This window comes from Arachis hypogaea, chromosome 13 (genome assembly GCF_003086295.3).
Source record: "Arachis hypogaea cultivar Tifrunner chromosome 13, arahy.Tifrunner.gnm2.J5K5, whole genome shotgun sequence".
Lineage (NCBI taxonomy): Eukaryota > Viridiplantae > Streptophyta > Magnoliopsida > Fabales > Fabaceae > Arachis > Arachis hypogaea.
The window spans coordinates 39,125,730-39,197,818 of NC_092048.1; the positions used below are offsets into that span (position 1 = coordinate 39,125,730).

At 36.6% G+C, this 72,089-nt stretch overlaps 4 protein-coding genes and 1 non-coding gene across 11 annotated transcripts; 2 read left to right on the forward strand and 3 right to left on the reverse strand.

Annotated features, from left to right (window-relative positions):
- Positions 1 to 17,464: 17,464 nt before the first annotated feature.
- LOC112733686 (uncharacterized) lies at positions 17,465 to 19,639 on the forward strand (the record flags this gene model as incomplete). The annotated part of the gene is made up of 5 exons (XM_025782726.2): positions 17,465 to 17,530; positions 17,878 to 17,962; positions 18,237 to 18,374; positions 18,910 to 19,049; positions 19,276 to 19,639. Coding segments are annotated over 5 exons (627 nt in total), but the record flags the coding sequence as incomplete, so codon positions are not given.
- Positions 19,640 to 21,628: 1,989 nt separating this feature from the next.
- LOC112738152 (phosphopantothenate--cysteine ligase 2) lies at positions 21,629 to 24,871 on the reverse strand. 4 transcript variants are annotated; one of them, XM_025788470.3, is made up of 10 exons: positions 24,634 to 24,871; positions 24,264 to 24,411; positions 23,976 to 24,099; positions 23,811 to 23,855; positions 23,649 to 23,734; positions 23,126 to 23,178; positions 22,939 to 22,998; positions 22,581 to 22,682; positions 22,071 to 22,190; positions 21,629 to 21,988 (listed from the first exon to the last, which is right to left on the reverse strand). In XM_025788470.3, the coding sequence occupies exons 2-10, from the start codon at positions 24,409 to 24,411 to the stop codon at positions 21,743 to 21,745; spliced, it is 984 nt and encodes a 327-aa protein (XP_025644255.1). In that variant the 5' UTR covers positions 24,634 to 24,871; the 3' UTR covers positions 21,629 to 21,742. The 4 variants fall into 4 exon arrangements, with proteins under 4 accessions (XP_025644255.1, XP_025644254.1, XP_072067899.1 ...); XM_025788469.3 differs by having other exon boundaries at positions 24,544 to 24,860; XM_072211798.1 differs by having other exon boundaries at positions 23,811 to 24,099.
- Positions 24,872 to 37,601: 12,730 nt separating this feature from the next.
- TRNAW-CCA (transfer RNA tryptophan (anticodon CCA)) lies at positions 37,602 to 37,673 on the reverse strand. Its single transcript has one exon. It is a non-coding gene; the product is annotated as a tRNA-Trp (tRNA).
- Positions 37,674 to 38,678: 1,005 nt separating this feature from the next.
- Positions 38,679 to 41,555, forward strand: LOC112738153 (uncharacterized). 4 transcript variants are annotated; one of them, XM_072211801.1, is made up of 4 exons: positions 38,679 to 39,046; positions 39,193 to 39,302; positions 39,554 to 39,753; positions 41,095 to 41,555. In XM_072211801.1, exons 2-4 carry the CDS (start codon positions 39,204 to 39,206, stop codon positions 41,096 to 41,098), a joined length of 303 nt encoding a protein of 100 aa, XP_072067902.1. In that variant the 5' UTR covers positions 38,679 to 39,046; positions 39,193 to 39,203; the 3' UTR covers positions 41,099 to 41,555. The 4 variants fall into 4 exon arrangements, with proteins under 4 accessions (XP_072067902.1, XP_072067901.1, XP_025644257.2 ...); XM_072211800.1 differs by having other exon boundaries at positions 38,829 to 39,046; positions 41,179 to 41,464; XM_025788472.3 differs by having other exon boundaries at positions 38,909 to 39,302.
- A 26,772-nt stretch (positions 41,556 to 68,327) lies between these two features.
- On the reverse strand, positions 68,328 to 69,005 carry LOC140177573 (uncharacterized mitochondrial protein AtMg00860-like). Its single transcript, XM_072210700.1, has one exon. The coding sequence runs from the start codon at positions 69,003 to 69,005 to the stop codon at positions 68,328 to 68,330; it is 678 nt and encodes a 225-aa protein (XP_072066801.1).
- Positions 69,006 to 72,089: the final 3,084 nt, after the last annotated feature.

Genomic DNA, 72,089 nt, shown 5'->3' on the forward strand with positions numbered 1-72,089 from the left:
TAAATATTAAATAAGATATATTTAGATTATTTGAATTTATTTTTTATTGTCTTCTTAGCATTGTTGATTATGAAATATGAGGCAAAATTAAAATTTAAGAATGATGTGGTAATTTCATTGATATTTGCGGCACTTTTTTATTTTAATATGGAGAAGAATTTGGTGTGATACAACGTTATGGAGAACTGATAAACCACTATTTTACGATTTATCTTGTGCTCAATTGAGTGGATTTTATCAAGTCCTTACCCACTTATTCATAGAAATCGCATGTTTTACGTTTTCCTTCCTGATTTTGTGCTATGATTGAAAACATGTTTCTTTGACCTTAATTTTATTAATTTTGATCCTATCTTATTACCATTCGATGCCTTGATATGTGTGTTAAGTGATTTCAGGGATTACATGGTAGGAATGGCTTAAAGGATAGAAAGGAAGCATGCAAAAGTGGAAGGAATACAAGAAACTGAAGGAACTGCTAAAGCTGTCCAGCTTGACCTCTTGGTACTAAATCAACCATAACTTGAGCTAAAGAGGTCCAAATGATGCGGTTCTAATTGCGTTGGAAAGCTAACATCCGGGGCTTCACAACGATATATAATTTGTCATATCTTCCATGAAGCCAGATGATGCAAATGCGTGGACGAAGCTTCTGCGTCACTTTCCCGTGACCTGTACGTACCAGAATACGTTGGGGGCGATTTCTAGGCTGTTTTTGACCCAGTTTTCGGCCCAGAAAACACAGATTAGAGGCTATAAAGTGGGGGAATGCATCCATTCATTAACATATCTTCCATTATTCACTTTTCATAATTTAGATGTAGTTTTAGAGAGAGAGAGACTCTCTCCTCTCTCTTAGGATTTAGGATTTCTATTAGGATTAGGATTTCATCTTCTTCATTCCAGGTTTAATATTCCTTTACTTTACTTTATGTTTTCTTCTACTTCCATTTATTCTATTACTTTAGTTGATTACTTGATGTTGCCAATTTGGTTTATGGATTCCTATGTTCAATCTAACTTTTTATTTAATATAAATTGAGGTATTTTAGATTTGATTTTGCTTTATGTTATTTATGAATGCTTTTAATTTAATTTAAGATATTTTTCTCTTTTGGCTTTGGTTAAGTGATTGGTGACGCTTGAGTTATCAAACTCGAGGTGTTGACTGAAAATTGGAATTCTTTGCTGATTAATTTGGATTCCACTAACTCTAGTCTTTCCAAGGGAAAGACTAGGACTTGAGGATTCATATTGATTTATCCACCTGACTTACCTTCATAGTTAGAGTGGGAGCAAAATCCAATTCTCATCACAATTGATAAGAATAACTAGGATAGGACTTCCAGTTCTCATACCTTGCCAAGAGCTTTTCTAGTTATTAGTTGATTCCTTTTTCCATTTACTATTCTTGCTTTTTATCTTATACATTAAAAAAAAACCCACAAACATATCTTCTTCCATAACCAATAATAAATTATACCTCCCTGCAATTCCTTGAGAAGACGACCCGAGGTTTGAATACTTCGGTTATAAATTTTATTGGGTTTGTTACTTGTGACAACCAAACTTTTGTAAGAAAGGAATTCTTGTCGGTCTAGAAGCTATACTTACAATGCAAATTTATTGTGAAAATTCTAGATCGCGCGAGAGTTTTGTTCTTTCAAAATGGCGCCGTTGCCGGGGAATTGCAAACGTGTGCCTCATTATTGGCTATTGTAAATATTTGCTTTTTGCTTGTTTATTTATTTTTATTTTTGCTTTTTCGTAAATTAAGAGGTTATTGGTTTTTATTTAGTTATAAAAAAATTTCAAAAATTTGTTCTTGGTGTTCATCTTGATCTTCAAGTTGTTCTTCGTGTTCATCTTGACCTTCAAGTTGTTCTTGGTTGTTTTCTTCATTTTGATCTAAAAATTTTAAATTTGGTGTCATTTTATTGTTTTTCTCTTTCCTCATTAAATTCAAAAATATCTTTTCTCTTTATTTTAATTGATTTTTTTTTCAAAAATTACAAAAAAAAATTTAAAAATCAAACATTTTCAAAATTTAAATCTTTTTCAAATCGTATCTTATATTGTTGACTTTTTCAAAATTTAAATTTCAATAACATTTTAATTTAAATTTGTTTTTTATTTTTCGTTTTTAATTTTTATTTGCTATTATGAATTCTCACCCCATCGCTTTGAGTTTGGTTCCAATGCTGTTGCAAGGAATGGAAATTATAACAGGAACATGCATCAAGGTCAAAACAATCAGAGATGGAAGGAGCCACGAGAATCTGATCAACCCTTTGGGCAACAACACCCTCCAAACTACCATGGACGACGACCATTCCACAGTGCATGTCAAAACAACAGTTATGGTAGACCCTTTCGTAACAACCAACTCCCACCAAACTGCTGTGGTCAAGAGCCATTCCGAGGTGCATACCAAGATGATAGATATGGTGGACCCCCTTGTAGTTACCAACAAGGCCCACCATATGCTTATGAACCGCCTCTCCAACATACCTTTGAACCACCACACTCACAAGCCCCCTACCACCATTCATCTCTATATGACCCTAACCATTATCCACACCAATTTCAATCCAATCACTCCCAAGAACCACCACCTCCCTAGACACCATGTCCATATCCATCACCCCAAGAAACAAGGGAGCAACTCAAGGAAACATTTGAAAAATTTCATGCCACACTTCACCAATTGAATCAAGCAATAAATAGACTACCTTCCCAACGTTCGGACACTCAAGAAACTCCCATGGCTTCATGTGGGCAACCTAATGAAGAACGCATCATGAAGGAGATGCTAGAAACCCCACTGGACAGTACGGAGCATGACTTTGTACTGGAACAAGTGGAGAAAGCTGTAATTATTGAAGAGGAAGAAGTGGTTGAAGACTTAGGAGATGCTGAACCCCCATGGGAAACTCAAGTTATAAAGCCTCCTTCAAAGATGTTTGAAATTGATGTTGAGGAGGGTGTACAACCTCCAAGGCATATCATAGTCGAAGACTTTGAAGAGGTTGATCAAGAGATGGATTCAATCATTGATGAATTCTTATCTGCAATTGAATCCTCTCCTATTGGACTTGACATGGAGATTAAAAAAGAAGAAGCACAACCTCCCATACCCTTGGTGAACAATGAAGAAGAGATCGAATTGGAAGAAAGCTACCAAGAGGAAGAGGTTGAAATTGAAGAAGCTTGCAAGGAGGTGGAAGTTGTCAAGGAAGAACTCAAGGAAATGGAGCTAGAAATCACCTTGCCAATGCTGTTGGAGACCTCTTCCCCAAAGCCATCACCATCCATTCCTTCATTCAAGTGGGTAAATCTTTCATCTCTAAGCTTAATTAGCTCACTTGAATATGCTTTACTTGAAACAGATGGTCAGCTTAGAGCTCTTTGTGGCATTAAGCGTAAGAGGAAGATGGTTAGTAGTTGGAGTTGTCATGCAAGGTTCAATATGGTTGCATACTCAAAGTTTAAATGCAAAGGTTGGTGTAAAGCTCAACTGAATGGGTCTAGGAAGTTGGTTGGCCACTTTAGTGAGAATTTAGATTGCTTGCCACCCGGATGGAATCATGATGATCAACAAGAAGACGGGTGCAAAAGCAAGGTTTGGGACCCCGGAATTCATTCTACCAATCAACACTCTTGGGGCATTGTCACTTGTTTCAACTTGCTTGAAGGCTTTATGCGCCTAATTTGGGATCCCGGAGGCCATTGGAATTACAAACATTGGTGGAGATTCCTGGATGAGTTCAAGCATAAGCCACCATGACAGGAAGCTCACCAAATATCCAACTTAAGGACTTTAACTAAAAGTGCTAGGTGGGAGACAACCCACCATGGTATGATCATTCCTTTTTCAATTTTAATTTTATTTCATTTTGTTTTTAAGTTTTATTTTATTCCATTTTATTGAACCTGGAATTATTCATAACATCTGCATCAACATCTGCATACTACATTCTGCATTTTGCATAAAAAAAAACATACGTGACGCGTAAGCGTCGCTGACGCGTCCGCGTCACAGATGCGTTGGGAAGAAAATAAAATTGAACAGAGAGTCACACAAAAGCGTGGCTGGAGGCGTGCCTTAGGCACAAATATGACCCTGCGACCGCGTTGCTGACGCGTTCACGTCGTTTGCGAAATAGCCTCCACACGCGTCCGCATTACCCACGCGAACACGTGGCCCTGTGAAATCGACGTAAACGGATGTATGGCAGAGAGTTGTGATGGAGTGGGGCTGGAACTATGCTAGAAGCACAAGCCCTACCACGCGAACGCGTGCCCCACGCGAACGCGTGCCCCACGCGTCCGCGCCATTCTTAAAAGAAAGGCCATTCACGCGTGCACGTCACCCACGCGAGCGCGTCACCCTGAATTTTGGCAATATGCATTTGAGACAGAGAGTTGCGCGAACGCGAGGTTGCTCTCGCGCCACTAGCACAAATCAAGACACGCGTCTGCGTGACCGATGCGTCCGCGTCACTTGAAAATATCGCAACTCACGCGACCGCGTCACTCACGCGTCCGCGTCGCCTGCACCGCACAACTTATCCAAATCAGCGCCAATTATCTTATCTTTTCTTTTCTAATCCTAATTTCTTCTATCTTTCCTTCTTTCTTCTTTCTTACTTTATCTCTTTCACTTCTCATTCTTTTTCACCTTCATTCTATTTTACTTGCATACTTCCATTCATTGCATTTTAATTTTGTGCATATTTTTATTTTCTTTTCTAAATTTATTATTTTTCCATTGGTGTTACTTGTTCAAATTCAACTGTTATATCTTTTCTGGTATTATTTTGGTGCTTAGTGACTTGTATTACACTGTTGGATGATATTAATTATCTGTCAATGCCAATATTTTATGATACCTATATTCCTTTTGCATTGACATGAATTTATATTGTCTTTCATTATCTACTGTCTCTTCCCTTTTGTTGCAAATTTTTTGCACTCTTGATTTGCCATGTGCTTCTACTATTTTCTCACTTGCATGTTGTAGCTACCATATAATTGAGACTTTCATTATTTGGCATTAACCCAACCATATTTTAATTGTTTTCTATCTTTGTTTTTGGGTTACTTTTCTTCCTTTTTTCTCTTCTTTCAGGATGGCCACCGGGGAAGAGAACCGGAAGATGTTCACATGGGGAGACAAACAAGTCTACCTGCACATTCTTTAGAGAAAAGCGTCAGTTCGAGAAACCCGTCCACTTGCACATCTCAGCATGCACCGAGGACGGTGCAATCTTTAAGTGTGGGGAGGTCGATACCAACTTTCGTGGGTTAGTTATTTCCTATTTCAACACCAATGTTAATTTTTCTTATTAAATTAGTTGTTGCATTTGCATATTTCTCTGCATATTTGTCTGATTTTGTGCATTTAGCTACTACTTGGTTGAAGTAACATTTTCTTTTTTAAGAAACTTTTTATAGCATTTCACTAATTTGAGTTAAACTTTTTGAAAAACTTGTTTGAAGAAATTTCATTTTGGAACATGGTTTTAGAGCTTGAACACACAAAATCAGTGAGATTTTGAGCCTATTTGATTGGTTGCATTTTATCAACCAATATTTTATTTTTGGTGTGTGTTTTTCTCTCTAAAATTGTGATCTTTGTCTTGCTTAATTCTATATTTCCATGGTTTGATGTATGTATGCACTTATATGATTGAGGCCTTTGTTTTACTGAGCTTACATACCCATATGGCCTTAACCTTTTCATTATCCATTGCAAACCAATTTTGAGCCTATTTTACCCCTTTGTTCTTTACTTTAGCTCATCACTAACTCTAAGCGGAAAACAATAATGTCCTTAATTTGAATCCTTGGTTAGCTTAGACTAGTGAGAGTGCTTATGATTTAAGTGTGGGAAAAGTGGGTTTGGAAACGTTTGGTTTAAGAATTATGCATTGTATATCTTTATGAAAATGTGAAAGAAATGTTTAGGACATATTCATGCATTTAATAATTTAATCATATGCATTGAGAAAAAAATAAATAAATAAATAAATAAAAATAAAAAAAAGAGAAAGAAAAAGAAAAAAATAAAGGAGAAAATAAAGGAGAAAAAGAAAAGAAAAAGAGCAAATAATAAAAAGGGGACAAAATGCCCCAAAGTAAATGGTGAAAGCAATGCATATGTACTGTACTTGAAATTAGAATGCATGAATATGTGGAAAACATGGTTAATAGATAGTTAGATGTGGTATTATGATTACATGGATTGTCTAAAGTTAGGTGGAAAGTTTAAGTTAATTAAGGATTCAAATTTTAGTCCACTTGGCCAAATACAATCCTACCTTGACCCTAACCCCATTACAACCCTTAAAAGACCTCTTGATATGTGTATTTGTGCATCAAATTTGTGTTGATTGGTAGAAGAAAAGCAAGCCTTAGAAAGCAAGGTTAGTAGAGGATTGAGAGAATCGAACCTTAAACACATGAGTTATTAGAGTGTATACACTTCCAGTGAGGGTTCGATGCTCGATTCCTTGTTCCCGACTTTCATGAGCTATCTTCTTCTTGCAAATCTATTTGTACTTCATTTTTATGATTTGAATTAGTAAAATCCAGTTCATGTATGTTCTTGGAAGATTTATTTACTTTTAACCAAGTAGGTAGAAACATTCTGCATGTAGTTGCATTCATATAGATAGGTTGTATTTCATACATTCTATCATTGCTCTTCACCCCTTTATAGCTTCTCTTGAGTTTAGCATGAGGACATGCTAATGTTTAAGTGTGGAAAGGTTGATAAACCACTATTTTACAATTTATCTTGTACTCAATTGAGTGGATTTTATCAAGTCCTTACCCACTTATTCATAGAAATCGCATGTTTTACGTTTTCTTTCCTGATTTTGTGCTATGATTGAAAACATGTTTCTTTGACCTTAATTTTATTAATTTTGATCCTCTCTTATTACCATTCGATGCCTTGATATGTGCGTTAAGTGATTTTAGGGATTACAGGGCAAGAATGGCTTAGAGGATGGAAAGGAAGCATGCAAAAGTGGAAGGAATACAAGAAACTGAAGGAACTGCTAAAGCTGTCCAGCCTGACCTCTTGGTACTAAATCGACCATAACTTGAGCTAAAGAGGTCCAAATGACACGGTTCTAGTTGTGTTGGAAAGCTAACATCCGGGGCTTCACAAAGATATATAATTTGCCATAGCTGCCACGAAGCCAGGTGACGCAAATGCGTGGATCACGCGGATGCGTGACCTGGCAGAAACGCAATCCACACAAACGTGTGGACGACGCTTCCGCGTCACTTTCCCATGACCTGTACGTACCAGAAGATGCTGGGGGCGATTTTTGGGCTGTTTTTGACCCAGTTTTCGGCCCAGAAAACACATATTAGAGGCTATAAAGTGGGGGAATGCATCCATTCATTAACATATCTTCCATTATTCACTTTTCATAATTTAAATGTAGTTTTAGAGAGAGAGGATCTCTCCTCTCTCTTAGGATTTAAGATTTCTATTCAGATTAGGATTTCATCTTCTTCATTCCAGGTTTAATATTCCTTTACTTTACTTTATGTTTTCTTCTACTTCTATTTATTCTATTACTTTAGTTGATTACTTGATGTTGCCAATTTGGTTTATGGATTCCTATGTTCAATCTAACTTTTTATTTAATATAAATTGAGGTATTTCAGATTTGATTTTGCTTTATATTATTTATGAATGCTTTTAATTTAATTTAAGATATTTTTCCCTTTTGGCTTTGGTTAAGTGATTGGTGACGCTTGAGTTATCAAACTCGAGGTGTTGACTGAAAATTAGAATTCTTTGCTGATTAATTTGGATTCCACTAACTCTAGTCTTTCCAAGGGAAAGACTAGGACTTGAGGATTCATATTGATTTATCCACCTGACTTACCTTCATAGTTAGAGTGGGAGCAAAATCCAATTCTCATCACAATTGATAAGGATAACTAGGATAGGACTTCCAGTTCTCATACCTTGCCAAGAGCTTTTCTAGTTATTAGTTGATTCCTTTTTCCATTTACTATTCTTGCTTTTTATCTTATACATTAAAAAAACCCCACAAACATATCTTCTTCCATAACCAATAATAATTCATACCTCCCTGCAATTCCTTGAGAAGACGACCCGAGGTTTGAATACTTCGGTTATAAATTTTATTGGGTTTATTACTTGTGACAACCAAACTTTTGTAAGAAAGGAATTCTTGTCGATCTAGAAGCTATACTTACAACGCGAATTTATTGTGAAAATTCTACATCGCGCGAGAGTTTCGTTCTTTCAAGAACATGGGTGCTTTACCTGCATGCGGTGTCAGTAGGACTGAAATCGGACGGAAGAATTTGGAGGTTGGAACTCGGACGGTCCGATTAGAGGGCACAACTCGGATCGTCCGATTTGTGCGGTCCCAGCCACGTGTCGCGCGTTCATTTCCCCACAAAACGGTACCCCTTATACCAACATGCTTCCTTGAACCTCAACTCACTCCCTTCGAGTCACTTTCATAGTGAACCCCACCAGCAACCCCTTTCCTCTCTTCTTCTTCTTCAGCCTCCAAAACCCCATTGTTCTTCATGAAAATTTGAAGGAAAAATTCACAATGCCAAAGAAACAAAAATATAAGGATGTTGATCGTCCTGAACTTCATATTATACATTATCTCAGCCACCCTGATTATGTAAGTTTAGTTTTTAAATTTTTTTTATATTTCAGATTTATTATTATTGTTAAAAATTTAGGAATATATATTTAATTGAAGTAAATATTATATGTTATAAAATTATTATTATTATTGTTAGAAAGTGAATTTAGGAACATATAGGTTAAGAAATTGTGATTATCGTTAGAACTTGGGAATTTATTGTTGAAAGTATATATATACAATTGTAGTTGATTAGTGAACTTTTTAATTAATGATAATATTTAAATTGATGTAATGTGATAGATTAGTAAAAATATATGTTTAAAATTTTTTTTGTAATAATTTTAGAAATTATAATTAATTATTACGTTTAAGTTGTATAATTTTTGGAAATGGTTTGGGGAATTTTGAGTAAATTAGGTAGAATTTTTTGTAATATTTTTTTGTTTGTTGTTAGATTTTTAATTGAAAAAAATATGTTAGTGTAGCTGACGGTTTAATGAAGTGAAATTTTATTAGTTAAACAAGAATTGAATTTATTTATTAGTTATTATTAGTAGTAAGATAGTTTATTGTTAGTGACTAAATAAATAAATAATTATGTAATTCAATACTCAGTTGGAAACAGAATGAGTAAAATATGTATAATGATAATATCATAATTTTTTATATTTTATAAAGCATTCAAAATAATTTATAGGGTTGTTAATTAAATTTAGCAGTTAAGTTAATTACTTGGGGCTTTAGTAAATTTGATTAAGTAAAATTATTTGTTTAAATTGGATTTAGTAAAATTATATATCATAGCTTTGTGATTTCAATTATTATGTCTTGTTTAGTTAATTGTAAAAATTATTTAATAATGATAGTTAATTAATTGATAGGTTAGGTTAGTCATACATGGTAATTACTAAATTAACTAATTAACAAAAATTAACTAATTAAGTTGCCCTTCTTAGGTGGTTTAGACATGTGAGAAAAAGACCGATAGAACATCCAGTCAGGAGAGTGGATGAGATGGAAGATGGACAAGGGACGAAAGACAGAGGAAGACCTAAGAAGACCATTTATGAGGTGGTCAAACGAGATCTACATGTAAACGGTCTCTCTGTAGACATGATACATGATACATGACAGAGCACAATGGCGTCGTTTGATTCATGTAGTCGACCCCACTTAGTGGGACAAGGCTTTGTTGTTGTTGTTGTTGTTGTTGTTGTTGTTGTTGTTGTTGTTGTTGTTGTTGTTGTTGTTGTTGTTGTTGTTTTTGTAGAGTTCACGGTATCTGACATGTGATCACCCACTCCCTCCGAATCGGTACAATGATAGGGTTGAGGAGCATTTACGGTTTACTGGTTTCTTGTATGTTTTCCAAATTGGAGTAGTTCAATGTCAGAAAGTACTGGTAAATGCTCTAGTCGAAAGGTGGCATCCAGACACACATACCTTTCACCTTCCTGTTGGTGAATGTGCTGTGACATTGGAAGATGTTGCTGTTATTCTTGGTCTTCCAACAGACGGTCTTCCAGTCACAGGGATGACTATGAGTAGTTTTGAAGCCTTAGAGGTGGAGTATTTGCAGCAATTTGGGATTGTACCGAGGAAGTTGGACTGTAGAGCAAGCTGCATAAAACTGACGTGGCTTCGAGATCTAAAAGAACGATTACAGTTGGTTGACGAAACCAGCATGCAGAGATACGTAAAGTGCCACATTATGTTATTATTTGGTACAGTCTTGTTTGGTGACAATTCTGGGGCATCTGTGCACTGGAAGTTCCTGCCTTTGCTTCGTGATTTTGGCAGTATCAGACAGTACAGTTAGGGATCTGCATGCCTGGCACACCTGTACAGGTCATTATGCAAGGCATCTCATTTTGACTGCAAGAAAATCGATGGTCCGCTAACACTTCTGCTAAACTGGGCTTGGATCCGTCTCCCATATCTAGCGCCGGTTCCTCGGGAACCCCGCAGTTTTCCACTTGAAAACAGGTAACATTATCTTACACTTACATCCTATCTTCATATTTAGAATCCAATTGTGTTAATGAATTAAGTCATATTAGGTGACGTAACTGGGAGCGTGGAGATCGACGCTTTAGGTATCTTACGCTTGAGCACTTTAGGAAAGCCTTGGATGATCTCCAAGAAGGCCAGGTGTGTAGTTATTAAAGAAGTATTTGATTCGGGTTTAGTGTTAATGTTATTTGGGTTGTAATCATCTGTTTCTTTATTTTCCGCAGTTTGTGTGGCATGCTTATGTTGTTGATCGCATTGATACAGACATAATTCCTGCAGACATCTACATGCACTTGGTTGTGTGAAGCACTACGGTGCTGTTAGTGTCTTTTGAAATCATTGAGTGGCATGCAACCGATAGGTTTAGGCGACAGTTTGGTTTCGTTCAAGGAGTTCCTCATCAGGAACGGAATCTAGACAAGGCACACGGAATGGTCCTGATTGGTCCTAAGAATCTTGACTGGGCCACGGCCACGACTCATTCATTTTGGGTGATGCAGTGGACAAACAGGTATAATCATATTCTTACTGAGCTTCCCGTGCCTCCACAGCATCCCTTGGATATTTACATGTACTGGTACCGTGCAAGATATGGCAACCACTTGAACTTGTCGGATCGTGTGGGTCAAGAGAATGACGAGGGTAATCAAGTTATGGATGATGACAATGAAGAACAGGAGCTACAGTCACCGCCACCTCCACCTCCACCTCTACCTCCACCTCCACAAGAACAACCACAATCCTCAAACCCATATGTACCTCAAACACAGTTTACCATATCATATCTAATACATCAACAGTATTGGGGTACTCCACAGCTTGACTCAGGAGATGGAGCATCTTTTAGCCAGTTACTTGGGTTCATGGTTGCAGAAGCAGATCAATCACAGTACGGCCATCAGCCTGATATCATGGCTGGTAGGTATTCCTTGGACGCGATGCATCCATACCGTACTTCCTCGGTTAGTACTGGAGGGTTGGTATCTGGTAACTCTAGTAGGAGTGACAGTGGTAGAGGAATTCTTAATAGTCAAAACCCTCGCCGTGTTTTAATGGGTCTAATTGAAGAAAATTCTAGGACAGCTGAGCTAGAGACAGACGAGTATTGAGGATGATGAGGAGGATGAAGATGAAGACATGGAAGAAGTGAAGAATCTCGTAATGATGCTTCTGGTGATGATGATGGTGCAGGTCCTATTATTGCTTTATTCTTTAGCCAATTGATTATATTATATTCATATATGGTTGATTTGCTTATATTATATACTTGCTGGGTCAATTGATTATATTATATTCATGTATGGTATTTGTGTTGATTTTATTATATTATAAACTTGTTCAATCAACTAATTAAGTTATACACAGGTGAGGCACGAACTCCAGCTGAAATAGTTAAAGGCTACAATCTCAGGGTTGATCCGCCATGTCGTAGCGCTAATCAATACACTTCGTCCCTGTTCAAAAGGATCTCCAAGAAATACAAGGATCTTGTGGATGACGTAAAGTGGGCAAGGAGAAAGTAGCTTTTGTGTAGTTAGTATTATTATTGTGTATGTTATCGAACACTTTTCTATGTATCGTTTGAATGTTCTATGTATTATTACAATGCATATCATGGAGTACTTTTCTATCGCAAATGGCATATAGTAGTTTGATATCAGTTACAATGTTTCAAATAACATACTTTATACCTTGGATAAGTTATATAGAGTCGCAAATATCATAGCTACTTGGATTTAACGCAAAATACATAAATCTACTGAGCATTATTGCCGGCACTTGCACCACCTACCTGACGGCATCTACTACAGCTGTGTCCCTCAGCCCCACATTGCTTACATCGCCTAGGACGACGTAATATTCGCATGTCCATCTCGTTCAAGAAGCGCGTCATCCTTGGACGACCTTTGGTAACTCGTCTCAGGTACGAATTCGGTACGAATCGAGGCCTGTTGTAAGCAGGCCATGTAGTAGGATTCCCTAGTGGCCTAAACTTGGCTCGGTAAACCCGTCGAACTTGGTCCATCTTATACACATTAAGAACATACACTTGCCAATCTAGTCATTGATTTTCACAACATGCAAACACATGTCGACAAGAAATTCGGTCCACCTAGAACTCACCGCAGTCACATCATTGTCGACGGAGGTCGACGGTATACTCCATTGCACTTGGCATCTCACGCACTTCAAAGACCTCATTTTGCCTGTCGAAGCAATTCACCTGGATGTTTCCTGATGCAAGTTGATTTGCATGCAATTTGGAGGTCACAAGCTTAGAAAAAACATGGCCGGCATTAATCTGAGCCTCCGCCTCGATAAGTTGCTTTGATAAGTGCAGTGATGGGGAGATTGTGTGCACCCTTCAAGATTGAGTTGATGCATTCCACGAGGTTCGTCGTCATGTGACCCCATCGGTAACCACCGTCGAATGCCAATGCATACTGTTCGCGGGGATTTGGTTTAGCCAGTTAGTGTAAGCCTCGCCCCGTTCTCGTAAACGTTGGTAACGCAATTCGTACTCGCAGACCGTCCTCGAATATCCTGCACAATAAGAAAGGACAAATCACAAAAAAAAAAACCAATAACAGTACACTGTTAATAATGAACTTCAAATTACAACGAGGTTACCTATATTGACGATAAGTTTTTGTAGGTACAGTGCCTTGAACTTTCTTAAAAAATTCGACTCTATATGCCTGATGCAAAACATGTGAAAAGCTCTGGGAGGCGACCAAGCTCCGTTAATGCGGGCCACAGCTGCATTGATGGATTCGCGTCGGTCAGAGATCAGTCCCATACCATCTCGAGTCACTACATGTTGTCGCTGGTTACTCAGAAAAAAGTGCCACACATCAGAAGTCTCTCCCTCCACAATAACAAATGCAATTAGGATGATATTGTTGTTACCATCCTGTGAAACTGCAACCAACAGACAACCCTTATACTTTCCGTACAAGTGAGTCCCGTCTACTTAGACAACTAGTTTACAATGTCTGAATACTCTAATACATGGGTAATAACTCCAGAAGACTCTATGCAACACCCGGATATCAGTAACCAAGTCATCGCCTTGATATGCAGGCATAGTCTCAAAATGGACAACTGCTGATGGCTCCTTATGACACATGGCCTCAAACTATATAGGCGAAGCTTCGTAAGATGCTTCCCAACCTCCAAATATTTTTCCACTGGCTTTTGCTTAGCCAACCATGCTTTCCGATAGCTGATAGTGTAATTAAATTCGAATGTACTTCTGCAATAACTAATTTCACCTTTATCGAGGGGTCAGCCTCAACCAACGGCTTTATTGCTTCTGCAATTGTGTTCGAATCCAACTTCGAATGATCCTGAAAAATGGTTGCTCTGGTGCAAGTGTGACTACCATTATACCTCATTATAACCCAACAGTACTTTCTACTAATCATGCTAACCCTGATAAGCCAATCACAACCTGACCCATACTGCGTACATTTGGCATAAAATGTCAGCGGCTCCGACTCATAAACCTGGTAGTCTACACCTCTTCGGATAGTATAATCTTTCATTACTCTAATAACAGCTTTCCTGGAATTGAATTCCATTCTCACAGCAAATTCACCATCTACGACAACAGGAATTTCTACCACGACGACAGCCGTAGCGTAAATATTTAATACACAAATATTTAATAAGTGCAATTAAAAGTAAATCAATAATCATTATATCAAACTTAATATAATTAATAAACACTAATTAAAAGCATAAGCACATAAATAAATACTAATTAATAAACAATAATTAATATTTAACTTAAACAATGACTAACTAGAAATAATATTATTAACTAAACAAACACAGAAACAAATGCTAATTACGTATATTATCACATGTCACGTAACTATTTGGTCACATCGATCAATATAAATTATTATAAAATTCTAATCCTTCGTATATACATATAGGCAATTACGTGCCTGCATTCGTATACTCCGGAAACTTCGAAGCATGCATGGCTTCCAAGTCCAAAACTCGCATGAAAGACGGCTCCTCAAACGGATGTTCGTTTGCGAGTGTATTTGCCACGTCAGTCACATTTGGTGCCATAGTGCCGTCACCTTGGTCTTCGTCTCCATCTGGACCAACAACTTCGTAATTGCTTTCAAACTCTTCCTCACTGTCGCTGTTGTAATCTTCCCGTTCAATATTTAGGTCGGCTTCAGACTGTTCGAATTCAACATACACTTCAATAAACGATATCTGACCGCGACTTTCAATGTACATTGAAAACATCTCTTGCATGCTCGCTTCATCAGTTACATATTTCGTCTGAAATTGAACGAATCCACCAAATACCGGTATGGGATACCTGTATAAAATACCTGTATTCTCCTAGACAACCCAGATTCTATCTTCTCACAAATTACACCTTTTAGTTCCTCGAATGAGATTGTGAATGGAATAACAATATCTAACGAATTTTCACAAATAAATTTCACTCCTTCATTTGTTTCTAACAAAATCTGACCGAAATAATATACTTTCAGTAAGACTCTATTATCCATTTTTCTCACTCACATGAATAAACTTCACACTCAAGTTATTTTTCTTCGTTCGAAAGAACAGAGAAAGATAGATGGAGGTGCTGAGGGAAGAAGATGATGAATTGAAGAACTGCTCTAATCAGTCCAATACGAGCTACTCACACTTATATAATGTAAAAATATATATATATATTATACTCAACTCGGACCCAGCGATTACCGTTAACGTATTCAAATATTTATTAATCAAATTCGGACGGTCCGATTTGATTTTAGAAAAAAAATTACTAATCGGATGGTCCGATTAGTCACTCCTAAAATTCAAAATTTTTCCTCCCTCACAACTCGGACCATCCGATTTGGTTATCCAAATTTTTTTGTACAGAATTCAGATGGTCTGATTTCTTCCATCAGGTCTCAGCAAAAACTGTCCCACATCTATGTATAGCACTCCCATATTCCATATCAACGCATAACTCACATATAGCTGGCATATCTAAAATAATGAGCCTCTTTGCGGTAATGTCATTGATTCACCATGACTTTTGTAAAAGTTAAAAAAAAAACAAACAAAAGCTTAGTTGTATCTTTGATTTTGTAAAATTTGTTCACTGTAAAATCTTTAAAACAAAAGTATGTAATTAAATACATAAGATAATTAATTTTTTCTAAAAAGAATCAAACAGTCACATCTTTTTACAGAGGATGGGGGACGAGAGCGTGGATGATGATAAGAAGACAGCAAGCAATATAGGATTTAAAAAAAAAAAAAAGAATTCTAAAGTGAAGTAGTGGTTAAAATGATAAATTGAGAACCTAATCATCTTGAATTAAAATAATAGGACTCTGATATGATAAAAATTATGAATTCAACCGTGATTAAAATTAAACAAATGTTATGTACACACATTTGTATATAATTATTGCATTATTTAATCAACTTTAATATGTATTTTATATTTTATATGTATTTTATATAAATGATTGATTTGATAATTAATTTTAGTATATCCATAGTTAAAAATTTACAAGTAGTTGTTATTATGTGAAGTTAATCATTAAAAATTGTTAAATAATTTAACATATTTGATTAAATTATCATCTAACAATTTTTAGCTATCAAAATTTTCACCTTATATATAATATGATTGATCTTTATAATTTTCCTTACTTTTAATTTTTTTAAGAAAAAAAAACCCTAATAATTAATTATTAAAAAATTAATAAAAAAATTTAATTTTATATCAATTTTATACAGATAATTAGTATTAATATATTAATAAAAATAATTATTTTTTAAATTTACTCTTTAAAAATTTATTTAATCACAAATACCTGATTTAATACATTAAAATTAAATTAACTTGATAAATAATTAAATATTACATAATAAAAATAAATATTGCAATGTATAATTAATTATATATTATTACATTGATAAAAATAATTAATTTTTAAAATTTTTTTAAAAAAATCATCTAAACAATCTAATTAGAAAGAACCGAAAAATTTTTATTCTATAAAGTAAAACACTTCTAATTATTTTTATATAAAATTGACTGTTAAAAATTATTAGATGATAATTTAGTTAAATTTAATAAATTATTTAATAAATTTTATAAAAATATTATTTATATATTAAAATTAACTACTAAAATTAGTCATTAATATATTTATATTTATATATATATATAATTTAATTTATTTTTAATATATATTTATATTTTAATATATATTTTATACTAATAATTAATTTTAGTGGGTAATTTTTAACACACTCGCACTTCATAACTATAAACTTCGTGCATACAAAAATTGCTCCCGAGAATTGAGATTGAGGAAAATTTCAGAAAAATAAATAATAAAAGGAAGGAAAGGAAAATAAGAACTGCAAAGATTCAAAGATTCCGTAAGATTCACATATTATTAAACTCAGAGCATCAGAGGTTCGTTGTCATCGAGGGCCATCGCGTATCCTAGGGGGGGGGGGGACTTTGCACTTGGGTGGTTCTAGTTTCTGCGTTGCATCGTTGCATTGATTTTCAGGTGGAAGAACTTCCAAAATTTCACCGGAACATTATGAGCAATTTCATAACCCTGTGTAGGCCTCACACACTGTTCTTCTCTTCTTTCATTACTTGCAGATACCTGTTTCAAACCAGGGCTTCTTTAAGGAACCCTAATTGCGATTCCCATTTTCCCTCTTTTTCGTTATACTCTTCCTGGCTCATCGATTCCTGGGGTTCGAGCAGGACTTGACTATGGTTTCGCGTTAATCAGAGGAGAACTCTGGTCAAGGCTTCAAATTGGGACGAACAACAATCCCCTTGGTAAAATACTGAAACTTTTCACTCTAAAGTTCGTTCCTTTTCCCGAAAACAACGAAAAAGGAAGAAAAGGGGGAAAAAAATCAGCCAAAACAGAGTCTTGCAGCTGAAAAGACCACCGATTATAATTTGGGTTTTGCTAAAGTTGAAACTTTTTACTGATTTTTTTTTTTTTTTGAAAACTTCTAGTTATTATTGAATTCAATGCATTTGGGGTTGTCACCTTCATTCGCGAATGGTTGGTTGTGTAGTGGTGTAAATGATGTTAGCCTTTGTTGTAGGAAGAGAATAGGGATGGGAAACTTCCTATGGATACTTGTTTTGACAGTTGATTCTTGAATTGACTATGCTGAAACAACAGAATTGGACAGAGATGCTGATGAAGAACAGATAAAGAGCGCTTATCCACGATTGGCTAAATTCTATCATCCAGATGGTATGTAACTATATTTGTTAATTCCAGCCACTGCTTCATTGAAGGGTTGTATGTAACACTGATTAATGATGGCCTATCTTATCACATCTAGAAGCAATATGTTCATATGGCCATTTAACTTGAAGCTTAGTTTCTGCGACTACTTTGCATTGTGGCATTTACATCTTGTCTTGGATACTAGTAGTTTGCTAGAAGTACAGTTCCACTGTGCTTGTGTTGTTTTCTAAGATGAAAATGTCTGAATACATATAGTAACTCTACTTCACTATTCCAGTCTATGATGGTAGAGGAACCCTTGAGGAAGGCGAAACAGCAGAAGCTAGGTTCATTAAGATCCAAGCTGCTTATGAATTGCTTATAGACAATGAGAAGCGAAGACAGTATGATATGGATAACCGAGTCAACCCTCTGAAGGGAATATCTTTTATGCATCTGACTATCTTCGCAGTTGATTCTAGTTACTTGTTAAGTTTTATCTTTCATAGAGGAACTTCAATATGTTTAACTTTTGCTTTTCTAACTTTTAACCTTTTTGGAACATGTTGTGTGCATTGTCTTTTAATTTCTATACTTCAAAGGTTGGTGAGTAAAACTATGTCTACGATTGAAACAGTTTGACATACAAAGTGTTCACATATTGATATATTAAATTGCCTTATTCCTCAATCTTACAATCCTATAGCAAAGTAGGACATGCTATCAATTTCTTCCCTTGTATAAGCGTGCCAGATTGAGTTACTTAATCAGATATTACTGTTTTGTGTTTCCTATGGAGAATGCATTTATGATGCTTTCTTGTCACTTTTTTATCTTTTGAATCATAGGAGAGTGTCTAAGTTTGATTTGTGAAATCCGTGACCATATCCTTTCTTCTTTTTGTAATCTCATAACACATTACTTCTCTTCATATTGTCAAATGTCAATTGAAGTGGTGTTTTGATTCCTTCAGGCGTCTGAGACATGGATGGAGTGGCTAATGAAAAAGCAAAAAGCTTTTGATCAACGTGGTGATATGGCAGTTGCTGCTTGGGCTGAGCAGCAGCAACAAGAGTTGAATCTACGTGTCCGTCAACTTTCTCGTTCAAAGGTATTAGGGCATACTTAAAATTTATCACTTCCAGGTTTGAGTGAATTTTAAAGAATACAGGGCATAAATTAAGTCAAAACAACAGTTATTTTGAATAGAAGGAAGTAGTTTTTCACCCTAAAGTAGAATTTGTGTTTTGAAATGGCAACAGTATAACATGCTTTTTTTTTTCATTTTCTTTTTTTTTTTTACTTTTATGTGACTGAAATAGTTTGTAAAATCTTAGACGGATCCTGATGAGGCAAGGAAGATTCTGGCTAGAGAGAAGGCAGCTGCTGCTAAGAATTTCTCCAATACCCTTAAAAGGCACACACTTGTTCTCAAGAAAAGAGATTTGATGAGAAGAAAGGCTGAGCAAGATCAAGATAAACATATCAGCCAGCTCTTGGCAGCAGAAGGTCTTGAATTAGATAGTGATGAATGAAAATGGGACATAATTCTCACTTATCAACATAGTTATCGGAACCGAACCGGTAATATGATCGGGTCATCGGATTACTGGTTCAACCGGTGGGTCACTGAATCCGGTCATAATTAAAAAAGTATAAAATTATATAAATAAAATTAAAATAATGTCTTAAAACTTAAAATGTAAGTCTTTACAAACATTAATAATCTAATATCAAGTCTTAAACATAACTAATAATCTAAAAAAAAAAAGATAATAAACTAGTCTTTAGTACAAAATATGTTTTCAATTTATATCAACAAGAGCAAGTGAAAGATAACACAAACATTAAATCAAGTCCAAGGGGTGAGCTTTAAGTTGGCATCAACATCTTCATAGGACAAATTTAGAGCTTGATCAACATTTTTTTCATTTTGATTTGCATCAATATCTTCCATAGCATTATTATAAATTCTTTTAGTGGCAAGATCAGGGGTAGAAGTTGTTGATGATGCTTGTTCTTGAGATGGTGGTGTTTCTGATGGTGTTTGAGATGAAGACATTTTTAAAATTCTAGCAAAAGAAACCAAAAATATTTTCAACAACAAAAGATTTACTTAAGTCAGTTTTTAAGCAATACAGCAATTGCCACCATTTCACCAAAGTTCACTGACTTTGTGATTCAACAAAGTGAACAAACAGCAACTCTAAAAAAATCCAGCAATAAACAACAACAGTTCTAAAAAACACAGCAACTATACAACACAGCAACTCTAAAACACAGCAACCAGCAACAAACAACAACGCCAAAAAACTAAATACAACATCAGCAACCATTAGATTCAAGTTAAACAATAATTCTAACTAAAGTAATAACCATCAGATTCAATAACTCTAAAAAATCAAATACAATAGTAATAACCACCAGATTCAATAATAATACTAACTAAAATATGCTCAGCTTCAACAATTCTAAAATTCAATTACAACAGTCAACAGCAACTACCAGGTTCAGTATTCAACAATTCTAGATTTCTAGTAAAAGACCATGGTAAAAAACTTGAAGGGAGCTCACCTGGATAACTGGTTCCCAGACCGCGACCAAGAAGACGTCCACCACCACCCGACTGACCCGAGGGAGCAGATGCATAGATGTCTTTTGTGAACTTTCTGTCGCCGACGAAGTGAACGTAGGGCAGGAGCACGGGACCGCGACGACGACGAGGTGAGGAGACGAAGTGAGAGACTGAGAGCGACGAGGTGAGGCTGTGACCGTGAGAGACCGAGAGTGACGAGGTGAGCGGAGAGGCGACAAAGTAACGAGGTGAGGGGAGAGACGATGGAGTGACGAGGTGAGGGTGAGCGACTGTCGAGTGTCGACGACGAAGGATCAGAGAGAACGGAGACGAGCACCCGGGGGGGTTCCACACTTCCACTGGAATTAGACTGATTTGATTTCTCAGATTATGGGCAATGGGGAGGGGGGAATAGCCATTAGGGTTCGTTGAAAGGGGAGGGGGGGATCTGAAAGCGAAACGACGTCGTTTCTTTTTTTTTTTTTTTTTTTTTTGAAAGGAAAAGCACAACCCGGACCGGGTTGAATTAACCGGCCGGATCACCAGTTTTAACGTAAGCCCGTCAGATCAAACCGGGTTCCAGTCGAACCGGTCAGGTCGAGCCGGATTTGATAACTATGCTTATCAATAGCTAATATTTTATTATTATTATTATAAGGAATATAGATGTACATATATGTATTTTGTAACTTACAGTATAAAGATGAATGAGATTTTACTTTCCCAATTGTAGCACTTAATTACTTTGATAGGAAATCCTAGACATCCTGTATGCATATGTAGTTATGTATGCATATGTAGTTATGTATGCATATGTAGTAAAAATTATCTTTGAAAAATTATGAATTATTGATTTTTATTTCCTCCATCAATGATTGAGATGTACCATATACTATACTTTAAACAAGCTAAATCCAATATGGTTAATGCGTTATTTGGTCCCAGTATGCATAATTGAATATCCAAAACACGTTAATGGTTAAATATTCAAAAAAGTAGAAAATTTGTAACCACAATCTCAATATATCTATTCCTAAACTATCTCCTTTTTAACACCCTTTATTTCTATTTTCTCTTCCTTTATTTACTTAAACCACAATCTCAATATATCTATATTGTGTAATCCTTCTTTTCATTTATTCATGGTTTTATTACATACAATGAGAGTTGTCTTGCCATGGAATTGCAACATGGAGAAGTCGTGGAAAAGGTCAAACTCAAAAAGTGATTCACCTCATTCTCTTCGAATCCTCAATGTAAGCTGAATGTCTCTGAGAAAGAAGCTTAATGAGGGGATTCTCTACATCATCATCAGCCTTACTCTTATCTCGTTGAACCGTAATCTTGTCGTCAATGGTGACAACCACCACTTGCTCTTTGCGCGTGGAGAGCTCGTTCGCAACAACAGCATGCATATTGTACTTCTCGAGAGCACCCCGCGCCTTTTTTATAAGAATGTTTGAATCTGTCTCTAACTGTTAACCAGGGAGGAAAGGTAAGTCTATTACAATATCACTCCAAAAAATTATAAAGACCAAATATCCAACCCATCAATACCTTGAAAGATATGCAAAAAGCAACGGGTGCCCAATCTTTCCTAAGCACTGATAGCATCTTTGGCACTTGAACAAGTTTCACATCCAAGATGTGAGATCCAGATTGAATTTTATGTTCTACCTGCATAGGATAAATATATAGCAAGTAGATATTACCAAGTCAAATATATTTTATGAATTGAGGTGTTTTAATTTCAAGATCCTAGCTTTGCAGAGCAATTTTCACGATGATCATCAATCTCAAAATAACCCTTAAATAGTTTCGATGATTCAATAAATGTTTTTCTGCTTATACTTTTCAGTTTTCACAATCTAAGCAGGACTAATTAAGTTATACAGTGTTATCTGTATGCTAATTCTCTAAATAATAACTAACTCTAGCACAGATGTTGAAATTGACATGGTTAATATTCTTGTATCTTAACATATTACAAAATCATTCAAGCCAAAATTGAAGTTAATAAGGGATGAAACTTTCATGGAAAGAAGAATCAACATATCAATTTTATACCATGTCCTTCCAAGGAACATAAAAGTCAGATACTGCAGCAGCAAGAAAGAACATTGCACGTGGGCCAATATCCTTCATTGGCTTTGAAATTATTTGCAGCATCTACAAAATAAAAAACATATTTATCAATGATCAATTTGTGCCAAGATATATAATTATTAAACACTTAAAGTTAAGCTACAAAATAACAAGTGGCTCTAACAATCTGATGAACCCATGGAAATGAAAAATAAAAAATAAACAAATTATTGCTGGCAAACACCAAGAGAGGAAGAAACTATATACACCACGTAACAGATTGCGCTGTATTTTTTTACATGAAATTAATACAAAGAAATTATAGTGAAGTGAAGCTAACCTGAAGATACTCAAATATAGTGCTGAAGGGAAGCTTTAACAGGAGACCACTATTCACTGCCTGCAATAGTATGATATCATAGTAAGGCTATACTTATTAACAAAGACAAAATGAAAAAAAAAAAAAAAAAAAAAAAAAAAAAAAAAAAAAGACGATGAAATGACAAAATCTTAGCTACAGATCATACAGCATGATGATCCACGATAGCGGTCTTCACTGCTTTAGAATAAGCCTCACCGACTGAAGTATATAACAGCATTCAGCAAAATGCAGAAAACCCATATGTTTGAATAAAACAGCAAAATAAGATGAAATGAAGTGGGCATGCAAAATAACATCATTACAAAATATCCAATTAAGTATCACTTTGAGTGGTCTTCATCTAAAGACAAGATTAAAAAGCAAAAAAATTGCATTATATGATGAAATTATATATATGATGGAATTTTGTCAGCCTTTAGCGAATCAAGATAAAAATTAAGAATCTTCTAGAGGAAGAAGAGGGGAAAAAACTTACAAGGCACTTAACATCATTGTTTTATACAACTAACGACCTACATGATCAAGTCTTTTATTTCAGTTTATCACAATTTTTAGTGCAAATTCTAATGTGAAGCATCGCCTAGTAGAGTTATTGGATCATTTTATTTATATTCTTTTCCTTCCCTTTTTTAATGGTACAAGAAGAGGATGAAGCAGAAACCAAAGACCTTGAATGTTTAATCCTTCGGTGGCCTCAAAGCAATCAAGTAAGGGATCATCAGGAAGGGATCTACAGAATGGCTGAAAACTTCCTCTGAACAAGAGTTACAGGTAGTAAGCAACAACACACAAAAAACAAACATAAAAGAAGGATACACAGAAAAATTCACCTCCGGTACAAGAAGATCACAGCATATCCTGCCTTCAGAAAATACCTACACTCAACACAATCAGCAACATTGTATTCATTCCCCTCCAAGAGATCACCAAACAAATATCCAAGAAAAAGTTTCATTGACAAGAACAAGAACAAGAGCAAGTGCAAGAACAAATACTCAGTGGATGTGGCTCCCCTATGACCTGAACTAAAGTTGTCAACATAGCGAACGCACCGCTGCTCCAATGGAGCAGTGGTGCCACCAGAAGTCACACAAACAATTCTCTTACCTATCCCATTTTCTGTGAAGGCAACAACAACAACAACAAAAATCCACCACACATTATGCAGGGCAAGCATAAAAAAACACAAAAGGAGAAATGCCAATAAAAGAAAGCATAATTTTTAATGGTTTAGAACACAATACAATACGATACAAAAGAGTGTCACTGTCACAATCACTTGCCTGAAGATAAAGAATTCAGCTGAATGAAGTGATTCAATTTCTGAATGATATCATTCCTATTCTGGAGAGGTGGAGCAGAATCAAAGAACGCTTTGACTTGTGAATCAAGGGTTTGCTCAGTATCTTGGGATCCATTTGGTGCATCCATCTGAAACAATTACACCCACAATGTCATTTATCATTCAAACCCATGAGAGATAAAGCAGAAGGAATTAGAAAAGTAAAATATATAACCAAAAAAAAATCAATTTTTTTGGGTGCTCAGGATAGAATATCTAACCTTGAAGGAAAGACTTTCAGATTTGGGGGTTATTATTCGCACAAATGAAATTCAAAATTAGTTAGTTAGGGAGAAGAATCAGAATCTTACTGTTGCATGTTTATGAAGCGATTGGGTTCAAGTTTTATATAATCCAAACTTTCAGGAAGAAATAGTTTTGATTAATAGCCGACAATTGGTCCATGAAGATTAAGATTAGCGTGGTGTTTGGAGAGCAAAGGAATTAGATTCTCTCAAGAATTCGGAACCCCACCTTAAATTATGACTGGGTCCATTTTCTGCACCCATACCCGACCCCTCACTCGATAATATCCAAACAGTTCGGGCCAATTTTAAACCGGGTCTTAACAATAAATTGAACCAGAAATTGAAGATGAATAGATGATGAAAGCAGCAGTCAGCAAATGGATAGATATTAATAGGGGTGTACATGGCCCAGCCTGGTCTGGCCCGGCTCCGAACACTTTAGGAGCTAATTTAGTGTGATTTCATTGGGTCTAAGTTCGGGTAAGGGTCTCAAAAATAGATCCGGTCATTATTTCGGGTCGGGTCCGGGCCATATCTCGGGTTACCCGAACTCGGCCCGGTCATCATACACAATTAATATTTTGTGTTATTAGGCTGCGTTTGTTTACAGAGACAGGACACTGAGACAGGGACACAGAGACACAAAATTGTGTTTGGCAGAGGAGACATGGACAGAGACAGTGTGTCCAGAGACACTAAATTAGTGTATTTTGTGTCCATCCTGACAGGAAGGACACGGAGACACTAATAAGGGACACAACTTATTTTTTATTTTTTCTTTCTTTATTTTTGTTAATTTTTCATAATTATATATTTTATTATTATATTTTTCATCTCAAATTTTTTGAATGAAAAAAATGAGAATAAATTGGATTTTCATAATTTGTTCTAGTTTATCACCAAACAGAATACAAGAACACAAAATTTTGTGTCTCTGTCCATCAGTGTCTTGTCCTGTCCTGTTCTCAGTATCTTGTCCTATCCTGTTCTCGAAAACAAACGCAGCCTTAGTGATGGATGATGGCTATTCTTATGTGGAATTTAAATATTGTAAACCTTAATATTTTGTGCTATTAGTCATTATAAGATTATAAGTTAATGTTTTATGTTTAAAATGTATAAGACTTTAGACTAATGCATAATATTGTGTTATTTGTATTGATTTAAATATTTGGTGTTATTAGACAATATTAGTATTGATTATGGTTTTGCTTTAATTTTAAAGAAGGATTGGTTCTTGTTATATTTTTTTAAGTGAATTTTACTATGTGAATTGTGAAATAATGGTTGGAGATTAGGTGATTTTTACATGCTAAAGACTCGATTTTCACCCGATTTTTATCCGGTTTTCACCCGGCCCGAAGGTGCGTAGGTTTCATCGGGTCTAAGATAGGGTTAAGGTCTAAAAATTAGGCCCGGTCTATATTTCGGATCGGGTCTAAGTTAAGTCAAACCCGGTATGGCCCGATCCATGTACACCCCTAGATATTAAGGCATTGTTCGGATCCAAAATGAAAAATAAAAAAAAATGAAAAAAAAGTTAATTTTTTTGTTTGTTGTTTGGATAAAAAAAATGAATAAAATTTTTTTTTATTTGAATGAAAGGAAAAAAAAGAAAAAAAATTATATTAAAATAAAATTAAATTACTACATTTACCTATATTATATATAAATTATAATTTATTAATATATTCAAGTTATTTTTTTAATAGAAAAGGTCATTCAAATTGTATTTTAAGATTTTAATATATTATTTTTGTTAATAATAATACTTTTTTTGAAGTTATCCTCTTTTAAATGTGGTAAACAAAAAGATGTATTATTATTTTTTAAATATATATAATAGTAAATAATTTTATAAAAGACTAATAAAAATTATTCATAGATTATATCATTAATTTTTTAATTATATTTAAAAAAAAGATGAAGTTTGGTGATGCTGTAAAACTGGAAAGAACATAATAGATGAATTTTTAGATTTGGAAAAAAAGTAAAATGGAGAATTTTGATTTTTTTTATTAAGTAGAGTACAAATTTATAGTTGCATCGTTATTTTATTCTTCTTCGTTAATTTTTATCTCACAGTTGAGGAAAAAAGTTTTGCGTGGATCCCACTCTACTTTTTTCTTTTTTTGTCTTCTTTGGTCATCCAAACAATAAAAAATTTGATTTTTCACCCATTTTCTTTCTCTATATTTTCTTTCCTTTCATATTTCTTTAAACCAAACAGTGTATAAGACTATGTTTATTTAAAGGAAAAATAGAAAGAAAGAATAGGGAGGAAAGGAAATGAGAAGAAAAATGATTATTCATTGTTTGGTTAAGGAGAAAAATTAGAGAAGAAGAAAAAAGAACAGAAAAAATTAGTGAGACCCACTAATTTTTTTTTCAATATTAAAAAGAAAAAAGAGAAAAAACTTATTTTTTTCTATACTTCTAATATTATTCTTTATTTTTTTTTTCAATATATTTTATAATACAAGAGTAAGATTGTCTTTTTATAACATTTCTTTCCTTCTTATTTTTCTTCCATTCAAATACATCTAAAGAAAATAAAAATCCACTCAATTTCTTTCCTTTTCTTTTTTTCCTTTCTATTTCCTTTCTTCTTATTTCTTTCCTTACAAATAAAAATCCCTCAATTTAATAGAAATGATTTAGTGATATCAACTATCATTCATACCAAAAGATCAAAGCAAAAATTTTGCTCAAGGGACAGGAACAACTTTGGCGAACAACAACAGCGACAGAAATAACTGGCGATGGTGAGGTGTAACGAAGGCGACAATGGTGATGGGAGGTAGAACAAATCAATGTGGCGATGGGAAGTGAAACAAATCGAGGCGGTGATGGTGAGGAACAGATCACGATGGCTATGGCGAGGAGGAACAGAGAGGCAGCAACATAAATAACTGGCGATGGTGAGGCGTAACGGAGGCAACGATAGCGATGGGAGGCAGAACAAATTGATGCGGTGTAAATCCCGTAAAATTAGCGAAAAATTAATCAATAAATTCATTTTTAATAAAAAATTAGAAATACGAATTTTATAGTTTAATTGGATAGAGCTAATTAAAATAAGAATTTTGACACTAATTTTAAAGAATTTGACCCAAGATTAGGCCAAACGGGTCGAATCGATCGAACCGGGCCCTTAGGACAAAACCCACTCACTTAAACAAAAGAGCTTAGCTCATTTGTCTTCTTCATTTGCATGCAAAACGCAGAACTCATCCAAGGAGGGCGGAGAACATTCTTCCATAGCCAAACCCTCACTCACATTATCAAACCCACATAACTCTTCACTTCGAGCTCTGATCGCAGCACCATTTGCGGCCACGTGACCGCGACATCGAGCTTTACAAAGCCCAATACATTGTAGGATAAGGAAGTCATGTTTTCTTCCTCATTTTCCTCATTTCCAATTTCAAAATTTATAAGCAAAGATATTGAAAATTGTTAAATTTCGGTTTTTAGGTTCGAATTAGCTTGAGAAAAATGCTTAATCTTGCTTAATTGGTGCTTGAGTAAGGTGATAATCGTAGAACCCTAGTTAACTCATTGATTTTGTATTTTGGGTATACATATGTGAAAATGTGTATTAGGTTTGTATATATGAAAATTGGAGTTTGATTGTGAACATTGGAGTCTTGGTGGAACTTTGGATGTCATTGCTTTGGATCCTTAGGGCTGAGTTTTGAACCTTTTGGTGATGCTTTTAGGTTATACGAGGAAATCGGCTAAGGTATGGTTTAGGTTTCTCGTATTTAGTATATAATGTCTTGTGAAAACTTAGGCTAGAGGGCCATAGGATAGGTTGGAATGATTAAGTATGTTGTATGCTTAGTACTTGTGATAATGATTGATGATATGGATTGAGCATGTGTTGGAGATCATTGTTATGGTAGAAATAGGATGCTAAATAGAGATTGAATAATGATTTACTAGTTGATGGTATTGAATTATGCAAGTAACATAGATTGTTGATAATATTGTTGATTAAAGTGAGAAATTTAGGTGTGAAATTGTGTAATATTGAAGTATGATTGATTGTGGTATGATGTGAGAATTTAGTGCTGTATTGGTATGCTATGATATGTTGCTGTGCTGAATATATGTATAGGAGGTTGGATTTGAGTTTGGGTTTTAATGAAAATTGAGGTTTGAGGTTTTTATGTAAAATAGATTTTTGGCTGAACTTTGGCGAGCCATAACTTGGCTTCTAGATCTCTAAAGCATTTCAAACCTATTTCATATGAAAATTGAGTCTGTGAAGTTTACGCCGTTCGAAGAACGGATGAAAAATGTTTTAAAACAAAAAAGTTATGCGCATCAAAAGTTTGGTATGTAAAGCTGAAATTCTACAGACTTAACCATTTTTTAACTAATCTGCAATGTATGCGTACACGGTCCCTCTATACACGGATGTTTGATTCTGTCCAGCGTACCTGCGTACGTGGACGAGGTAATGCATATGCATGATGGGCAAATTTCACCCACACACGTACACGTGGTCCACATATATGCGTGACCCCTGTTTTCAGCAAATGGGATTTTAGTGTTTTAAACATGATTTTAAACCTCTAAACCTCTAATTTCATTCTTTTAACCCTAGATCTTAGTAGTATGCCTAGTAACAAGATGAAGCTAGAAATAGGTGGTAACTTGGAGATGAAGAAAGTTTGAGAAGTGATGATTTAGATATGAGGAGATAGGTTGTATAAATTTATATATATATATATATATATATATATATATATATATATATATATATATATATATAAATTTACACTTCTTATATTATAAGCCTGATTAAAGAAAGGAATAAAAGTTACATTTGAGCAATCTTTCTTTAAAGTGCGACCCCAAGAGATGGTAGAATGTGAGGATCCCCTTCTTTGTTCCTCCTGGTATTGTACAATCGCCCCCAACGAGATGGTGGGAGGTTAGGATCCCCTCCTTTATCCCTCTTGGGGATATGAGAACGTACATCCTGGGTAGACGCAAGGGTTGTGGTTTCACCCCACTTGCTCTAAGTTGATTAGTATAGATGCTCCCCAGGTAGATGCAAGGATGTAGTTTGCCCCACTTGCTCCGGGTTATGATGAACTATGTATAAAACTGCAAATTTATGATATATAAGTAAAGTTATGCCTATAATGAATGATTATGAATGAATATGAATCAAATAAGGCTTATGCACTTATGTTATATGAGATACGAGTGTCCCTGGGTAAAGTCCTGTGGCTTGCCACCACGTGTTCCAAGTTAAAACTCGATACTCTGCTGACCCTATGACGTAAGAGGTGACTGGGCACTTATAAATTCTTGGAAAGGTTAACCCCCATTGAGCAATTTTATATATATGAGAAAAAGCTATGCATAGACTCTTGGGGATGCGTGTCGGGAGATAGTCTAGGGTTTAGCAGCTGGACTTGTCGGGTTGGCTTGATAACCGACAGATGAGACTTATCAGCCACATGACCAGCATGCATCATATGCATATTGTTTGAATTGCTTGCTTGTGCATTAATTGGGATTGCCTAAGTGATTATAATATGTTATTTGTTATATTTGCTATCTGTATTACTTGTATTCTACTTGTGTTTGCCATTGTTTGCTTGTCTGTCTATGCAATTTCTTCGGAGTTGGAGGAACGGAGGAAAGGCGGAGAGATTGAATGTTTTAGTTTGGATTTGGTTAAGTTAGAAGCTTAGAGGACCACCCGTTTATGATTTTTGTTTTAACTCTTTAAGTTTTATAATCTGAGTGTCGGTGTTTTAGGATTGCCTCTAGCTTTCCCAGGACCTTATATCTTATGTATGCGACACCTTTACCATGTTGAGAACCCCCAGTTCTCATCCCATACAAAATTGTTGTTTTTCAGATGCAGGTCGAGATGCACCTCGCTAGGCGTCTGGAGTTCTCTGCAGCGAAGTGGGCTATTCGGGATTCTACTTTTGTTCTATTTTGTTATATCTATATGTATAGACTCTCCCTATGTATATATGCTTTACTGTTGCACCTCATAGAGGTTTATAGAGAACTAAAGTTACTTTTAATTAACCTCAGTGCCATTAGTCATGATTATGAAATGATTATAAATGAATATAAATGAAATGAGGCCTATGCACTTATGTTATCTGAGATACGAGTGTTCCTAGGTAAAGTACCATGGCTTGCCACCACGTGTTCTAGGTTGAAACTCGATACTCTGTTGACCCTACGACGTAAGAGATGACCGGACACTTATAAATTTCCGAAAAGGTTAACCCCCATTGAGAAATTTTATATATGAGAAAAAAACTATGCATAGACTCTTGGGGATGTGCGTCAGGGGACAGTCCATGGTTTAGCAGCCGAACTTATCGAGTTAGCTTGATAACCGATAGATAAGAATCATCAGCCACACGACAGGCATGCATCATATGCATATTATTTGAATTGCTTGCTTGTGCATTAATTGGGATTGCCTAAGTGATTATAATATGCTATTTGTTATATTTGCTATCTGTATTACTTGTATTCTATCTGTGTTTGCCATTGTCTGCTTGTCTGTTTGTGCAATTCCATCGGAGTTGGAGGAACGGAGAAAAGGCGGAGAGATTGAGGGTTTTAGTTCGGATTTGTTTAAGTTAGAACCTTAGAGGACCAACCGTTTATGGTTTTTGTTTTATTGTTTTTCAGATGCAGGTCGAGATGCACCTCGCTAGACGTCTGGAGTTCTCCACAGCGAATTGGGCTATTTGGGATTCTACTTTTGTTCTATTTTGTTATGTCTATATGTATAGACTCTCCCTATGTATATATGCTTTACTGTTGCACCTCATAGAGGTTTATGGAGAACTAGGGTTACTTTTACGAATTTTGAGTTATGGTTCCTTATATGTATATATATGATTATTCTCTGGGCAGCCTTAGCTTCGCAGGCTAAGTTCGGAGCTTGATATTTTGTACTTTTGACCCTTTACTCTTGCTTTTATATATATGTTTATGAGCCTTAGCTTTCTTCGTACGCACGTAATCCTTTATCGTGAGCATTGCACTTTTAATTTTACGATTTTGTTTTACCTATTTTTCAAGGCTCTTAGTATACTACATTCTTTCGACTATTACACGTATATATATTTTATTTTAGAGGTCGTAATACCACACCACCTTTTTTTACGACTTAAGCATAAAGCTCTGTGTGGTAGGGTGTTACATGTGGTGGTGGAAAGCGGAGCAAATCGAGGCAGTGATGGTAAGGAACAGATCACGATGGCTATGGAGAGGTAGAACAGAGGCGGCATTGGGAGCAAATCAGCGCCGTGAGTTTCTTCTATCTATCTCAATGGCAGCAACGAAAGCAGATCTGACGTTGTGGCATGGAGAGGCACAACCACGATAGTGACTTTAGTTACCAGTGAGAAGAAGAAGAGGAAAAAATGGTGTCTGGTGACATGGTGTTATGAATGGTGATGAAAAAGAAGAAATGGATGGTTGGATGCATTGTGATGATGATGAAGAAGAAGTACCAAATGAAAGTGGCTTGCTTTGGGATCTGGCTGGTGTGGAAGTCCTTATTTGTTCTCTTTGGGCCGAGTCGGATGACCCAAACATTTACCTTGACCCAGTGTGATTGGGTCCAAACCAGTTCTTCAAGCAGGCTAGATTTTGTGCAGCCCTAGAATAATAGTTAAACAATATTTCATTATTAAAAATTAGTTATTAAATTAATTATTATATATTTATATATGTTAATATATATTTTTTAATTAAATAATTATTGTTAAAATAATTAAATCTATTATAATAAATAATTAAATTTGAAATAAATAAATAAATAATTAAATTTATTGTAATAAATATTTAGCCAGATTGTTAGATTTAGATGTCGGATGATAGATACACATACACCCATTCAAGTTGGTGACTTCCAAACACACCTCAACTTCTAACATTAATTGTTTATTAGAATAAATTACCATTTGTACCTATGAAAGATACAGACACTAACAAATGTACCCATATAAGAAAGAAATGACGATTATAACCACAGAAGATGGCCTCCATGTGCCAAGAGTATCCAGACGTTGATTACACAATTAGTCCGTTAGTTTCCGAACCTACGTGGCAACAAAAACCTCCTAAACCTATTTACGTGTGTTGTTACTTTGACATGTGAGTGTTTTAGAGCCAAGTAATACAAAGATTCAAACCCTAGCATCCCTTTCTTCTCCATTTTGACCTTTGCCCTAGAAATTGACAACATTGCATTTTGCGTTGGTCCTAAAATATGAACTGTAGTAGAAGACAACCCTTTAACCCCGAGAGATGTCTCTGCGCAAATTTAACTTGGCTACAAGTAATGCAAGTTGCAACAACGCTTTGAGTTCAAAGAAGAAGAAGGAAAAAAAAACTTGACGGGAGATGCTTCTGTGGGCTGGAGGTTCCGTTGATGGAGTCCGGCATGATGACAAATCCAAATAGATGGTTCATCCGATGTCCTCTTTGGAAGGTAATGGATATGCTTTTATTTTTTTTGTGAAAGTTCTCCTTTTTTGTTTTTTGAATTTCAATTGATACTGGGGTGGGTATATATGTTGATGTTCCAGGTAAGAGACTACAAATATTTTGTGTGGGTGGATGAGATCGAAGAAGGTTGGGAGGGTCTGGCAAAATCATTAGTTAAAAGAAATATGGAGCTTTCTCATGCGAGACAAGAAGATGGGTTGATAATTATTACAGTTGGAGTAGAGAATCATGAGGTTTTATCGATGATGACAAGGAAGATAAAAAAAGTTAAGGCTAAAGTTAAGAGGAGTAGATTGTTGCTTGCAATCTTGGCCTTGGGGGTGATGTTTTGTGTATCTTGTAACTTGTATTTAGTAATCAAAATATAGGAAATTTATATTTTGAGATCATTGTTGTCTATGAAAATGGTTTCTTGTTCTTCGAATGAATAGAGATTGAAAACAATACAACGGATCATGTGATTTATTGTATGCACCCATAGTAAGCCAGTTATGAGCAAAGTCTTCAGGTCTTCTGCTATGGTAAGCTAGGGCAGCACAGACATATCTACAAGGGAGATCAATTAACTGCCACACTCTACAGCTGCATGTTCCTTTGTCTAAGTCTACACCAACCTTTACGGGCAAACACTGCACTTCATAAACATTTCTAGCATCATCTCCTGTCGAAATAGGCCTACATTTATTATGCTCCCTCTTTTCCCTCTCTAATCTGATCTGTTGTACTGGGGTTAACTTTCTATTATATCCTATCAATGCTTTCTTGTTCCTTGCTATAATCCTCATGACGTATCACCTAACCTCTTCCAACATGGTGATGATCGGTTTCCCCTAAACTTCTTAATCTTTGCGTTAAACACTTTACAATTATTGTTTGTGTAGTTGTCCATCTTAGAGTACTCACTAAAATGGGCTCTACTCCACTGTTTTGGTGCACGTTTGTCTAAGTATTCCCAAGTTCGGATATTGATTTTCTTCAATCTTTTCATAGCAAAATTGAAGTCTTGGTTGGTGGTTGCCTTTCCACATGCCCACATACACATTCTCATCTGCTTGTCATTCCACTTCTTTCTGCATAGCACAAAATATGTGGTTGGCTCCTTTGTACATTTTTTGCGCAGCATGTATTAATCTTTGATTATACGAGTACAAATTATGTATACAATGCAAATAATTTATATCAATTCACATTATTAAACTAAATTCAAAATATTTAGTAACTAATTATGCAACTAAAACAATTCAGAACACAATTAGATAATAATATTCAAAGGAGGAAAATGATGGCCAGATAAGATAAGTACTTCTAATAAAGGTAAATATACTTGGTGGCATGCATGCATCTTATCTTCATACATAACCTTGTGTTTTCGTTTACGAAAGAAAGAAATGAATCCCTTTTCGTTAGTAGAGGATGTATGTTGTCATTTAATGGTCTTAGATAAGAAAAATAATTTAAAAAATTCATAAGCCAAACTTTTTATAAAGAAAATAACATCAATTCTGAATTGTTCACTCTGTAAATCAATTAGATATAATAAGTTTTAACAGAGAAAGTCACTGAAGATGGGAGTAAATCAGTTATGTACATAATGGCATTCTAAAATTCAGCAGCTTAAGTCAGTAACTAAAATTCTGTACACAATGACAACACACAAATTCAGTAGCATAAGTGGATAATTATAAAACCAAACAAAACTTGTTCAGCATCATATAAAATTCAACAGCTTAAGACACTAACTATGTAGTCCAACCAATTCAGAACACAATTAAATAATAAAATTCAGTAGCATAATTAAGTAACTAAACCAATTCAAACTACAAGTAGATACTAAAATTCAGCAGCTTAAGTCACTAACTAAAATTCTATACACAACAACAACACTAAATTCAGCAGCATAAGTGGATAATTATGCAACCAAACCAAACTTGTTCACCATCATATAAAATTCAGCAGTTTAAGTCACTAACTATGTAGTCTAACCAATTCAGAACACAATTAGATAATAAAATTCAGCAGCATAATTAAGTAACTAAACCAATTCAGATCACAAGTACATAATAAAATTTAGCAGCATAAGAAAAAAATTAATTAAGCTTTCCAAGATTGTACACAATCATATAATAAAATTCACCATTTTAAGTCACTAACTATGCAGTCCAACAATCCAGAACATTAGGTCAATAAATATTGAAGAAAAACAATTATGCACACATTAGTGTACTAAAATTCAGAAAATTAAGGGCTAATTTTATGCATATTATATAACTCAACAAACGACAATAAAACTCAAGTAGGAGTGATAAAATCCTTCTGAATATATGACATGAAGTTAAACCTGTTTGCTCTGAGATCTCCAATATCCTCTTCCAGTATCTCTAAAAACCACTTCCAACTATTTTTGTTCCCGAATTCCACAATTGCATAGGCAATTGGGTATATGTGGTTATTAGCGCCCTGCCCTATGGCTGTAAGCAACTGACCCCCATAATACCCTCTAAGAAAAGTCCCATCTAACCCTATCAATGGTCTACATCCTTAATTGAATCCCTTTTAGCAGGCGTCAAAACATACATAAATTTAAAGAAATAGAGGGTTTGAATCAGGATGTGGATTCGTGTGGATTCTCATTGTGGACCCTAGATAGTCTTGACTCTTGAGTATCTCATTTGTACAGTCACAAAGTCTTGCATATTGAGCAATCTCAGAACACTCAATCCTCTCCTTTGCTTTGACTATGGATCTGTAGATTTTCCTCTCATTGATCAACATGTCATACTCAGCTCTAAAGAATTGATTAGCGTCCCTCACTGTCAAACTTGGTTGCCGCTTTATTCTCTCCTCCAATTCATCAACAACCCGTTCACCATTAGCTGATTTACAATGATTGTCTCTGCTGCATGTGTGTTTATTAACAAAAGTCTTCACCTGATAACCCAAAGAAAATGACCTCTTATCACAGTATGTTTTCCAAGGACAACCTTTATCATAGCATATTGCTTTCCTTCTTGTTGAGTCAAAACGAGGAAAGAATATGCTTCTTCCAAGGTTGATGTTAAACTTCTGAACTGCCTTTCTGAATTGATTAAGTATTTCAAACTCCATCCCTAACTCCAACTGGACTTGCCTAATAGGAGCATCAACATTGCTCTAAGGAAAAACTAGAGGCTGATCTGCATCTTCATCACTTGCTATACTCCTCAGTTCTTCTGACTCATAACAATAATATCCAACATTTTCAATAGAGTAGTCCTCTTCATCAACAGGGATATAAAAGGATGGAGGCTTCTTAGGATCAAGGTTGGGTATGAATGATTGTCTGGTGGGGAGAAACCTCTTTGCTGATCTTCTCTTGTTCACTTTAGGCCTTACCTCAGCCTGCTCATTTGGATTTAATTTGGGGAGAACTATTCGTATCAGATGGTGGAATTGAATCTGATTCAGGGTTTGATTGTGAGAGTGGGTTCCTATATGACTGTGGAATGTACTGAGTTAATTGTTCAACTGCTTGGCCTTCGTTCTCACTAGATCATGTACCAAAAACTTGTGTTGGAGATGTTGAACTAGCATTATGCCTTGGTTGCTGGTCATGCTCATTGGGGTGCTGTGAAGGCTGGGGCTGATTGGATGGTGGCTCATTTGGTTGCACATGTGTTTTGGGAGGTTGGGATACCTACTTTGGTGATTGGGTTGGTTGAATTGGTTGTTGCGATCTTTCTTGGGCCACATTGCAACTGCCCTCATCTTGGAACTGAACTTCAACATGCTTACTTGTTTTATGGGCTTCTTCCCTATTCTGGGCCTGACCCCTACTATGGGCCTCCATGACAGTCTATACATGACCTACTATTTTAGCATTATTATCATCCTCAACAACTACAAGTCTTCTTTTTGGAGTCTTTTTCGGAGTTGGAATCCTCTTAGCATAGGTCTTTAACCTCATCTTTATAGGAGTGATGTTCTCTTCAACTATAACAGAAATATTTATCGGGTGCTCTGTATATAGCTTAATCCTGTTACCATTTTTCACAGCTGCCTCATACATTTTAACTAAGTCCATATTAGCTCTTAACATTTTCATTCCATTATCAAGCTCTTTATCTGGTTTTAGCCAATGAAAATTAGTGATAGACGTATATCCAATGTCATTCAGCAAATCACTAATGAAAAATTTATTTAGGGTATTGACATTAATCCTCTTAATCTCTGTTACTTTCCTACTAATATATAACATCTTCTCATATGGACCTCTTTCAAACCTTCCTCTATGATTAATAGAAAGAGTTATATGGATAGTGGTTAGATGAAAAATTGAATTTTTAGGAAAGGTTAGGCAAAGATAAATGTCAAAAAAGATAAGCAAAGGTAAATTCTATTTCACAAATTTTGGACAATATACAAGAACCATAACATAAATAAAGAAAAATTTATATGACTTTGGCCCATTACGGGACTAGGCCCGTTGAAATACAAAAAAATTGTTGATCCGGCGGTAGCTTTACGGATCGGGATATTGAACCCGACGTGAATCGAACACGCAACCTTCTGATCTGGAGTCAGACGCGCTACCATTGCGCCACGGATCCACTTGTCACTTCCTTCGCATATTAATATTTAAATATCCATCATCTTACTACCACCCCCTTGTTTACTGATCAGTCCCCAAACGAAATCAGAAACAGAAACCGAAACGGAAAAAAAAAACAATTCCCGCCAAGCTCAACAAACTTATCAAGCGTTTTCTCTCTCTAGAAATTCCCACCAACAAACCAACTCGTAGCTCATTCTCCATTTCTCGCTGGAAAAAACACAATCTCGGTGGTGAAAGGTTACAGTGAGAAGAAGAATCGGAAATGGCGGCGGAAGGAGGTTCCGATCAATTCATCGACATCGTTAAGCTCTCTCCTCCGGCAAAGTTCCCGGCGGCATTCCCCCAGGACCTCAAGGTGGCTCCCTCCTTGAAGCGCCGCCGCTCTGGCGGTGACACGTGGGTGGTGTCAGTGTTCGTGATAATCCACGTGGGCGTCTTCATCGCAACGGCGACTGCGCCCTAAAAACCCTCGGAAGGTTCTCCTTCCAGCCTCTCTCTGAGAATCCTCTCTTAGGCCCTTCTCAGTCCAAGTGAGTTCTTTTATTTCTTCCAAAGATTCTCTGAATCTGAAATCTTTTTCTGGTTATCAATTAATCGGAACTTCTCGTTTTGATTTTTGGTTGGTGCAGATTAGAGGAAATGGGAGCGCTTGGGCGGAATTTCTTGACAGAGTATCACCAAACTTGGCGTCTTTTCACCTCTCCATTTCTTCATGCTGGGCTCTTCCACCTCCTCCTCAATCTCTGCAGTATCATCTTCATCGGAATTCACCTAGAGCACGAGCTTGGACCGTGTAATTATATTTTTCCTTTTACAATACTTTTCTTTAGCCTTTTAGGGTTCGGATTCTACTGTCAATTGTTTATTCTGTTGATTGGAGATAAAATTGCTGATGAATGATGAATATTTTATTACTCGCAGTAAGGATTGCTGTAATCTATGCAATGTCTGCATTTGGGGGAGCCTTGATGGCTTCTCTTTTTCTTCAGCACACCCCAGCTGTTGCCTCTTCTGGGGCTTTGTATGGATTACTCGGAACTTTACTCTCGGAGCTCATTTGGAACTCGGAATTATTAAAGCATTGTTGTGATTTTTGTAATTAATGTAACTTGGTTTGATTTCTGTGAATTTATATTAGTTGTTGTTAACTTTGACAAAATGAAAAAACTTAAGCATCAATTTTATATTAGTTGTTAATTTCTGTACAATCACCTCCATGCTTAGCCCAAAGGGAAGCTCGTGGAAGATACGAGACCGCCCCTGCTTCAGCTAAAAAGGGACCCTCATCTTGTTCTTGTTGCTGAGAACAGCCACCACAGGCTTCCAAGAAGAAATTGTGGCGGCATTTAAGTTGGAAGAAGCAAAATGGTGATTGTGGAACCTAGAAACAGAAACACCCAACATTGACATTGTTGCCATGCTTCTCTACTGTTTGACTTTTTATCCTTTCTTCAACCTTCACATCTCTTAACTCCTTCAATCTTATCAATATTTTGTTTCCTTGTTGAAAACAGCATTTTCCTCCATGGTGGACAGGAAGAACGAAGAGATGTCCACTTCCGAGCTATCTGGTGGGGCAAGGATTCACTATATTTTCCAATCCATCTTTGTGAATAATTTAGAGGTATATTCCTTGTATTTACATATGGCATAAAGCTCTAATAGAAAATGAGATATAGGTATAAAGTGACACAAAGATGAGAATATGGATATTTCTAAGTTTTATGGCACCACATGACAAATGAGTATGAAATTAACTTAAAAACAGAATTCTGAAGTTAGTTAGTTATTATAAAAATGTTTGTATTTATGTAGATACTATTTTCAATCTATCTATCTTCCCTTGCTTCATCATCTCTTCCTTTGATGATGCAGCAAGCTGTGACAATGCAACAGATGCAATTCCAGCAAGCTCTGCTTATGCAACAAACCATGACTGCACAGCAAGCTGCCAATAAAGCCGCCACCATGAAGTCTGCAACAGAGTTAGCGGCAGCCCAAGCTGCTGAAATAAGTAAGAAACTGAAAGCTGATGGACCTGAAATTGAAAGGAAAGAAACAAAACAGAAATTCAGGTCTGTTTACTTTGTCAATTTTTCCTAGTGTAATTGTTCTACCGGTGCTTCTTGACTACATTTTCAATGTTTTTATTGTTGCAACTAATTCATTTTAGGGTGTCCTACATAAGTATCATGAACCCATTAGAGTGCTTGAAATAGATTTATAAGTTTGGTAAAGGTGCCTGAGGTTTTTGTCATTTTAATGTTTTAGGAAAAAAAAATCATAATCTTGTCCCCATTTTGAAAGGGGTATATGTTTTACTATATTTAAGAGTTTTGGGTTTAGTGTGAGTGCAATGCATCATTTGCTTTTTTATCTTTATATATATTACACAATTGCCTTTGTATTATAGAAGCTTGCAGTTTTATGTGCCATAGCTTTGAGGTTGAGTAGCATATCTTTTTATTGTGAATATGCATTCTCATCAATCATAAGGGTTCCCCCCTCAATGTGTGCAATTGCTGTGCATAGTGTTTTAAAATTGTTGCATGTTGATCTGTCTTTAAAATAGATGGCTGAATGGCTGTGGAACAAGCAAAGTTTAGATCGTGGTTAGGGATGGAAATAGGCCAGGCGGCCTGCCAGGGGCCTGCAGCCTGGCCTGTGTTTGGCCTGGCCTGGCCTGACTTGTTATAAAATAGGCACAGGCTTAGGCTGTTATAAAGGCCTTATTATGTTAATAGGCCAGGCCCAGACTCACTAATTAGCCTGGCCTGGTCTGTCAGGTCTGTCTGGGCCTTTTAATACATAATTATATATATATAAATAATTTTTTTATTATTAACAAAATAATGAGATATTTTAAATTTACTATATTTAATTATAAATAATTTTGTATATTTTAAATACTTTAAAATTTAAAAATTCTAATAAATATTAAATATGACATTTTATATATAAATATGTTTATTAAAAAATATTTTTTTTAAATAATATTTTTATTTTTGTAAAAAAAATTAGCAGGCCTTTTAACAGGCTTCAGGCCAGGCTAGGCTGAATAACAGGCTTAGTACTTTGAAAAAAGCCTATAGCAGGCTGCAGGCTAGGCTCAGGCCAATCAACTACATGACAGGCCAGACCTATTAAGAACAAAGCCTGGCCTGACCTTGCCTGTTTCCACCCCTAATTGTGGTGACAAAATCTTGTTTGTATATTATTTCTTTTTGTCCTTCATTTTCATATGCTAACAAAGGTCTTTAATTCATTAATTCAAGCTTGTAGCTGATGTATGTTTTTGAGGTAAACAAAATAAGCCTTTTTTATTTTATATCATCTTTCAACAACACATGATTTCACAATTTAAAACCTTATTCACCAACAAGAAGCTAATAATTACATTGGATATGCTTTTGAAGTTAAACAACTTGAAGTTCGACCTTGCATTCTTAAGCAGAGGAGTAAGACAACTAGGAAAAGCAATAATCAGGAGTAATCTGCAGGATTATTATTACGGTGAAGAACTCGGTTATGAAGCTTGGAGACAATTTGACTCGGTTATGAAGCTTGGAGACAATTCAAATTGTCAGGATACGAGAATGAGGCATGGCTCTTACATGGAGAGTGAAACAAAAATACTGGAATTTGTGGTTCCTAGTCCATGGAATTGGTTCACAAAAATTGTTCAATGTTGTTGAGTGTTTGCTTTCCCAAGCTGTGTGTTCGAAGCACTGTGTTATTTTTGTTTTTTATTTTATCTGATAAATAATGGGCACTTATGCTCCCAAATCCTGATCTGTTGATTTCACAATGAATCCTGAATCCTAAAGAATATAATATTTACTAGAAAACATTATAAAGTATAATTAATTTGCCTCTCTGCGTATCGCGCGGGTCTCACTCTAATAGATATTGAAGGCTAATGTTGGAATGGAAATTATAGTAGTTTCACTATTGATGTTACTTCTAAAATTTAACTTTGGTTATTTCATATTTTCATGTATCTCTGATTTTTGTTGAAAACAGTTCCTATTTTCCATAATCGTTGATATTTTCTCGCTAAACAAAATGAGTCAATTATTTATTAATTCTTAACAAGTAGTTTGGGTATAAAGTGAAGCCTTCATTTATTCATATAGATATATTCTATGTTTTGAAATGTTCTTTCTTTCAGTAGTTAGGAGGAGGATGTAAGTAAATTTAATAGGAATATAGATAAATCACTTCTTGCAATTATTATTTTTTATTGGTGTTGACTGATTAACAATCATTATTGCAGAAAAGAAGGCTTTTCTGTTAAACAGGAGCAGCTCATCAGATCAGTTTTTGTAATATTCTATCTTGAATAGCATTTTCATGGTAAATAGATGGTAAAATTTTAGCTATGCTTAGATGGAAATGCTCCTGTATTCTGGGTTTTCAGTTTAATGAGGAAACTATCACTTCAAATGGGCGAAATCACAATCTTAATCTTTAGTTAGAGGCCTTCTTATGCAATATCAAAATGAAAAATAAAATCCGAAGAAAAAAAAAGAGTCCTATAAAAAATCGTTTGTTCTCCAGTCCAATATTAAAATGCTATATAATATGTATGATGTATCAATCATGCTATGCGTAACACCAAGAGTGTGCCTCATTTTTGAAGTTTCTACATCTGCGTATGTTTGTAAAAATATTAAATTTTATTTAAACTAAAAAACCTATAAACTTTGCCCTAGTGAGAAAGGTCCATTTTCTTGATGACAAATAGAACAAAATAAATATTTAAATACTCTTAATAATGTAAAAACTTATGAGACCTAGTTTAACAATAGTTCTTCTCAAATAAAAATTTAATGTTACGAACGATTTATAAATGAACTTTATTTTTTTTTTTGGCCCTTAGTAATTGTGCATTGCTTTTCTCTATCTTTTTTAACCTCAGTTCCTAGATGGTGTCCTGAATGAATATCCACAAGAACCAGAACCTTTGAAATCACCCGCAAATTGGTTTAGAAATCATATAATTTGGAGTTGAAATTGTTCAGACAACGATTTTGATTACAAACAACAACGATTTAAAACAGACAAGTAGGTTGGGAAGAATGATTCTTGTTTGCAGGTAAAATGACAAGTGGGAGAGTCACAAGGATCCATATTATAATGCCTTTTTATAAATTATTTGTTTAGTTTGTTGAGTACGAGGCAGACAAACTTTGTTCTTGCCAAAGTATCACACAACTTCCAAACATAAGAAAGAAAAACCAATAAAAAAATTACAAATCCATCACAAGTTTTTTCTTGGCTCACCAAGGCAAACACAAATTAAATGACATTCTAATACACTTTGAGTTCAACCAATGCAAAAGAAAGCTGACTTAACCACTAGATTTTAAAACTGACAATATTTTATGTCACTGTCACTACACTAGGAAAACATTTTAAAAAAAAACCTACAGATTTTAATATTATATGTTTCTCATTTCTCAAGGCTTAAATATTAAATTTTGGAGGGTTCAACTTCAAACCTTTAACTGTCATTCATTTCCCGGAACCTGGCAAATGCCTTTTTATGAATAAGCATCTTATAACTGTCCCCTGCCTGCACCTCAAGGCTAGAATCTAACTTCTTCTGCTGACTTCCAAGTCCTGCTCTATTCTCCATGGCTTGTGCCTGTACTGGCTCTACCATTCCACTCCCATCCTTTCCAAGTCCCTGTGCATCAAATTATAAATTCAAGAACAACCAAGCACAATATTGAAATATTAGAATCCTTCAAATCAGAGATATGTTGTGAGAGAACATCAAATTTCCAGGGGTATCCCATCAAGTCTACAGGTGCAATTTGATAAAATAAAATAAAAAGGACAGCTCAGTGCACCCGTGACCTTGTGGTCACACAGAGACAACTAATGCTTTTAGAATGTGTTTTAAGTTAATTTCATACTCATTTGTCATATGGTGCCATAAAACTTAGAAATATCCATATTCTGGTCTTTGTGTTACTTTATACCTATATCTCATTTTCTATTAGAGCTTTATGCCATATATAAATACCAGATTATACCTCTAAACTATTTACAAAGATGGATTAGAAAATATAGTGAATCCTTGTCCCACCAGATAGCTCGGAAGTGGACATCTCTTCGTTCTTCCCGTCCACCATGGAGGAAAATGTTGTTTTCAACAAGAAAACAAAATATTGATAAGATTGAAGGAGCTAAGAGATGTGAAGGTTAAAGAAAAGATAAAAAGTCAAACAGTAGAGAAGCATGGCAATAATGTCAATGTTGGGTGTTTCGATTTCTGGGTTCCACAATCACCATTTTGCTTCTTCCAACTTAAATGCCACCACAATTTCTTCTTGGAAGCCTGTGGTGGCTGTTCTCAGCAACAAGAATAAGACAAGATGAGGGTCCTTTTTGAGCTGAAGCAGGGGCAGTCTCGTATCTTCCACGAGCTTTCCTCTGGGCTAAGCATGAAAGTGATTGTACAGAAATTAACAACTAATATAAAATTGATGCTTAAGTTTTTCATTTTGTCAAAGTTAACAACAACTAATATAAAATCACAGAAATTAAACCAAGTTACATTAATTACAAAAATCACAACAATACTTTAATAATTAAAATTACAGAAATCACAAAGAGGGAGTTACCGGATGGGAGAGGCTGACAATGGTGATGAAGCGCAGGGATGGTGTGCGAGCACGACTTGGTGCGAGATGGTGACGACCGATGACACGAAGAGCGACAGAGACCTTGATTGTGAGACCGGAGACGAGAGAGGGAGAGAGCTTCAGTGCGACGCTGATGAGAAAACTTTTGCGTGGTCTAGAAATTTGCGGATAAATCCTCGTTGCAAGTGTAGTTTCTAAACCTTCAAAAGTCCTTTCATACAAATGTTTTGGTTGTCACAAGTAACAAACCCCTTTTAAATTGATAACCGAGTATTTAAACCTCGGGTCGTCTTTTCAAGGAATTGTAGGGAGGTATGTTCTTATTATTGGTTATGAGTCTTGTAAATTGGGGGTTTTAGAAAGTAAGGAAGCAGTATGTTGCATAAGAAGAATAAGATAAATAAATATCTATAAAATAAACTCTTGGCAAAGTATAAGAACTGGAAGTCCTATCCTTATCAATTGTGATGAGAATTGGATTTTAATCCCACTTGGTCAGCCTTTACTAAACAAAGGAAAGTTAAGTGGGCTGATTGGCTTGATTCTCAAGTCCTAGTCAACTCCTGTAGAGAGACTAGCTTTAGAGCAATCCTAGTTCAATCAGAATCTGCCAATTTCAACCTCTGTTTTATTTGACAACTCAAGCATCGCCAATTACCTTAACCAAAGCCAAGAATGTAGAAAGCTAAATTAAAATCATAAATATCTGGAATACCTCAAATAAAATACATTCAAAGTAGTAAAATCTAACATGGCAAAGTTCATAAGCCATTGAAAAAATAAATAAAAATAAAAAATCTGGGATTGAGAGTCACTCCTAAAACTAAAAGAAGTCCTAAATCCTAATCCTAAGAGAGAGGAGAGAACCTCTCTCTTTTGAAAACTACATCTACTGCTAAAATTGTGAATGTGAGAGCCTGCTTATGAATGGATGCAATCCCCCACTTTATACCCTTTAATCTGTGTTTTCTGGGCTGCGAAATGGGTCGAAAACAGCCCGAAAATCACTGGAGAAGAATTCAAACACGCTGATTTCCGCCACTGCAACGCGGCCGCATGGATCACGCGGTCGCATCGCCTATCATCAGGGGAACTATAGCATATTATATATCAAATCGAAGCCCCGGACGTTAGCTTTCCAACACAACTGGAACCGCGTCGTTTGGACCTCTGTAGCTAAAGTTATAGCCGTTTGAGTGCGAAGAGGTCAGGCTGGACAACTTAGCAATTTCTCCAACTTCTTGTATTCCTTCCACTTTTGCATGCTTCCTTTCTATCCTCTAAGCCATTCCTGCCCTGTAATCTCTGAAATCACTTAACACACATATCAAGGCATCTAATGGTAATAAGAGAGGATTAATAATAAGCAAATATAAGGCCAAAGAAACATGTAATCAATCATAGCACATAATTAGGAAGAAAATATAAAACCATGCAAATAGTATGAATAAGTGGGTAAAGAGTTAATAAAAACCACTCAATTGAGCACAAGATAAACCATGAAATAGTGGTTTATCAACCTCCCCACACTTAAACACTAGCATGTCCTCATACTAAGCTCAAGAGAAGCTATAAAGGATGAAGAATGTATGAAATGCAACCTATGAATGTAACTACATGCAGAATGTTTCCAACTACTTAGTTAAAGGTAAACAAATCCTTCAAGAGGAAATATGAACTGGATTTCACTAATTCAAATCATGAAAATGAAGTACAAATAGACTTGCAAGAAGAAAATAGCTCATGAAAGCAGGGAACAAGGAATTGAGCATCGAACCCCCACTGGTAGTGTATACACTCTAATCACTCAAGTGTTTTTAGGTTCGATTCTCTCAATTCTCTACTAACCTTGCTTTCTAAGGCTTGCTCTTCATCTAATAATCAACATAAATTTAATGCACAGATACACATATCAAGAGGTCTTTTAAGGGTTGTAATGGGGTCAGGGTCAAGGTAGGATTGTATTTGGCCAAGTGGACTAAAATCTGAATCCTTAATTAACTTAAACTTTTCCCACCTAACTTAAACAATCCATGTAATCATAATACAACATCTAACCATCCATTAACCATGTTTTCCACATATTCATGCATTCTAATTTCAAGTACAACTCATATGCATTGTTTTCAACATTTACTTTGGGACATTTTGTCCCCTTTTTCTTATTTGCTCTTTTTCCTCTTTTCTCTTTTTTTTTTAATACATAATTTTTCTTTTTCTTTTATTTTTCTCAATGCATATGATTAAATTATTGGATGCATGAATCATGTCCTAAACATTTTTTTCACATTTTCAGAAAATTCTAACATACTCAATTCTCAAACCAATTGTTTCCAAATTCGCTTCCCCACACTTAATTTATGAGCACTCTCACTAGTCTAAGCTAACTAAGGATTCAAATTAAGGACATTATTGTTTTCCGCTTAGAGTTAATGATGTACTAAAGTAAAGAACAAAGGGGTATAATAGGCTCAAAGTGGTTTGCAAGGGATAATGAAGGGTTAAGGCCATATGGGTATGTAAGCTCAGTGAAACAAAGGCCTCAATCATATAAGTGCATGCATACATTAAATAATGGAAATATAGAATCAAGCAAGACAAAAATCACAATTTTAGAGAGAAAAACACACACCAAAAATAAAGTATTGGTTGATAAAATGCAACCAATCAATTAGGCTCAAAAATCTCACAGGTTTTGTGTGTTCGAGTTCTAAATCATGTTCCAATATAATATTTCTTCAAACAAGTGTAACATTAAATTTTATTCAAATTAGTGAAATACTTTAAAAGGTTTCTTGAAAAAGAAAATATTACTTTAACCAAGTGGTAAAATATGCAAAAATCAAACAAATATGCAAATACAACAACTAATCTACAAAGAAAATTTAAACATTGGTGTTTGAGACAAGAAAGTACTAACCCATGGAGATCGGTATCGACCTCCCCACACTTAAAGATTGCACCGTCCTCGGTGCATGCTGAGTTTTGCAGGTGGATGGGTTGTTTCAACTGATGCTTTTCTCATCAAGGAATGTGCGTAGGAACTTGTTTGTCTCTCCCATGTGAACGTCTTCCGGTTCTCTTCCTGGTGGCCATCCTGAAAGAAAAAGGGAAGGAAAGTAACCCAAAGCAAAGATAGAAAACAAATAAAACATGGGTTGGTTAATGCCAAAAGTGAGGGTCTCAATTACATGGTAGCTACAACATGTAAGTGAGAAAATAATAGAAGCACATGGCATACTAGTGGTGCAAAATATTGCAACAATGAGGGAGAGAGTGTGGGTAAGGAGAGATAATATAAATTCATATCAATGTAAAAGTAATACAAATATAAAAGATTAGCATTGATTTAAATAATATTACTCAATCAGAATTAAACAAGTCACTAAGCATCAAGAAAATACCAGAAAAGATGTAACAGTTGAATAAGAATATTTGAACACCAATAATAATTTTAGAAAAATAAAATATGCAATGAATGAGAGTATGCAAATAAATTAAATAAAATAGAATGGGAGTGAGAGAAAATAAGAAAGGAAGAAGAAATAAATAACAAAAGATAAGAGAATAAGGATTCGGAGAAGAAAAGATAAGAAAATTGGCACTAATATGGATAGGTTGTGCGATGCTGGCGACGCGGTTGCGTGGGTGACGCGGTCGCGTGGTGCGCAAATAAGGTTAGATGACGCGAACGCGTGGGGCATGCGATCGCGTGACTCGGTTTGTGTTGGTGGCGCGAGTGCAGCCTCGCGGTCGCACAACTCTCTGTTCGAAACTTGGTATTGCCAAAATCCAGGGTGACGCGGTCGCGTGGTCGACGCGATCGCGCGGGTGGCCTTATTTCTAATATGACGCGGACGCGTGGGTGACGCGTTCGCGTGGCAGGGCTTGTGCTACTAGCACGGGTCCAGCCCAACTCCAGCTCAACTTTCGGTTGTGCACCCTTTGACGTCGAAATCCAGGTCACGCGGCCGCGTGGGGAACGCGGTCGCGTGGGAGGCCATTATTTCCCTGCGATGCGGACGCGTTAGTTACGCGGTCGCGTGGGACGAATTGTGCCACTGGCACACCTCCAGCCTTGCTCCAGCGTGACTCTCTGTTCGTTTTTATTTTTTCTTCTCTCCTTGTGACGCGGACGCGTCGCTGATGCGGTCGCGTCGCGTGCTCGCTTTTTTTTTTTAATCTGAAAAGATGCAGAATGTAGTGTTAATATGAATGTGATGCAAAACTCCAGGTTCAATATAATAAAATAAAATAAAATTTCAAAAACAAATAAAACTAAATAGAAATGAAAAAGGACGATCATACCATGGTAGGTTGTCTCCCACCTAGCACTTTTAGTTATAGTCCTTAAGTTGGACATTTGGTGAGCTCCCTGTTATGGTGGCTTATGCTTGTATTCATCCAGGAATCTCCACCAATATTTGTATCTCCAGTAACCTCCGGGGTCCCAAACTAGGCGCAGAAAGCCTTCAAGTAAGTTAAAGCAAGTGACCAGGCCCCAAGAGTGGTGATTGATAGAATGGATTCCGGGGTCCCAGACCTTGCCTTTGCACCCGTCTTTTGGTTGAGCAATATTGTTCCCTCCGGGTAGCAAGCAGTCTGAATTCTCACGTAGGCGGCCAAACAACTTCCTAGACCCATTCAGTTGAGCTCTATACCAACCTTTACGTTTAAACTTAAAGCTTCCAACCATGATGAACCTTGCAGGACAATGCTTACCACTAGCCATCTTCCTCTTACTCTTAATGCCACAAAGAGCTCTAAGTTGACCATCCATCTCCAGTAGCCCATATTCAAGTGGAATTAGAAAGCTAAGGGATATGAATTTTACCCACTTGAATGTTGTGAAGGATGATGGCAACTTAGGGGGAGGTATTTTTAATGAAATTGTAAGCTCCACTCCCTTGTGCTCTTTTCTGATAACTACCACCTCTTTGCAAGCTTCTTCAATTTCAACCTCTTCCTCTTGGTAGCTCTCTTTCAATTCAATCTCCTCTTCATTGCTTTCCAAGGGCATGGGAGGTTGTGCTTCTTCTTCTTGAATCTCCATCTCTTGATCAACCTCTTCCAAGTCTTCAACTATGATATTCTTTGGAGGTTGTACACCCTCCTCAGCATCAATTTCAACCGTCTTGGAAGGAGACTCTATGACTGGACTTTCCCATGGAGGTTCTGCATCTCCTAAGTCTTCAACCAACTCTTCTTCTTGAACAATGACAGCTTCTTCTACTTGTTCTAGTATGAATTCATGCTCTGTCTTGTCCACTGGGGTTTCTGGTATCTCCTTCATGCTACGCTCTTCACTAGACTGTCCACATGGGGCTGTGGCTGATCCTTGTGTATTTAAGCGTCTAGAAGCCCATTGAATTAATGCTTGCTCCAGTTGTTGAGTGGTTGCCTGAAATCGATCCACTGTCTCCTTGAAACGATCCTTTGTCTCTTGATGCACTCGGTTATCATAGGTAGGATCATAATGCTCTGTGATTGAAAAGGAAGTGCACTAGAGCTTGAGGGTTGATTGTTAAAGGTATTTGGTGGTCTGATTTGGGCGGCGAGAGCTCGTATAGTAGAGTTTAGATCGGTAAGTGCTCTCTCCATGGAGGTTTGGGGTGGATCTATTTATGGTTCATTTGGTTCATAAGGTGGTTGGTATAGTGGTTGAGGGTTAGGGTCATATGGAGGTGAATGGTGGTAGTTGGCTTGTGAGTGTGGTAGTTCAAAGTTGTGTTGAGGAAAGGGTTCATAGGCATATGGTGGTGGTTGTTGATAGTCCATTGGAGGTGGCTGTTGCCATGAGGGTTGATCAAATCCTTGTGGCTCCTCCCATCTTTGATTGTTCCAACCTTGATGCCTGTTCTCATTGTAATTTCTTCTTCCTGCAATATTATTGTAACCAGACTCATAGCCAAAGGGGTGAGAGTTCATAGTAGAAAATAAAAATTAAGAAAAATAAAAATAAATTGAAATTAAAAGATTATTTAAATTTTGAATTTGAAAATTAAATTTTGAAATTTGAATTTTAAATTTTTGAAATTTGAATTTTTTTTTTGAAATTAGAAATTTGAAATTTTTTTTTAAATTTGAATTTTTAAAAAATTTTTAAATTTGAATTTTGAAATTTGACTTTTGAAATAAGATAAGACAAGATAAAAATTTTAAAATAAAAAATAAAAATCAATAACCTCTTAATTTAATAAAAATAAAAATAAAAACAAATCAAAAAGCAAATATTTACAATAACCAATAATAAGGCACACGTTTGCAATTCCCTGGCAACGGCGCCATTTTGATGAGAAAACTTTTGCGTGGTCTAGAAATTTGCGGATAAATCCTCGTTGCAAGTATAGTTTCTAAACCTTCAAAAGTCCTTTCATACAAACGTTTTGGTTGTCACAAGTAACAAACTCCTTTTAAATTGATAACCGAGTATTTAAACCTCGGGTCGTCTTCTCAAGGAATTGCAGGGAGGTATGTTCTTATTATTGGTTATGAGTCTTGTAAATTAGGGGTTTTAGAAAGTAAGGAAGTAGTATGTTGCATAAGAAGAATAAGATAAATAAATAATTATAAAATAAACTATTGGCAAAGTATAAGAACTGGAAGTCCTATCCTTATCAATTGTGATGAGAATTGGATTTTAATCCCACTTGGTCAGCCTTTACTAAACAAAGGAAAGTTAAGTGGGCTGATTGGCTTGATTCTCAAGTCCTAGTCAACTCCTGTGGAGAGACTAGCTTTAGAGCAATCCTAGTTCAATCAGAATCTGCCAATTTCAACCACTGTTTTATTTGACAACTCAAGCGTCGCCAATTACCTTAACCAAAGCCAAGAATGTAGAAAGCTAAATTAAAATCATAAATATCTGGAATACCTCAAATAAAATATATTCAAAGTAGTAAAATCTAACATGGAAAAGTTCATAAGCCAATTGGAAAAATAAATAAAAATAAAGAACCTGGGATTGAAAGTCACTCCTAAAACTAAGAGAAGTCCTAAATCCTAATCTTAAGAGAGAGGAGAGAACCTCTCTCTCTTGAAAACTACATCTACTGCTAAAATTGTGAATGTGAGAGCCTGCTTATGAATGGATGCAATCCCCACTTTATAGCCTTTAATCTGTGTTTTCTGGGCCACGAAATGGGTCGAAAACAGCCCGGAAATCGCTGGAGAAGAATTCAAACACGCTGATTTCTGCCATTGCAACGCGGCCGCATGGATCACGCGGTCGCGTCGCCTATCATCAGGGTAACTATAGCATATTATATATCAAATCGAAGCCCCGGACGTTAGCTTTCTAACGCAACTGGAACCGCGTCGTTTGGACCTCTGTAGCTAAAGTTATAGCCGTTTGAGTGCGAAGAGGTCAGGCTGGACAGCTTAGCAATTTCTCCAACTTCTTGTATTCCTTCTACTTTTGCATGCTTCCTTTCTATCCTCTGAGCCATTCCTGCCCTGTAATCTCTGAAATCACTTAACACACATATCAAGGCATCTAATGGTAATAAGAGAGGATTAATAATAAGCAAATATAAGGCCAAAGAAACATGTAATCAATCATAGCACATAATTAGGAAGGAAATATAAAACCATGCAAATAGTATGAATAAGTGGGTAAAGAGTTAATAAAAATCACTCAATTGAGCACAAGATAAACCATGAAATAGTGGTTTATCAACGCCATAGTGAGAGAGATGAGAGAGACCGAGCTCCAGGGGGGAGAGAGAGAGATACCAAGAGGAGAGAAGAACACGAGAAAACTTGAGAAGATGAATAGGTTTCTGAAACCCAGATCAAAGAACAATTTTTGATTTTTTTTGTTTCTCATATATATATATTTTTTTGTTGTTTAAATTATTTGAAAATATAAAATTAGAAATAGTTGAATTTTAAAATCTGATTGATTTAAAAAGGTATTTTTGTCTAATCGAATAAAATAAAGATGTTTAAGACTTTTGTAAAATTAAATAAAAAAATAATTTTTATTTTTATTTAATTAAAATGGTGTTTTAGTAAAAGTAGTGATATAATATATATTTTTTTAAAAAAATTAGATGTTGATGTGAAAAATAAATTCCATATGACTTGTTATTATTTATCCATATTTTAAACGTATCGATACATATGAATTTATTATCGTACCAAACCAAACACCTTGTTTTATAGGGTAATTTTATATCTTGGTTAAATTACTTTATTAGATCTTATAATTTTTTTAAAATATAAAGACTCAATTACATTTTATAAATTTAAAAGAATTACAGACTGTTAGAGTAATTTTAACCTTATATTTAGAGAAAATGACAAATAGGTCCCTGACCTTTTGGCTCGTGGACATTTTCGTCCCTGAGCATTTGAAAATACTTTTAAATCCCCAACCTTAGCAAATTTTGGACGGATGAGTCCCTCCGTGGAATTGCCTCCGCCGGACCCATCGGAGAAGTCTGATCTGGCTCCCCTGAGGATGACGTGGGACGCCTGGGTGACAGCTGGACTGCTGAGTGGAAAGCTCAAATCGAAAATTGGACAACGAAGTCCTTGCACCACTAAACTACGTCGTTTTGCCACCCTACCCTAATTCTTAAATTGATTGCCCTTCTTGCTCGAGGCCAGTGGTGAGGAGCTCAACGTTCATGAACCATGGCTGATAATGGAGCACCAACAACGTCGAGAAGAAGCCACAGGGGAGTAAGAGAGGAAGATTCTGCTTCAAGCTCAGACCCTTATGTTCTTTACGACGGAGACCTCAAGGACGATGTCGCCCGGAGATGCTTCTGTGGAGTTTATGCGATTATGTATATGTCGAGGACGATTAGGAACCCAAACAGAGTCTTCCTGGGTTGCCCATTCTATAAGGTAAGATAAGTAACCTGTGAACTTTGTTCTGTTGGAATGGTTTTACATGGTGCCTTATTTTTGGAAATTTGACAGGGTAACCAACCGCACTGCAAGTTTTTTCTTTGGGTTGATGAGCATCTTGCTAGAATTGGTCACAGTGGTTGCGTCCTCGAAAAAAGACATCTGGTTGAGAAAGAGCCAGAAGTTGTTGAAGAGGATGAGGGATTTCATCATAGGATTGCTATTATGGAGGAGAAGGTTACTATGCTGGAGAAGAAAAAAACCCCAATAGCTTGTTGTGTTGTTATTGTTGTATGTGCTGTTGTGGCTGCATTTTATATATGTAGTCACTGAGCAATGAATTTTAGAAATTAGAGTTGGAAAATGTCTTGTTCCTAGTTTTTTTTGTGTATTGAAACATGGTCTTTAGGGAATTTTTCTATCCTATTATCTATCTAAATAAAGTTAAAGCTATGATATCAATTGGGTGTTGAAATTATGTTATCAATATGTGAAGAAGCCTTGAATGATTGAGTAAAGTAGGCATCAAAGTTGTATACTTAACCACATAACATATATTGATAGTTTGGTAAACATCTTTGCGACAGGCACATTTTCTAAAAGCTGCCCAAAGAGAACAAATTTGCTCAAGTTTATAGTATTATGAAGCTTAACATCACAAAAGTAAGCCTCAAACACCTAACAAGATTGCAATAGTTTATAAAAGCCTAAGAGCTTCTTCAAAAAGACACTAATTCTCCCAAAAAAAACATTGTAATCACATTCAACTTTCCTAAATGCTATTACAAGGCATAGTGCGCTGCCCAAGATGTCATTTTTCTTCATGTCTTTGGATTGATGGATGGTGGATTAGGAATGAACTTGAACAGTCTTGTTGTTGCTGTGCTTGCTGCTGCCATTGTCTCCTTGGAAGCTACTGTACTCGGTCTTGGCCTGACTTGAGATGGTTGAGGCTGTGGGAGTGTAGGCTGACTTAGAGGTGGGAGTGACGTGGCGTAAAGTGGGGCAGGCGGCCTGAATATCTTCTGTTTGGGTCTGATCTTTGAAGTTTTTGGTTGAAATGTTTCGCGAGCTATGGATGGAACTTGGAGTAGAGGCCTAAATGGTGTACGTCTAGTTACACGACCTGGCTGGGGTTGGTCTGCCACGGGAGTTGGAACCTGGTTGTGATACATAAGCTAGTATTCATGAGACTTAGGTAAAATAACAGTTTAAAGGGTTAACATAACACAATTACATATTAACTTACATCTGGAACCTGGATAGATGCAGCCTGGGTAGATGCAGCATGGCTAGTAGCTGCCTCGCTAGTTGGAACACTTTGGGTGTTAGGGGCATCCTGTAAGTTTAGGTTGACCATTGTTACTCATTACTATATGAATCCTGAAATATCTAACTAAACATAGAGATACACCAATATAGCAGATTACTAAGAATAAATACAATATTAACATCATCCTGTGGTGCTGACTGTGATAGTAGAAGAACAACTAATGACTGACTTGTCCCACCTTTCTTCGACTTCTTGGTCTTAGGTTTCCAGTTGGGGTTAGATGGGGCACCCTTGCATGTCTTGTAATTATGTCCTTCTGACCCACATTTACTACAAGTTACCTTAAAGGATCTCTTAAGCTTGGCACCTTGCTGCATCATAGGTTCAGCCGGATCCTTTTGTCTGTTGTGCACCTTTGGTCTACCAATTGGTCTCTTTATGATGGGAGGATCTGGTCTCAAATACTCACTCCGTGTCCAAAATTCCTGACTAGGCACCGGTTGAATAGAATATGCGTATGTTTTATGGATTGACTCCATGCATAACCATGGGTGCACATATTCTTCTGGTTGATCATGTCTTTTCCTTATTGCTGCCACTGCATGGATACAGGGCATGCCTATAACAGAGCAACATCATGCACTTGAATTAAACGGAACCAGAAAATTCATAACAGTAAACCAAGTGAATCAGAACAGATATAACAATGCTATTAAAACTAACCAGTCACCTGCCATTTGTTGCATGAGCAGGTTTGCTTGATGAGATCCACATCCACCTTTGTTGTCTTACGACTCACTTCGAATCTCTTTCGTTCTTCGTCACCTGTCCACTCTGCAACCCACTTGTTGCTGGGCCTAATAAGACGATCCAACCTCTTCTGCTGAACAGGTGCAAGCTTCCCAGAAATATTTTGTAGCAACTGCTTATGCTTGACCATCCTCCGCATCAGATAGCACCTTATTTCTTCACACATTGTGAGAATAGGCTTGCTTCTGTAGTTTACAATCTTCGAGTTGAATACCTCACACATGTTATTTGTGAGGTTGTCCACTTTTGGTCCATGTGAGAAGTAGGCCTTCACCCAAGTTGCTAGCTCAAACTTCGATAGATACTCCCATGCACCCTGGTTGATTCGCTTCAGTTTTTCCATTTGCTCTTTAAATTCTGGTATGGTGGTGCATTTAGCACAGTTCCAAACCACCTCCCGAATATAGAGATCCTTGAACCGGTTGATAAAATTTTTCCAAATGTGCATCACACAGTTCCGGTGATGGGCATTTGGCATAACTGCCTTCAAAGTAGGTAGCAGTCCCTGCATATCAGTTTAACAAATAAATCAAGTATTAATTCAGTCATCAAGTAATAAGTTCTAAGTTCTAACCGTTTCCTCCAAGGTGACAAGGACATAAGGGTCACTGGAATCACTATCACAAGGTTTGAGGTTAGTGCCTCTTTTGATGCGTAGTTTGATTAGACCCAGAATGTTCTCCATTGAAAACCCACCTTTGTCTATTCGGAATTGCTATGTGCTAATGAAACGATGAAGAATATAATAAAAAGTTGCTATCTTCTTATTATTTTTCTTATTTTTTATTTGTAACACTTACACACCCTGCACAATTTGATTTGTTTGTGTTATTATTATATATATGAATCTGAACACTTACAACTTTGTTAAATGCAAGCATCTTAAAACAACGCACACGACAAAAAACCAATCCTCAAACTTGGTCCACACCTAAAAAGGAATTGTCCTTTTTTTCTCTTTTTCTTGTGGTAGATAAACAAGTTACAGGGTCAATAATAATTGTCTATTTTTCCCCAGAACACTTAGCAAATATAGTCTACTAAAACACAAACAACAAAGCGAAGAAGGTTTGGTTTGGCCATAATACACCTGCCACCACCAACCATCCCCTCCTCCCCAAGCGGAAGAGCTCAAAAACAAAAAAAAAATAATAATAATGAAAAAGTAGATTAGAGAGTATTGGGGGAAAACATTCAAGTACAGTACTATCATAAAATCCAATGCCAACCACAACTCCAACAATGATAATATAGAAGCACAAACAAAAGAAACTAAGTCATCACTTCAATCTTATATACTAGCCACCTCAATTCCCACCCATCAGGCTCTGCAAATTTCTCAAGAAAGCATTGCAAAACCTCGCACACAACAATTAATAATAAAAACAGAAAATACCAAAATAGGGAAGTTCCAATTACCAGTGGATTTAGATTTGCAAGCCCTACTTCATCACCACACGCCAAGAACAGCTCATTCCAGCGAACCTCGCATCCTTCGAGAAAGTTCCGAATCTCACCCGGACGGAAATACCACAGAACCTTCACTTTCTTTGCCTTATCAGCAGTTTCCCATATCTTAATAAGCTTCCCGATATAAGGCTCAGGTTCACCCTCCTTGTAGAGATTACCTAATCTGAAAAATTCGAAAACCTAATTTGAGGACTGAAAACGTGCGAAAACTCACCGAAGAGAGTTCGATTTTGGAAGTAAAGTGGCAATATCTGATCCCAGACAATCGCAATTTGCAATGTTCGACTGGTATAAATAGAGTGGTTATGGATCTGATCCCCAACACATAATAACTCCAATATTTGTATGTGCACAGTGGAAATTGTATTTAAGTTTATGTAAAGGGAAAGGAAATTCCAAAACTGTGAATTTTTAGCATTTTAACTGAAGCAAAAAGCACATCAATAATGGAAAACTTTCTACTTCAAAAAAGGTAAACCATGAAAAACCAGAGAAACAGAGAGGGAGGGAAGGAGAGATTGAGAAATCTTTTACACAACCAAGCTAGTTCAAACAGCATTCCCATCAACATCTGATCAAACGGGTTGACCAGAGATTTAATTTCTTCAACAATCCAAAACTTTCTCTAACATCCTTAATGTAAAAAACACCAAATCCATTCAACTCACACTAACAAAAACACAATTCAGCACAGCAAATCACAAAAAGTACATAAACCATACCAACCAAATTTCAGGTTTTGGATCTAGCAGGCTAAAACAAGTAAACATCAACAATTCAAAGCTTCCGAATCAGAAAAGAGAAATGGGTAACTGTAAAAATGGCTTACTAATTGATTATGTAAAAAAGTATTGTCTCCCCTGCTTCCAATCATAGTAAAACATAAGAGAAAAGAGATTACCTACTGTGTTAGATGGCAGCAGCAGGGGTTGGTAGCGACGGTGATGATGGCGGTGGTGGGTTGGTAGCGGCGGCAGCAAGGGAGAGATGAGAGAGGAATGGTAGCGACGGCAGCAACCAGCAAGGGAGAGACGATACTGTGTTAGACGACGGTGAACGACAGTGAGCGACGGCGGCGAATAGTTCGACGGCGGCGAATAGTTCGACGGCGGCGAATAGTTCGACGACGGCGGCTCTGACGGTGGCAGCGGTGGGTTGGTTGCGGCGGCAGAAGGGGAGAGACGAGAGAGGATGTTGAAACGCGATTAGGGTTTTTGCGTTTTCAGTTTTCACATTTTCAATTTTGGAAGATTGAATTGAAGTTACTGATGTAAATAAACCAGTTTTAATTTGGTTTAAAACTAAACTGAACCATAAAAACTGGTTTTTAATAAACTGGTTTTTATAAAAAACTATGGTTTCAGTTCAGTTTTTTATTTAAAAAAACTGGTTTATTTAAAACAGTTTCAATTCAGTTTCAGTTCAGTTCAGTTAAACCAGTTTTTTTGCACACCCCTAGTCATCATACCATCTTTCTGTAATCAAACTAGTATTCAACAACAAAATAACCTTAAACAGCAGTGGTGCATTCATAGTAACACAGCAGTAGTGCATTCATAGTAACACAGCAGTAGTGCATTCATAGTAACAAAGCAGTAATGCACTCATATTAACTAAAACAGCACTCATTCTTATTAACTAAGACAGCACAAATTCATTCTAATCCAAAGCATACATTCATGCTAACTAAGGCACTCATACACTAAGTGCTATTAAATAACACAGAACTCACTCATGCTAACTAAAGCACTCATTCATACTAACTGAAGCACTCATTCACTAAGTCATATTAACTAACACAACACTCATTCATACACCCTAAAGCACGCATTCATACAGTCATATTAACTAACACAGCACTCATTCATACTAACTAAACCAGCAGGTGGATAGATGTATTAGGAAATAACATAGTATTCATTAACACTAAGCAATTATGAAGTTTACCTTTTGTTGGTCGGACATGAAGTTCCAACCATGAGTCTGCACATCCCCCAAATCCTTTCGAGAAGAGTCAAGAACCACTTCCAGGATTCCTTAGTTTCAGACCTAGCTACTCCATAGGCAACCACGTAAAATTGGTTATTGGCATCCTGTGCCACTGTTGTGAGGAGTTGGCCACCATAATAAGTCTTCAAAAAATAGCCATCAAGATGTATCAATGGCCTACACCCACTTTTGAACCCCTGTTTGCATGCTTCTAAGCATATGTAAAGCTTTTCAAAAACAGGGGGGACTGAGGTACAGGAGTGACAGACAACTCTGCCCTAGACCCTGGATTGCTTCTTAATATCTCAAACAAATAATCTCTAACATTACCATACTGCTCCCTCTCATTACCCATGATTCTCTCTCTTGCCTCTCTAACTGCTCTGTACACCATTTTTGGATGTGCAGTGAGTGAGTATTCTTCTCTGAGAAAGTCAATAGCCTCATTTGTCCTCATATGAGGCTGTGTATTCATTCTCTTCTCAACCTTTAAACTAATCCAATGTTGATCAGCCAGATTACTTCCCATGTCCCTTGCACATGTATGGTCATTTTTGTAAGTCTTAACCTGGTAGCATTGCAGAGACTTGTTGTATGATAAATGAACCAGCCACGGACACTCATCATCTATGCATCCCACCCTCACTCTCTCTTTGTCATTCTTAATCCACCTAAGCTCCCTACCATCAGCAATGAATGAGTCTTTTACAACTTCCTTAAATCTGTCAATGGTGGCAAACCTTGTCCCTAACTCAAACCTCCCCTCTCCATGCTCATAATCGTCATCAAACTCAGGAAATTTATGCTTGCTAGATTCATCATCTGATGAAATAGGTGTATGTAAAGTCTCAGATTCATAGTCATATACCGGGTCATCATCATCATCTTGCATCAAGCTCTCATAGAACCTAACATCTTGGTCCATGTTGGGCTGTGGGCCTCTGTTGGGCTGCGGGCCTCTGTTGGGCTGCACATTAGGATCAGGCCCAACATAATTTCTGGTTTGCTGCTCATTGGGTCCACTGCTTTGTCTCATCTTCTTCCACGTCTTCCTCTTTCTTTTAGCACCTGTCTTGTTTGCAGTTGTCTTCTTTGGAGACACAGCTTTCTTCTTTCCCTTCATTACTCTCTGCTTTTGCTACCCTCATCATCAGCACTTGTATCATCATCATCACTGTCACTTTCAAACCCGGGAGGTGGAGGTTTGTAGGGCTCATCCTCCGTGCTCTCGTACCCATCATCAGATGACGAACTCTGGTCATCCACCAAAACCTCTCCCTCATCAGGACTCTTACTTTGCTTTCCAGCATCCTCCACAATCTCAGGTTCATCAACCGGGTGGTCAAAGTATAGGTAAAACTCGTCAGTCTCTGTATTCTTCATTTTGTTCTCTCACATTTCGTTAATCCCTACATCCCCAGTGAGAATATGCAACCCAAACTCAATATCAGGACTTATTGGATCATACCAATAAACTGTCTTGTATGATTGGTACCCCCAGCCCTTGAACAGTGTGATCAAGTCTCCGAAATTAACGAAGTCTAGGTCCATTTCTGGAAACTTCTCCACCTTCCCATTTTTGTAAACCAGACAGCCATTACTCTCTCTCACAAAATTACCTCCATGGTGGAACACGGGCACTACAAACACATCAACCATCTGAGACAAGAAAAATGGAAAACTGTAAACAATGATCAAGAATTACTCTATTCACATATTAAAAGGCAAGAACCTTCAACATCCAAAATGAAAAATAACCGAGAAAATTTCTGTGCCCTAACTATGATTTAACTTCAACCGAAAATTCCGATTACTTTTTTCACAACTTCTATCAATATGCACGCTCAATCCATTCACATCATACTTCATACTTGCAGTGATATTTAATCTCACAATCCATTAACTACACTACAGTACAGAGTTCTTACCTTCGGTGACGAAGCCAACAACTCAGACAACAATGGACGCCGCTTCGACAGCCACTCTACACGGTGAACGTCTCAGCTCTGGGTAGTGATCTTTTTGGAGGGAGAAACAGAGTATGATGAACGTTGGTATTCCTTAGGGTTAATTGTAATTCATAAAGGGAGATGTGAGTGTAATGGGTATTGTAACAGACTTTGTAAGGGTAGGGTGGCAAAACAACGTAGTTTAGTGGTGCAGGGACTTTGTTGTCCAATTTTCGATTTGAGCTTTCCATTCAGCAGTCCAGCTGTCACCCAAGCGTCCCACGTCATCCTCAGGGGAGCCAGATCAGACTTCTCTAATGGGTCCGGCGGAGGCAATTCCACGGAGGGACTCATCCGTCCAAAATTTGCTAAGGTCGGGGATTTAAAAGTATTTTCAAATGCTCAGGGACGAAAATGTCCACGGGCCAAAAGGTCAGGGACCTATTTGTCCTTTTCTCTTATATTTATTAATACACCATTATTGGTTATAGACAAGTTTCCTTCCTGTTGAAAATGAAAAATTGACAAGTTTCCTTTGAATTAGATAATTTAATCTAAAATGAAAAATTGGATCCTTTAAATTGAAGAGAGTACCAAATATTGATAGGTCCTATAAAGAGTTTATGGAGACATTCAAATTAATAATTAAAAAAAAGTTGTCTTTAATCATATAAGTTATTTTTAATCTCAACCTAAACTTATTTGATAAAAAAAAGCGTTTAAGAAATCATTTTTAATGTTTTCATTTTATGGGATTATTTTTACACCTTTGGTACATAGTCGGTCCTAAGTCTAAGTAAAGGAGGAGGGTTATGTTAGGTTTTCGACAACGAACATAAAAATTTAGTCGAATCTTCATGACATGGATTAAAGACGTTATTGCGCTAAAGCTAAGTCCTTGTCCGAAAACAACGCGTTGTATGGATCGCGTACAGTGTCAAATGAGTAAGAGCCACTGCATCAGTGTCTGGTGTAGTGTTAAATGAGCAAGGGTTCCTGCGTTTTCGTGAACGGACGAGGGTAAATAAGCTAGTTCACAAAGAAAAAGGTAAAAGTAAAAATAAAGGTTGGAGCGATAGAAGGTTGAGATTTGGGACATGAAACATAGGCACTCTAACACGAAAATTCATGGAGGTGGTGGATACAATGACAAGAAGAAAGATTAACATCATGTGCCTACAAGAAACAAAATAGGTTGGCGCGAATGCTAGGGAGTTGGATACCTTCAGATTCAAACTTTGGTATACAGGAAAGGTGAAGAATAGGAATGGAATTGATATTATCGTGGATAAGCAGTAGAAGAAGGACGTAGTGGATGTCAAGAGGGTGGATGATCGGATCATCTCTATCAAACTTGTGGTGGAAGGAGGTACTTTTTATATGATTAGCCCTTATGCACTGCAAGTGGGTTCGGACGAGCAACACAAGATAAGATTTTGGGAGGATCTAGAGAGTTTGGTCCAAGACATACCTTCGGGAGATAAGATTTTATTAGGAGGAGATTTAAGTGACAATGTTAGAAGAGAAATGACTAGGTATGAAAGTATTCACAGAGGCCATAGTTTCGGGATAGTCAATACCGAAGGTAAAACTATTTTGGACTTTTTCTCAACCTTTGACCTTCTCATCACAAATACATGTTTTAAAAAGAGAGACGAACATCTTATAACCTATAAGAGTGGCATGACAAACTCTCAAATCGACTTCTTTTTGTTGAGGAGAGTCAACCGAAAATTTTGTATTAATTGTAAAATTATTACGGGAGAGAGTTTAACAGCACAACATATGATACTCGTTATAGATTTTTCCGTTGAGAAAAAGTTGAGAAAAAGATATCATACAAAGAATCTAAGGACGAGGTGATAGTGGATGAAAGGTGAGGAACAAAGAAGCTTCTTAAAACGGGTAGGAGAAGAGTCAAAGTGGGAAGGGGATGGAAGCGCAGAGGAGATGTGGAGGGAGATGGCAGAAGTTATTAGAAGAATAGCAAAAAAAATATTTTGGTGAATTTAGAGGGAGAGGACCAAGAGACAAGGAGTCTTGATGGTGGAATGCGAGTATATAAGAAAAGATAAAGGAAAAAAGAGAGTGCTTTAAAGAGTGGTTTTTGTATCGCAATGCAGATAATTGGGAAAAATATAAGGTGGCTAAGAAAGAGACAAAAGTGGCTGTAAATGAAGCAAGAACAAGAGCATATAAGGGTCTCTACCAGTCTTTAGAAAGGTATATATAGAATCACAAAGAGCCGTGTAAGAAGAACGAGAGACTTGGATCAGGTTAAGTGTATAAAGGATAAAGATAGAGAGGTTTTGGCTCAAGATAAGAATATCAATGAAAGGTGGAAGAGTTACTTCTACGAGTTATTTAATGAAGGATAGAAGACTCTTCCGAGCTTTGGTCGGTTATGCACGATGGAAGATCAAAATTTCAACTACTATCGAAGAATTCAAGACTTCGAGGTAAAAGAGGCTCTAAAGCGGACGAAAAATGGTAGGACAGTAGAACTCGATAATATTCCGATTGAAGTTTGGAAGGGCCTTGGAGAGAATGACATCAGTTAGTTAACCAAGTTTTTTAATGAGATTTTAAGGTCAAAGAAGATGCCAGATGAGTGGGGAAAGAGCACATTGGTATTTATCTACAAGAATAAAGGGGATATATAGAGTTGCGAAAACTATAGAGGGATCAAGCTCATGAGCCATAACATGAAGTTATGGGAAAGGGTGATAGAATGGAGGTTAAGACAAGAGACACAAGTAATAGAGAACCAATTTGGTTTTATGCCAGGCAGATCCATCACTGAAGCTACATACATGTTAAGAAGGATGATGGAGAGGTATCGTAGTAATAAAAGGAATCTACATATGATATTTATTGATTTGGAAAAAGTATACGATAGGGTGCCAAGGGAGGTCTTATGGAAGGTTTTGGAAAAAAAGAGAGTAAGGATCACAAATATTCGTACAACTAAAAATATGTATGATTGGGCTACAACTAGTATGAAGACTCAAGGTGGTATGACAAAGAAATTTTCTATTGGTATAGAATTACATCAGGGATCATCCTTAAATCCATACCTTTTCATATTAGTCTTGGAAGTACTCACAGAGCATATCCAACAGCCTGTGCCATGGTGCATGTTTTTTGCCAATGATATCATCCTTATGGAAGAGTCAAGAGAATACCTAAATAAGAAGTTGGATTTATGGAGAGAAGCTCTAGAAGTGTATGGTTTGCACATAAGCCGTAGCAAGACGGAATATATGGAACGTAAGTTTGGCTGCCGAAGGAAAAATCCTAATACAATGTGAAGATTGGAGAAAATATCCTACAAAAAGTTAAAAGTTTTAGGTATCTTGGGTACATCATACAAGATAATGGAGAGATTGAACAAGATGTAAATCATAGGATCCAAACAGGTTGGTCAACATGGCGGAGTGCAGCTAGTCTTATATGTGACAAAAAAGTGTTGGATGATACAGAGTGTTGGATGGCTAAAGAGGCGCACGAACATAAGTTAAATGTGGTAGAGATGAAGATGTTGAGAGGGATGAGTTGTCATACGCGATTGGATAGAATAAGGAACGAAGATATAAGAGAGAGAGTTGGAGTAGCACCTATTGTAGAAAAGATGGTAGAATCGTGTTTCAGTAGGTTTGGACATGTGAGAAGAAGACCAACAGAACACCCAGTCAGGAGAGTGGATGAGATGGAAGATGGATAAGGGGTTAAAGGCAGAGGAAGACCTAAGAAGACCACCCATGAGGTGGTCAAATGAGATCTACATGTAAACGGTCTCTTTGTAGACATGATACACAATAAAACACAATAAAACTCTAAACCTAGTGGAACAAGACTTTGTTGTTATTTAACTTTTGAATATTTGTTTTCAATTGTTAAACATTTTTGTTTCTAAAATTTATAAGAATCAATTAAAGTGCAACAATATTATACGAAGTAAACATATAAATAATAGTTGCCATTAAAATAAAAAGAAAGGTGAAAAAAATAAGTAATTACTCAAATTAATCCCCAAAGATTTTAAAAGCAGACATTTTAGCCTTTAAGAAAATTAATACACAGATTAATCCTCAAGGTTTTACTTCAGCAGATAAATTAATCCTCACTCTATTTTTCGACAGAGTAATTACCAAAATCAGTCTCTAAATATTTTAAAAGCGGATATTTTAGTCCCAAAAAAAAATTTAATGCACAGATCAATCCCTAACGTTTTTCTCTGTCAGACATAACAGTCTCTCGTCCATTTTACTTTTACTATATGTCAACCTTTATTATTATTATTAGCTTAGTTTTGTGCATGTGGACGAAGACACTAACATAATGATACACTCTTTTCGTTGGAAACAACCAAGGTAAATAATAATGCTTTAAAATCTAAATTAAAACATTTTCTTTTAATACAAACATACTTTTTAAAATAGAATATCTTTTTATTATATTAAATACAAAAAATATCAAATGATTTTAACCTTGATTTTTTTTAGAATAATCTCGAATAATTTATTTTTATTATTATTATTATTATTATTATTATTATTATTATTATTATTATTATTATTATTATTATTGAGTGACTATGTATATACTTTTTATATTTTTTTTATGCAAAAACTCTTTTTATATTATAAATACATACATGAGAATGTAATGAATAAATTTATCATTATTTTTGTCTAAAAAATAGAAAAAATTATGGTACAATATTATTGTGTAATTAATAATAATAATTATTTTATTTTATTTTACTTTTTTTTATAGACGGGAGACTGTTATATTTGATAGAAAAAAATATTGGAGATTGATCTGTGTATTAATTTTTTTAGGGGATTAAAATGTCTGCTTTTAAAATTTTTGGAGACTGATTTGGGTAATTACTCTGTCGAAAAATAAACTGAAGACTGATTTGTCTATCAGAATAAAACCTTAGAGATATTTTTGTGTATTTTTTTTAGAACTAAAATATCCACTTTTAAAATCTTTGAAAACTAATTTGGGTAATTACTGAAAATTTTATATAGGTTTTTATGTTAATAATGATTAGTGTATATCAATAATATTTGATATAGGTTTTTATGTCACTAATAATTAGTGTATATCAATTGCAAGTTTAAAATTTAGAGAAAATTCCACTCTCCTCTCCTGAGAGATACTAAAATGATATTTTCTTTCCCTCTATTTGTAAAATGTACATTCCCCTCCATTATAACTTTTAAAAAATCTCTTCTTTAATCTATTTTAATTTTTTTGTGTTAACTAATATTAACTTTATCCATTTTTCAAGGAAAAATAAATTATTTTTGTCAAAAATGCCATTTAACAAATTTTTTTCATTAAATTTTGCTTACCAAAATATCCTTTAATAAATTATTTTTTATTGATTAAATCGTATTTTTATCAAAATATTTTTAAAAAAATTTGATAATTAAATTATTTTTTTAAGATACCCTTCAATAATTTTTTAATTATTAAATTGTGATTTTACCAAAATTTTTGTTAACAATTATTTTTATATTTTACTATTAATTTTTTTATATCAATATATATTATTTTAATATTAAATAAAAAAATCTTACCATTGTTAATAGGTATAACAATTAATATATATTGATATCGGAAAATAATTGATAACAATTGCAAGCTATAGAGAATTCTGATGAAGAATTGAAACAGTACAAGTGTAGTATAACAGCACAAGTATAGTATAGCAGTATTAGGGAAGAATCCAAGTAATCAAAGTATGAGAGAATTAGATGGAAGGAATGAAGGAATCAATGAATGTGGTCCAGGTTCACCTGCAAAGGGGATTGGAATTAGAATGTGGAGTTTTCAGAGAGAGTGCACAGAGAGAAAAGATATCAAGCCAGAAGAGAAAACTCACATTACACACACACACACACCATCAGCCCTTTTTTCCCTTCTTAAACCCCTTTTGTCACACCCCTTTCTTTCCTCTTTGTATCAACACCGCCGCCCCAGACATTGACCTTGTCCTCAAGGTCAAAGGAGGGATGAAGTCGTCGCATGTCCTCATACCCTTCCCATGTCGCTTCCTCCGGCGACAGATGTTGCCATTGAATTAGCACTTGCTCTTGCCAAGTATCGTCCACTTTGATCATTCAATGGCCTAACACCCAGAGGGGCAGCAATTTACAACCGTTCTCATCAACGGTTAGAGGTTCCGGTAGGGTAACAGAAGGTGGTCTACCCACACACTTCTTAAGGAGAGAAATATGGAAAACTGGGTGCATTTTGGCAGTGGGAGGAAGCTCCAGCTTGTATGCGACTTTACCCACACGCTGCACCATGGGGAAAGGTCCGAAGTAGCGCATAGACAGCTTCTGGTTTTTGTGAAAGGCCACGGAATGTTGGCGGTATGGTTGGAGCTTGACATAAACCAAGTCGCCAATCTGAAATTCCAGGTCACGGCGCTTGCCATCAGCCGTGGCCTTCATCCGGGCCTGAGCTCTCCCCAAGTGGAATTTCAATGCTGTTATCAGGGAGTCGCGCTGTTGCAATTGTTCTGGATAGCTGGAGCGTCTGTGGAGGTGGTGGCATATCGGAGCAGAGGCGGAGGATCCTGCCCAAACAAGGCCTTAAAGGGAGACATGCCGATTGCCGAATGAAAGGAAGTATTATAACTGAACTGCGCCCATGGAAGCATCTTACACCAAGTCCTGGGATTGTCTTGAGTATAACAACGAAGGTACATCTCTAGACACCTGTTAAGCACCTCGGTCTGGCCATCGGACTGAGGGTGGTAAGCCAAGCTCCGAGCTAGCGCGATACCTTGGCGGATACAACATTGCTCCCAAAACTTGCTGGTGAATACCTTATCGCGATCCGACACAATAGATTGTGGCATGCCATGAATACTCACTACATGTTTGATAAAGGTTTCAGCAACTTTGGGGGTTGTAAAAGCAGCTGCTAGTGGCAGGAAATGGGCAAACTTTGATAGTCGGTCCACTACCACGAAAAGGACCGAATACCCTTGTGTTAGCGGTAACCCAGTTACAAAATCCATAGAAATATCCTGCCAAACATCGGTAGGAATTGGAAGAGGTTGGAGGAGACCGGCAAGCGGTAGTGTGGAGTATTTCGCCTATTGGAAAATAGAGCACTGGCGCACATAGTCCTTGACCATACGAGCCATATCCTTCCAAAAAAATTGTGGAGTTAATCGGCACAATGTCTTTTGATAACCACCATGGCCACCAATGGCTGAGTCATGGCACTCATAAAGAAGCTTCGGGATGAGGGACGAAGTAGAAGGGATTATCAGTCGGTCCTTCCAAAACCAAAGACCCTGCCGATGCTGTAATCTGTCAGACTGAAGATCCACCTCAAAAAATAAATCCGAGGGATTGAAGTGTTGAAGATCGGACCGTAGCTGCGTGAGAATGTCGCAAGTGAGTGAGGTGACAGCAAGAAATTGGCGAGACAGCCCATCGGTACCTTGATTATCCGAGCCCTTTTTGTATTCTATCTCAAAGTCATAGCCCAAGAGTTTGGCCAACCAAGTCTGCTGCTCTGGCATTTGAATGGTCTGAGCTTGGAGTTCCTTGAGGTTCTTGTGATCCATTTGTATCACGAACCTGTGATCGAGCAAGTAGTGGCGGAACTTAGCCACCACCGCTAAGATTGCTTGCATTTCCCGGGCATAGACAGATTGCTTCTGAGCCGTGTAGGAGAGTTTCTTCGAAAAATAAGCGATGGGGTGTCCAGCTTGGCTGAGAATCCCCCCTAAGACCCGTACCCGAAGCGTCTGTCTCAAGCACAAAAGGTTTGGAGAAGTCGAGAAGTGCCAGGACTGGTGCATGAGTTAGAGCCTCTTTCAATGTCACAAAAGCATCCGAGACTGATGGCGACCACACAAACCCCTCTTTGCGCAACAAGTTAGTGAGTGGCGCTGCCAGAGTGGCAAAGTTGCATATGAACTTTCGATAGTAACTCGCCAATCCCAGAAACGCCCGAAGTTGCTTCACTGAGGTTGGAATCGGCCAACAATGAATTGTTTCAATTTTTGAGTCATCCACTCTCACTCCCTCAAGTGAAACCACATGGCCCAGGTACTCAACTTGTGTTTTTCCGAAGGAGAATTTGGAGAGTTTGGAAAATAAGGAATGGTGCTTGAGCACGCGTAAGACATACACTAGATGATGTAGATGAGACTGCCAATCAGCACTATAAACCAGGATATCATCAAAGAAGACGAGCACAAACTTTCGTAAGACCTCAGAAAAGATAGAATTCATCAAACACTGGAAGGTAGCAGGGGCATTAGTCAGACCAAATGGCATAACGAGCCATTCGTATAAACCTTGGTGTGTTCGGAAAGCCGTCTTAAAACAATCCTCTGGTCTGAAACGAATCTAATGGTACCCCGAGCGGAGGTCGAGTTTAGAGAAGAACCGAGCACCGAACAATTCATCGAGTAATTCGTCCACCGTCGGCATAGGGAAGGAATCCTTGACGGTGGCATGATTGAGGGCCCGATAATCAGTGCAAAACCGCCATGAGTCGTCTTTCTTTTTCACCAAAAGCACGGGAGAGGAGAAGGGGATAGTGCTTGGCTGTATGATGCCCTCGGCTAGCATCTTAGAGACGATCCGCTCAATCTCAGACTTTTGGCTATGAGGATATCGATAAGGGCAGACCTTAATAGGCGTTGATAAACCACTATTTTATGGTCTATAATGTGTTTAATTGTGTGGTTTTATCATGATCTTTACCCACTTATTCATATGATTAGCATGCATTTATATTTCCTTCCTAAAATTATTACATGATTGAAAACTTGCTTCCTAGGGACTTTTAATTATGTATTTTAATTCTCCTTTATTCCATTCGATGCCGTGATCTGTGTGTTAAGTGTTTCAGGCTTTATAGGGCATGAATGAATTGGAGATTGGAAAGGAAGCTTGCAAAAATGGAAGGAACACAAGAAATTGAGGAGATGACTAGCTAGAAGTGATGCGGCCGCATGGCTTGCGCGACCGCGTGAAAGAGAGGAAATCGCAGTGACGCAGCCGCATGGCCCACGCAACTGCACGGATTGGAATAGCACAAGTGACGCGGAGGCGTGGACGATGCGCTCGCGTGGCAGGGCAAAACGCCGAATGACGCGGCCGCATGAATGACGCGATCGCGTGACGTGCGCGATCTGCATAATCTGCAGAATTCGCTTGGGGCAATTTTGGGCCCTGTTTTGACCCAGTTTTTGGCCCAGTAAGGCATACTAGAGCCAGAGAACATGCAAAAACCAACAACAACATTCATTCTACATAATTTTTAGTTTTTAGATCTAGTTTTACTCCTCCTCTAGGTTTTCTCTCTACACATTCATAGTTCTTAGGATTTTTTATTTTACTACTTTTGCATTGGGATATTGAGAAGAGTTATTACCTCATCAAGACTTCGTCATTCTAGTTCATTTTCTTTACTTGGCTCTTACTCTTTCATGTCCTTTAATTTACTCAATTTTACTATTGGATTATTTTAGAATTTATTAATACAAGAATTACTTTTATTTTTAATCGATTTTTTTATTATTATTTATCATGTCTTTCTTTAATTCCCTTTCCTATGTTATGAATTCCACATTCACAATGAGCGAGTAGTTCCCTAACTTGATGGGGAGTTGATTGAAAGGAACCCTTGAGTTGGAATGCTCAAAAGAAAAATTATAATTGGGTTTATTGTTGGATTGCCTTCTAGTCACTGACACCAATCCCTTTTAATTGAGTGGGTTGGAACTCGTGAACAGAAGTAGCATTCCAACTTGTTTGACTTTTCCTTACCTAGTAAGGGATAACTAAACAGAACAACCTTCAATTATCAATTAATCTAGAGAGTACTTCAACAAGAATAGGGCTTCCAACTAATCTACTCCCAGTCAAGGCTTTTATTTAAATTATTTAATTTCTCTAATTTAAATTCCTACTTATTCAACTCAAACCCTTTTTGAAAACATCTGATTAATAAAATAGCACACCTTTCTGCAACTTGTTGGGAGACGACCTGGGATTCATACTCCCAGTATTTTAATTTTAATTTTTGTGACACCCTTCTAAATTGATAAGCGGATTTCTGGTTGGTTAAGAACTATACTTGCAACGCATATCTTATAACAATTCTTGACTCGTCAATTTCCGCCACGTCAATTTTTGGCGACGTTGCCGGGGAGTTGCAATAGAGTGCTAAGTTATTGATTGAAATTTATTTATTTGCATTTTATTTTATCTTGCTACTATGAGCTGCTTGTTTCTTTCGTTAGATGACGCGTTCACTTCCTGATCCAAGCTTGCCAGTATTCGATCCTGAGATTGAAAGAACTATTTCACGAATAAGGCAAGCTCGGCGTCGGTTAGTCCTCTCTGAGGGCGGATCTGAAACGTCACTTGAGGAAGAAACCAGCCCCCGTTCTACTGATTCGGTTGATTTACGTGCAGGTGACATGGCAGCACCTAGGAGAGTTACTATCCAGGAGGCTGGAGCCCCTGATTTTACAATGCAACCATTTCAAGTGCATCACCCAGCGATGGCTACAGACTTTGAAATAAAGACTGCACTGCTCAATTTGATGCCCAAGTTTTATGGCTTACCTGCTCAAGAGCCTATCAAGCACTTGAGAGATTTCCAAGCAGCCTGTTCTACTGTCAGGCGTGATGGTGCAGATGAAACTTCAATTTTGTTGAAAGCTTTCCCGTTTTCTCTTGAGGGAAAGGCAAGAGAGTGGTACTACACTCAACCCGTAGCAACTGTATCCGACTGGGATACACTTAGAAGAGAATTATTGGAAAAAATTTTTCCAGCTGAAGTTACTGATAAACTGAGGAAAAACATTTCCATGATTGTTCAAGACGAATCCGAGACTCTCTATGAATACTGGGAGCGCTTCAATAATCTTCTGGAAGTATGCCCCCACCAAATGATTGACAAGATAGTGTTACTCGGTTACGTCACACAGGGCATGAGGCCCCAAGATAAGACCACATTGGAAAGTGCTAGCAATGGGTCTATGAAGAAGTACAAGACCACTGATGAGGCATGGCAATTGATCAGCGACTTAGCTGAATCTACTCGGAATCACAGGCAGAAACAAGGCTGTTCAAAAGCCGTTGCAGAAGTATCCTCTAGCAGAGAGACTGCTGCTCTAACTCAGAGTATCTGTGAAATGACCAACTTGCTGAAACAGATGCAATTGAATCAACAACAAGCTCAGCAAGCTCAAGCTTCTCCACCACAGCAAAGCCAACAGTTAGTCCCACAAAGAGTTTGCAGAGTCTGTGCTGATTATAGCCATTGTACTGATGAATGTCCACAGCTCCAGCAGGAAGACAACACCGTGGCAGCCACTCATAACTTCTATGACTGCCCCAACC

Excerpts from the sequence above, each read along its gene's own strand:
- LOC112738152 (XM_072211798.1), bottom strand. The coding sequence starts at position 24,411 with ATGGATGCACCAAATGGATCCCAAGATACTGAGCAAACCCTTGATTCA. Across the intron at positions 24,100-24,263 it reads GCTGAATTCTTTATCTTCAG|AAAATGGGATAGGTAAGAGA; the intron begins GCAAGTGATTGT and ends TTGCCTTCACAG. Across the intron at positions 22,999-23,125 it reads CTATCGTGGATCATCATGCT|GCAGTGAATAGTGGTCTCCT; the intron begins GTATGATCTGTA and ends ATACTATTGCAG.
- LOC112738153 (XM_072211800.1), top strand. The coding sequence starts at position 39,204 with ATGGTGGACAGGAAGAACGAAGAGATGTCCACTTCCGAGCTATCTGGT. Across the intron at positions 39,303-39,553 it reads TCTTTGTGAATAATTTAGAG|CAAGCTGTGACAATGCAACA; the intron begins GTATATTCCTTG and ends TTGATGATGCAG. Across the intron at positions 39,754-41,178 it reads GAAACAAAACAGAAATTCAG|GATTATTATTACGGTGAAGA; the intron begins GTCTGTTTACTT and ends AGTAATCTGCAG.
- LOC140177573 (XM_072210700.1), bottom strand. The coding sequence starts at position 69,005 with ATGCCATTTGGTCTGACTAATGCCCCTGCTACCTTCCAGTGTTTGATG.